This window comes from Rhinolophus hipposideros, assembly GCF_964194185.1.
Source record: "Rhinolophus hipposideros genome assembly, chromosome: 12".
NCBI classification, from domain to species: domain Eukaryota; kingdom Metazoa; phylum Chordata; class Mammalia; order Chiroptera; family Rhinolophidae; genus Rhinolophus; species Rhinolophus hipposideros.
In genome coordinates, this window is record NC_138058.1 from 6430829 (window position 1) to 6502917 (window position 72089).

Here is a 72089-nt window from a genome sequence, read left to right on the forward strand (position 1 = left end):
TTTTCAAATTTTCCCGCCACACAGGATCAGACTACAGCTCAGCTGTCCACACTATGGGCTATAATATTAATTGATCTGGCATTTATTGGCAATCTTGATAAAGGAACAGGATGGGGCAACATAAACTTTAGATAAATCAGGCTGGCGATTTATTTCACTAGTTAGATGAAAAGCACAGCCTACGATATAAATTATCCAATGTTTAAAATGTTTTTATTTTTCTAAGAAATAAATAGATTTGCTGAGCCACAGGCCAATTATTGTTACTCTTATTGAGCTCAGCACTTCAGCAGATCGTTTAAGCATATTCTAAGACTTTGGTACTAGGAGTACTACTTGCAAAATGAAATGAGTAGCAACAGACATACACCAGGGGTGTCAGAAATAAAAAGTTATCATCAATTTACTCCTGAGTCACTCTTGTCTTGTTACCCCTCCACTGTGTCACACTCCCTGCACAGTATGACATCTCAGCTCCCACTCTTGGGTGACCTGTGTGTGGGTTCCATTCTGTGGGGAGAGTTAAGTTTGTGACTTAACAAAACGCTGCTTTGGAGTTTTGCAGGGCTTCTTATTGGTCTATGAATTCTCCCTTCCAGCCCTGTGAGATCCAGGAAGATTTCTACCAATAAGCCTGGCAGTCCTGGAGAAGCAGTGTGTGGAGACAAAGGTAAGACATCGCTGGTGAGCTGCCTCTTTGCCCCACGAACCACCCATTCTTCCATTCGGATCCCAAATGCAGGCAATGAGCTGGCGGGCAGGAGAGTGGAGGGAGGGAATCGGGTAGCTTTACACGGGGAGAGACCTCAGACGGTGACGCCTTACAGGCAGGTACAAATGCCACATGACGATATCTGTGGCTTATCCAAGAGGACGTCAAATAATGTTTCATTATAACACTGATAAGATGCATAGGAACTTAACTCTTATTTATATCAATTATCTTACGGTAAAATTGGTTTGTAATATGTCATTTGATTAGTCACAGAACTTACCAATGGCGTTAAGTGAGGACTTACTGTATACAGGAGCTTATATGTAAAGACCAAAATTAGTCCACTGTGCATTTTAAGCAACTATTTTAAAAGTAGGAGCAAGAAAATCAGAAATTAAATACATCGACTAAAATTTTGAATTTGCCCCATCATAGTAATGAACTGAACGGACTTCAGGGGCTCACAGTATGGTACTGCTTGTATTTAACATCTTTGCAAGGCAAGAATCCTTTGTTTACACTGAATTCCATTACTCCAATGTGGGTCAGTAGAACTTTTCTACAGTTTAAATTTGTACCATTTTGAAAGAAAACACACGGCTTATGGTGTGCGTAATGGCCTCCAGCTTAGACAACCTGTTTGCAAAGGTGTCTACAAAGCCTCCAACACCTGTGTGTCAGGCCACTGCTAACTAACCCCTCGTCAGTCTGTGAGATAAGCCAACGTGAAGAGAAATAAGATCAAAGAGTATGCCTAGAAAAGAAGGGATCAAAAAATTCCAGACAAGCCACGCCATGTTACAGATGAAGAAATCATCACAGCGAGTACTCAGAAATCTAGTGAGATGTCAAGTTACAGCGTGGTTTTCCTAGTGATGCTTTTCTCAGAAAGAAAAGGGCCACGGAAAACTGAAGGTGGGGCAGTTGAAAAGAAGGCGACAATGAATATCGATGTCACATGCCTCTAAACACTACCTGTGAGTCAGGGCTCATTTTCTCCTGGAAGCAGTTTTGACTTTTTGGGTCAACATTGGTAACACCTATTTACCAAGAACCTGTCTGTTTCAGAAAGTTGGTTAGGTATCTCACCTAAGTTCTCTAAGGGAGCCACAGAATCCTGCCAAGGAGGGTTACTGTCTCCATTTTTTAGGCCAGAAAGCCAAGGCTCAGTGAACGCAGTGTCATGGTTTCCTGAGGACCTATTTTGTGCCAGGCCTCTCCCACCTGAGCGCAGGGAGGCTCACCTTGGAAAGACTGCGCGTTCCACGCCCCACCTGACAGGTGAGGTCCCAGCATCTGCCCAGGAGTCCCTCAGCTCAGTCATTATCCACTCAGTCAACATTTCCCAGCAGGACTTAATTGTCTTCTGATTGTTTTCTGTGTTTGTTGTGTTTTTGCAATTAGACTCTAAGCTTTGAGGTAAACAACTCTGAGTTGATGTTTTTTGTACCCCAAAGGAGTCATCAGTCAGTAGGTAGGACTGATAAAATCCAGACTGCACAAGGCAGATGGGCAGGCAGACGGCCACCTTCTCACTTACCTGAACATTTGTATGAGGAATCAGCAACGGAGCCCCTGAACTAGGTGGCAAGTGTTTATTCCTGTGCTTTCTGTGTCCCAAGTACTGGGGCATAAAGATGAGCAGGACAGTCTCCCTTTGTTGAGCTCTGAGGGAAAAAGACACCAATGACTACTGTGTAATGAGCACTGTGACAGGCATGGACGGAGCTAGTGTTAGGACACACAGGGGAGGTGCAGGGTGCTGGGGAATGTGGGGCCAGGCCTCCCGCATGTCTGACTGGAAAGTAAGAAGTTCATGGGCAGAGCGGCATGTAGGTGGCAGCCCGGCTGGGGCAAAGGTGCCAAGGTGGTACAGTGGGTGGTGTCTGAGGTCAGCCATCTGCTTTCAGTGGGAGCCGCCATTGTTCCAACATGATCCCAACCAATTCCAGATAGGCTGAGGAGTGATTTCCTGGAATCTTTTGGAAGAATCCTGAGACATGGAGTGAGATGTTCAGTGTGGGAGCTGGTGGAGAGTGTTTCTGGCCAGGCAGAAGCAGCAGTTCTGCATGAAAGGGAAGGAAGCTAAAGGTGGTGAGTTCTGGAAGCATTTTGCCCTTGAAACCCGAGCCATTGCTATGTTCCTGCAGGATGGCCAGTCACCTCTTCCCTCAACTGGTCAGCTACCATCCCCCCAAATTCCTCTTTTCAGTTTAAAGATAGTCCAAGTTTTAGGCTTTTGTAACCTGCAACTTAGGCAGTCCTAATATAATTTAATACAACCACCAACTGACATACAACGCTCAACTTTATCTATTGAATACCACTATGAAAAAATACCTTCTCTCCACCATTTGCTCCCCTCACTTTGAAGCAGCAATATTCTGAAATCATAAAAGAGAAATTCAACCTAATAGTGGGGTCACTCCACAAAAGTAATGACGGTGTCCTTTGTGGAGAGTTTGCTGTGTCGTTGGATACAGTTAAGGAGAGTTCCCTATTAACCTTTCATTCTGGATGGGGAGAGAAAGGCCTCACACTGTGACGCTGGCCCCCTGAGGAGGTTCCAATCTTTCTTAGAAGGAGTACAATCAAGTCCTGGGAAAATGAAAAAGGAATAAATTTGGAGTTCTCCCGAACAGTTTTCATAGAATACTCCAAAGTGCTCCTAACTTTTTTTGAAGCTTAAGTACCGTGTTTCCTCAAAAATAAGACCTAACCGGTCAATCAACTCTAATGGCGTCTTTTGGAGCAAAAATTAATACAAGACCCAGTATTATATATTATATAAGACCAGTTTTATACTATAGTGAAATAATACCAGGTCTTATATTAATTTTTGCTCCAAAAGACGCATTAGAGCTGATTATCCGGATAGGTCTTATATTTGGGGAAACATGGTAGCAGTGATTTAATGAAAATATGAATTTGTCACTCTAATAAAGGGGTCGCCTCCCATCCTTAAAACAAATTTCCTAGAAGGAACCTGTCTGGTTCATGTTTATAACCTTGGTAAATAGGTGTTTGATGAGTAAAAATCGAATAACAAAGGGGACTAACACAGCAAGTCACACCATGACCTTTGTATTCCTCCTATTGTAGTAGCAGTGCCTCAAAGGCTCAGCACTTGTTTGAAATGCAGGTTTACTGGTGAAGCCAACAGATCAGGAGACAGCTGCCATTCAGAAGATAATTTGTTACTCATAGCTCCCAAGAAGAGGGGGCAGGCCATGCCATGGGAAGTAGGGGTGGGTACACAGGAGAGCACAGGGTGGGCAGGAGGCAGAGGGAGCAAGTGGAAAACTCAGGCAAGCCCCTTTATTGTGGTTTCTGAGGGATGGGGCACTTAAGGCAGGGTCAGCAGGCTTAGGATTAGCTAGTTTGAATAATTTCAGTGGGTTCTGGGACTTAATGGCTGTCCAGATGGGTCTGGTGCCAGGCCTTGGGGTGATCAGAGCAAACGGATGGTGGCCTGGAGTGTGAGAGCAGATACAGGAGGTAGTTGGGTGTTGCCATGCAGCAGCCTACCCGTCTGTCTTCTTGTGCCTGCCCCTAAAGAAAGGAGAGTCTGTGAGACGGATCCTTTCAGGGACTTTGCTTCACCTTTGTGCTTGCACCTCATGTCTCCCTGTTTGGCCACAGAAAGATGGGTGGTCAGCCAATGACCAGTAAGATTCCCCATGGGGGGGGGGGACAACAACTCAAGCCAGGTGCAGTTGAGTGGGGACCAACAGGAGAATCCATGGGGTTCATAGAGGTGGGTACAGCCCCCCACCTTCCCCCGGCTAAGGAGAGCCTCTGCCTCTGTGGCTGCATTCTTTCCCACAACCTGCAAGGGAAGAGATTCCATCTATTCATATGCATAAAGGTTTTGTCCCTTAGGGAAGTACATACATCCTAAGACTTATGGTTCAGCAGGAAAGGGTGATTGGCTTGAATCAGTTTCCTATTATGATGTACAGGATTCACAGATCTTGAGATTGACAAGCTTTATCTCCTTTACTTCCCCACCTAAGTAATAACTATGCATAGGCCCACTTCGGGGCTCAGTCCTTGAGGCTGGAGACCCTTGGCTCCTCTTGCAGTCTACTCATGGCTACTGTCTTTTCTTAACCCTGCGCTGCCCTCCTTGCTCCCCACAACCCTCGTTGCACAGGACATGACAGTTGGGAGTGTGGGTGCTGCATTGGTTGGTTTGCACAAGAAAGGCATGCACGCTGGACAGCATCTCTAGGATTGGCTCAACTTGGATGGGGCAGTCCCTGCGTCAGCCAGGTCCCAGAGGTCAAAGCATCAGAGACACATGGTCAATACAGAAACCACTCCAGAAATCGTGACCTTTGTCTTCTAATTCTAATGAAATTCTTCATTCCACCTATGGTTCCTTTTCTTGATAGAACATTCATTTTATTGATTATTTAGTTTAATTTATATTTTCTGTGAAATGGTAGAAAAAATTGTCTGGTAAGATTTTGCTCACAGTATTGAAGTTCGGTAGTTTTTATACCTTAGTGTTCAAAGATTACTTCCAATTTTCAAAAACGGGTTTGGTATGTGTTTTAACCAAAGGCTTAGAATAAAAAGATCTGTTGTTCGCCAGGACGTGGCAATAATTCTTGTGAGATGGTGATGATTTTCATTGTTACGGTCTGTGCCTGTTAATCTTGGGGAATGTGTCACAGCCCCTCTACTGGGTGGGCTGCAAACACCTGAGACTCAACCAAACCCGAGTCAAGCCCTCTGGTGTCACTGTGCCCTCTCCCAGCAACGTCTCTTCCAGTGTTCTGAGCTCTTGGCACGACCCTCACCTGACTGACAGAGGGGAGCCGCAGCCAGGGACTCAGCGCCTGTTACACCCTCCCCATTCGTTCAGCAGCCTCTGTGGCTCCTTCCTCAGGTGCCTGTGTTGAGAGCTCCAGGGCAAGGGAGCACTTTGTCTGGTGTGGTCTCTTATACAATGGAAATAAGTGATTACAGGCTTGGCTATTTTCATTGAGCTTCTCATTTTTTTTCTAGCTTTACTGAGATTTAATGGACAACATTATAATATATTTAAAGTGTACAATGTGATGATTTGCTATACATTGTGAAAGGAGTGCCACCAACAGGTCCATTAACACATCTATCACTTCAGACAGTTATCATTTTGTGGTTTTTTTTGGTGGGAACTTAAAAGTCTACCCTCTTAGCAAATTTCAATGATACAACACAGTGTCATCAACCATAGTCACCATGCTGGGTGTTAGAGCCTCAGAACTAATTCACCTCGTAACTGAACATTTGTACCCAACTTGGAGGGCATTATGTTATGTGAAAGAAGCCAGACAGAGAAGGACAAATACTGTGTGGTATCACTTATGTGTAGAATGTAAAAACAAGGCAAACTCAGAAACTGAGAAGAGAATGTTGGTTGTCAGGGGCTGAGGGTGGGGGACATGGGCTTGTTGTCTTAATTGGCTACTTGGACACCTGGCAGCTCAGCCCAAAGATGCTCAACTTATTTAATTCTTCTGGACAAGGACTCCCATCTCTCAGTGTTGAAAGCTGGGTTGTAACAGTCGCCATATGGGAAGACAACAGAATTGGGAGAAATGGACTCAAGTCTAACTCAATCATTAAATTAGCAATTTGGCTCTAGTGGGTCACCTGATCCTTAAGGTTGGGCCTCCCCGTCTGCAAAAGGAGGTTACTTGACTGGGTTTTGCCCAATGTTCCCTTCAGGTCTAAGAGGTCAAGATTCTATGGATTATGATGCTTTGAAAACTATCTTCTGAAAAAGTTTAAAAAGTAAAGCAGCAGACTGAAGCTACACATTTTTAAAAATTATTTTTAAAAGATAGCCTTTACAAAGTAGCATTTAAAAATAAATCCTTTCACAACTCAAATGGCTGACAGTGCTGCCCTCGCCGTGGCTAGCAGACTTTTACTGCGTGTCCACCACGTGTAGCCACACGCACAGCGTTTGCTCTCCTTTCCTGTGAAAACATGCTCAGCGCTTCTTCCAGGTGAACTTCCTGCGAGCTCCCTCCTGGCCAGGCTTCTTCCGTTCTCTGACGCGCGGATCAATGGTAAGAAGTCCAGCTGCAGCATAAAAGGAGAAGGCTTTATGAACAATGGAAATGTGCGATGCCCAGCAGAGGCGGCAGGGAACTACATGGGTTTTGTAGGTATTGTTGTGAGAGAAAATACTAGAATAGGTAGGTACTGTTATGAGAGAAAACACTAGAGGAAAGCAACCAGGCCCATGAATGATATATCAGCCTGACAGCAGTTTGCTTTTACTCTTTTAGGATATTTCTCCAATTTCTGAGACAAACGCCAGCTACATTATTTCCTTATCCCAGGAGGACTGACTCCTTTTTGGTTTTTAAACTTGTTCAACTTCAGATGGAACTGCTCTTGGGTGGGCAGTCACTATTTACCATGATGGAGCTTACCTGCCACCCTCGTCATTACAGACGTGAAAGTGTTAATGAAGACAAGCAGCAGAGAAGACACTTGTCCGGCGAAATGGGAGGAAGTACACAGCCACCATGTCTTAACAGTATACATGAATATACATGCACATAAACTAGGACTTACTGGACGTATTTGAGAAAAGAAACGTATTATTCTAATTTGTGTGATAATAATATCCCAGGTATTTTGTTTCAGCATCTAAAAGATAAGTTTTACGGTTGTATTCTCAGCATATGACAAGAATAAAGTCAGTTGAAGCTGGAAGCTTCCACACCCCTAACCACCAGGAGCAATCGATGATGACTTCTCGGCAGCTAACGAGCTACTCCCCACACATGGCCCAGAGGAAGCACCCCAGTAGTGGCTGGTACAGGAGTATGTTAGTAAGGACCACAGATTTCAAAAATACCGGCGAGGAGAAAGCTCTTAAATTACTTTTGTAAATATGTAAACTGATCATAGTTTTTCATTGGTTTTTGTTTTTTTCTTTCATTCTTCCGACACTAGCACTTCTTTTCACTGTACACAAGGCTTAAGCATTTCACTGGAGTCTTCTAATGGCCATACAGCAAAGGGAAACTTCAAATGCTTATTACATACCCAGAGCTTTTGCAATTTACTTGTACTTAAAGGGCATAGGATAGAACAGTGTTTTGAACAAAAGGCAGCCAAGACCTGTCTAAATTCTGGTCTAAATGATAAGTAATAATGCTTTATGACTTTTCAATATGTACCGTAACTCAAACTAGCAGAAATGTTAAGTACGAACCTATCAAATTACTTTACTGACCAGATATGAATCCCACAAACTGGTGAAGTTGTTTACAAGCAAATGGATTTTTAAGAGGCTTAAAAAAACTAGCCTAAGCCACAGGCAGCGGTTCTCTGCAGCCCAGAATCAGAACCCAGCGGCTGGGGGTAGGGGTGGGGGAAGGGCGGGGGCAGTGGGGTGAGGGAAGAGGAGCAGAGGGGCTACAGGCCAGGCAGTGAGTGACTGGCCCAGGCCCCTGGCTCCTTAGCAGCACCCTCAGCACCATCTTCCCTTCATAAACAGTGTGAAGAAAATCCTCAGCGAGAAGTGCCCTGATTTACTGTAAGTGCTGAAGCACAGCCCGAAGGAAGAAACTGATGACACGTTCATAGTCACACTGCAGAAACGCCTGTACTCATGAGCAGATGACAGGGTCACAAAGAAGTGAGACAACAGAAAATTCCAACATCACAATGGAAAAATGGAAATCTCCAATAATTTTGGAAAGAAATACCTGAAGGGCTTCACCATTTAATCAAATAATTATTACAACTTCTTATGACAAAACAAAAACAGCCAATTCATCTGTTAAACACGATTGAGCAGCACTTGTTAAGCTGGACAAAAGGTTATGCCTTAAGGTCAAAATAAATTTCCCCCGAGGATGGGAGGGTCTCCCTTCTCTTTTTTCTAATTCAAGTTCACTTTGTAGAAATCAAAACTGAAAAATCATGTTATAGGTCTGGAGCATGAGAAGAGAAGCCAGCAAACTGCAATACTGCATCTTTAACTGTTTTCTCACTGATTTCAGGTAAGTAGCACAAGAATCAAATAAACACGGACGTTATGGGGACAAGCTTGCTCCTCCCACGTCAACTCATACCTTGTCGCATCCATTCGACCTCTTCCTCAGTGACAAAGCTGCACAGAGCTCTGGACATCGCCAAGCGTATGGCTCCAGCCTGCGCCGACCGACCACCCCCCGAGACCGTGCAGGTCACATCGTGTTTCCCAAGTCGGTCAAGGAAGTGAAACGGGAACATCAACTGTTCTCTAAAGCACACACATCACAAGAAATGTAGTTAAGTTCACTATAAAACACATGATTTTATAAACTGGTCACGTTCTGACTGTTTATGAAAACCGTACGATGTATGCCAGCGTTCATACTTCTCAGTCAATTCATTATTATTACACTTTTCATACTTTCTCATCAATCCAGTACATGAAGAAACACTGATATTTCTGACATTCAGAATGCCTTGCTGAGAGCAAGGTTTATTTCTCTTTTTCTTGGCTACAGCAATGTATTTCACTGTTGATTCCTTTTATCATCACGACAACTTTGCGAGCCTTAGAAATAACCTCATAAAGAAGCCGTAAAGTTGGGAAACTCCATTAATCAATGGAACCTTCTGCAGTCAATGATCAGATATAGTATTAATAGGTTTTGCCAAGCAGTTATTAAATGCCATGTGGAATCACTAAATAAAGTATGCTTTGTGTAATGTATATATAATGCTCATCCTGGCGGTTAGTTCTTCAAGTCACCAAAACCACATTCAACTCCCCCCTCCCCCCACCCCCCACACACTGAAACACATATTCCTATCACTAGCTCTCCGAGCTGCAGGACCCTGCCCCTGCCCCTGCCCCGTGACACACTGCACACCCCAGTCGGGAGTGCCCACAAGGTCCCGGACAGGCACCGCAGGGTTGGAGAAGGGACCTCAGACAGAATGTGGCCCTGGACCTTCTCTTGCTCAACTGAACAAGGATTTGTTGAACACCGCTTACGTGCCAGGTGCTACGTTCACCACCTCCCTTGTCGAGTACTTTGATTTTGCCTCAATATTTCCGTTGAGTTTTTATTTAGAAAAGTTGACTGAGACTGCATTTTGCTTTGTCTGACACTGTAGCTTTCTAAATCCAAAATAGAGCTTATTATATGTAACATGGTGAAGCTGAAAGATGGATACAGTCAGGACCCTCAAGTGTTACTCCTTGGACTACCCCAGCAAAAGGATCACTGGCAGAGAGGTGCACGATACAGCACCAGGACTTGTAACAGCACCCTTTCAATAGGGGTGTTGCTTCCGTAGGGCAACATCAATCTGCATTGCTTTGTTGAACAAATGTCTCAAAACCACCAAATCAAAGACAGGAATGTTATAAAAATTGTACTGTTAGAAGGAATGACCATATGATCGTAATAACTAAAGAAAATTTAGAGACTGGTAATCTAATTCCATCACTTCCTTTTTCCTCCAAGGAGACGGAGGCTGAGATGGACTCTGTGGGATTATCCCGTGTCCACGTCACAGGAGGTCGCTACACTGCCTGACACAGTTACGTGAGTCAGGGACATAGTGACGCCACTATGAGAAGCTTTGCTCACCCACTTGCTTGGGAGTGTAAACATTTATCTGTCTTAATTCCTACAATTTTAAGATTCCCTAAGTTTCTAAAGAAACTTAGACTAAAATTCAGAACAAAAATTCTTTATAATTTACTGAAGCTGTATCATTGGAGTGGTCAAGGAAGGAAAGAACCATTAAGAAGAGTCTGGACAGTTCGGAAGTTGGTGTACACTGAGGTACAACACTAAATTTATAAATAGATGAAAAAATACCCAAAGGGTAATAATCAAAAGTGATTATATAGCCACAGACTTTAATCTGGACTGCAACCTGGCACATGCAAAAATAGTAATGTGACATGAAAATATTTCATAGCTCATCTTCTTTCCTCTCAGCGATCCCAGATGAAACCAAGTTAAAAAAAAATTCAAAATTATTTTGTACCTTGTTATAATAAAAGTTATTTTGAAAAAAGAAAAGTCATTTCTATCTTGTCTGAACGCTGCTCCTATGGCACAAATTCTATTAGCATGTAACTTGGGATAGATATAACTGCATACTCTTTTATTTTTCTATTAATTGCTTAAAATGCTAACTTTATCTTCTCTGCTGGTTAGTGCTGTGTGAGGAATGTATTTCTTTTGTGAAGATGATCAATTAGGAATAGCTTTATTGCCGGACTGACAGAACAAAGGCCCTTCCAAATCAGAATGGTTATTAATCTTTGTGCTCCCCAGGACTAGGCACACAGTGACAAGTGGTTGTTGTGTAAGTGAATGAATGAATGAAAAACTTCTGATGACGCTGGGAAGGCAACATAGTCACCATTCCCAATCTGTGGCTGTTTGTGTAAAAACAGCCGAAAGAAAGGTCCCTAGAAAGATAAGTAAGCAGTTCAGCTGACTTTCGGGTAAGAGTCTTAGAGATCAAGTTCAACTCCCACTTGCCAATTAGGGAAGTGACCTTTAAGCATCGTGGCTAAGGTCACACAGCCAGGAAATAGCTAGAATCAAGATCATCTGACTGTGGGTTCGGTAGTCTTCCTACAATGTCTCCTCACTGCTGAATTTGTAAGCTCGTGAGCCGCTCCCGCGAGAGGAAAGGCCAGGCCACAGCTGGCACTGCTGCCCTAAGTCCCCACAACTACTTCAAGATGACGAGACGGATGGGGCCCGTTCCCACAAAGGCCAGCCCTAGGCTTCCCAACCAGACAGGACGTTTCTTGATGATAGAAATCGATCTTAAGTAGCTATGATACCTTCGCAATGCCCAGGAGAAGACTGGACTCATACACGATCCATAGTAAATGCCGGCTGATTTCAAGATGAAGAATAAGTTCTAAGAATATAATTTAACTGTGAGATCAAGCCAAAACTGAGCAGTCCCCGATGCTGAAGTTATGGGTCTCTCTGGCTTTTCATAAGGGAATAAGGGCTTATGAAAAAGATGTGAGGGTGATGGCAGAAGTTTACTTCATATTAAATGGAGTTAGAGTGGGCTACTTCTTGACACAAACAAACAATAAAATAAACATCCATTTCCTGAAGTAATTATTCTGTCCAGAAGCTTACACTACATCAGCAGGGTCCTCTTTTCCTTACACAAGCGTTGGGAGCATAAGAGCTTTGCCCCACCGACCTTAAAATCATTGCACATTTGGGGAACAGGAGGAGGAACTAACCATGCAGATCTGTTACTTGTGGATATTGACAGTAACTACTGGAAAAATAGCCGTCTCAAGAAGAGGCCTTTGTCTGGGACGCACAGAGAGACCTAAGATGAGTATATTTAGAGGATCTGAATTGTAAACACCCATTTATGATCCATGTTTATTTCTCCATGGGATAGAAAGTTCAAAAAATAAAACTGCCATATTTAGCACTGGAAACTAAGCTAAGCGTGATGAGCTCTTCTTTTCATGCATACATAGCAGGTGTCTTTGCCTGCTCAAAATACAGTATAATCGATTTCCGCTGAATAGGAAAAAACCCAAAGTGACAGAGCAGACTTTTTCTAATACTTATGATGGCAAGTGCCAAGGCTGGTTTTTGTTGTTTTCTTTTGGGCACACCCACCCCTAAACTGGAGAAACAGAATGTGGAAATCTACTTTTCTGACACTGGCATAGTCTGAATTTCAGAATGTAAGATCTATCCGAAACAGTCAAATTCCAGTAGGATCTGATGAAAAGAGGGACATTCAATTAATGAGGAATCCTAGAGACGCTTTTTAAAAATCTGGAAAATTACATAAAAAATAATGATAGCTTCCCTCTAGCGAGTTTGATAAATTATATTGGTCCAGAGAAATAATCATTCAGACAAACATAATCAGAAAATCACAAGCCTTAATGAACTGACCATGATGTATTGTGAAACATATTTTCTTTAAAAACAAAAAGCAAAAGGAAACCCAGACACTAACCTGTCCTGTGTCACGGGGAAGTAAAGCAGGTAATCGGTCCCATTAACTGTTATTCTTCCACTTCCATGTTCATAAACAACTGCTTCTGCTTTCGCACTCTTTCTTTTACCTTTAAAAATATAAAATTTCTATTAGTAAACATCTGAAAGACCAATGCTTTGAGACAGTAAAGCTACATTATTTTTTTCCCCCTGAAAAACAATATATAGCATTGCATATAGGAAATTTCTGGAACTACTACAAGTCAAACAAAAATAAAACAGGGAAACTACAGCATAATCAATGTAATAAAGCTAATTACGAGGTAACTATTCTTCAATTCCATGTGAGGACCATTACAATGATTTTTAAGTTAGTTTTCACAAGCAACAAAGAAATTTATATTTATTTACATTACTAAAAAAAAAAATCAACCAATTTGCATAGTGTTCTTTTATAAGTATGATAAAATATAATTGATAGACATGAAAGTAATCCTCGGGAAAGGTCACATTTCTCTGAAAACATTAGTTGAAAATGACAAAGAACTGACGTTAAATGTTTAAGAATTGCAGATATATCATTTAATTAAGTTGATTTTTAAAAGTTACACCATGTCAAATGTCTTTGTACATCCTTAGGAAAACGTGAGTGCAGACCTGAAGTTTTCACGTGTTCTATAGTTTTCACATCTGACATGCTGATTCACTGAGCACTTTCATTTTACATAAGACACCTTTATTACAAATATTTTATTGTTGCCACCAGTTGAAAATGTGAAAATAAAAGGACTTCGCACAAATATGTGAAAATAAAAAGCGTTTATATGATTGTGTCCACATTTGTTCTTGAGCCATTAGGAAGATCTGTTTTTAAAAACATCAACAGAATCTTTAAAATGAAGAAATCCAGTGTGGCTGGAGCAAAATTATAATAAACAAACAAATCAAATGAATACCAGAGAGCAAGAGGAAAGAAAAATAATTGTAGTTTCTCACTCGTCATGGAATTTATTCTCTCTCCACGGAATGTCATTACCTTCGCTCCTGCTGAAGGCCATTCCTTGCTCGTCATACTGCAAAGGTTCAATCAGCTGTTTTTTTGATTGAATGGTTACACTCCTACGAAAGCGCTGTACAAATTCTTCAGCAGCATCACACTGCAATTTCAATAATCTTTCTAGCAGCCGAATGAAATGCCCATACTGCAGACAATAAAAATTCATTAGAAGATGCAAGTGTAATTGCATTTGCTGAATTTTTTCTATTTTTATAGACTTGGTCTTTCCAATGTTGCTTTTCTTGATGAATTTTGACAGGATGACATGTCTGCACCTTCACGCAGCTTTTCAAACAGCATGCACTTGTCCTGTGGATCTTTAGTGCTCAGTCTTCTCTTTCGAGAAACAAAGAGATTTATCATTCAGAGAAAAGGCTGTTTCTCTGTATTTTGATTACACGACATTGAGATTTAAAGTCATTTCCAAAAAAATATTTAGATGATCTTCAAGTGTAATTTCTACTCTTTTATTAGAACTGTATCAAGAGGAGCTGCATAAATAATTTTCAGTAAGTTATGTATAGTAAAATGGGAAGAGTTTGATTTTGAGAAAATGCACCTCTTAAAATTGTATTTCATAATACATTTGGCAAATATATCTTTAGCTGTTCAAGCTGTGTTACTTTAATGTTTATGATTTCCTTTAAAACTGAACAATCAAGCTATTTAAAAATTCAAGAGATACTTGACTTAAAGGGCAACCTCTTGAAATAAATTATCCTTGCGACTCTGAGCATTTTTTTAAATAGTTCTTGAACATGTGATTAGAAAGTAAACAACTTGGTATTAACCCCTTAAAATTGGAAGCCAGAATAATCATTCTAAAGTGTTTATGCAGAAGGAAACAACTAATACTTGAGATCCTTAGTTAATATGGAGTGTGAAACCCAGTTTTTGATAACCTTATTTGATGTTTTTGCCAACCCTAAAAATCACACCCACCTTTGTTACCATTGCCTTTAGCATGAAATCCTGCCATTAATAATTTGAAATATATAAAAATCTTACCAGTAAGACTAAGAGGATTGCTTCATTTACTGCTTCCTGTGATGTTACAATGAAAGAGAAGACTATTTTCTAAGTAAGCGTGAGACACTTAGCTACCTACGGTACCTGGCCTGACAAAGCTCATTTGTCCCCTCCATTTATAGGCCTATGTCCTTTGTTCTCAACTACTCTCTCATACTCTGTGACTACCGGTGAACCTACCAAGGGCTAACTGCAGGTATGACATAGCCTTGCTCATGAACTAGGACTGCGGTCGAAGAAGTCACTGACCGCCCCTGCCTCCCTCATCTGGATACCAGCCCTCAGCTGCAGCATTTCTTCTGACAGGCAGTACTCCAAAAGTACAGAAGACACACACACATGCATATGTTTGTTTTGTCTTCATAGTTGCACACCTGTAATAGAGTCCTTGGGATGAAAAAACAAATAAACAAACCTGCATTATAAAGATCAAAGCAGCCAGAAAACAGAGGCAACAATAAAATTATGTGTTCAGTGCAGAAGCAGAGGGAGATTTTTCTGTTAGATCCACGTGCAGTAATACCGAGTTGGTGGGTAGGATATTAGAAATTAACTCCAGGCCTACCGCTCACTAAATGCCTGACACCTTGGTTGAGCAAACTGCAGCTTTTCCAGATCATTAATTTATCCAATATGCTAAATGAGAAAAAGAGCAATTTTGGTACATGACTTAAAATCTACATGGCGGCAAGGTACTAACAATGTTAGCCACTGCCATGGAAGAAGAAAAACTCTTCTTGGAACTATTTTGAAATCTACGTAAACTCAGATCTTCCACGGAATAATTTAAATTTAGAACATCAGAATATTTTAAACATCAAATTCCCTCTGATGATACTGGCATTTATTAGAACATTTAGCAAAATAAGAATCCAATTGCAACATAAAGCAGAGGTCACCAACTTTACAGGATATGACATTCATTCACCTGTGAAGCCTGTGAAAAATATGGATTCCTGGGTGGCACCCCGTAGAACTTCTAAGCTACATCATATCTTAGGATTGTATTTTGAAACCAGCATTCCACGTGATTTTGATACAGGTAGTCTTGCAGATTCCAAGGTGAAAAATGGTGGCCTTAGCAATACTGTACATAAGTAAGCCAGAAAGCAGTGAAGTGTATGAAAGTAACCATGAGCTTAATTCCTTTACTATTGAACCTGTAATAGCTCCTTACACTTATTATGAGCTTGTAAAATTAGCTATCTGCCTTACTGAAGAAGATGAAAAATGACGCCTGTCACGCTTCCCTAGAACGACTAGCGGAGGACACGATGGCACTTACATAAGGAGGGTCTGGAGACCAAGCATGTCACCTTCCCGACTACAGGTAAGGCCCTCTCATGGCAGAAATCAACTATAAATATGTTTTAAAAAGGAAAATTGTCTTAGAAGCACCTGCCTCTGAGGAACATTACTATTAAGATCCTATTACTATTAAATACAGCAATTGTCTGCATTCTTATGTCACAGGTCCCTTTAAACTAAAAAGATTAATTACTCACATCTTGTTCTGACAGTTTTTCCACTAACATTTCTTCTAGTTCCTCCTTAATCAGCCATCTGCTGGCAATCAGGTCTCTGTTAAAAATATCATATATATTCTCTTTTAAATTAACCATGCAATTAGAGTTATATCACAAAAGATCCCACAGGTAGTAGTGATTCTTGATGGGTAAATAAATTTTTGTATTATATAGCTGTAAAATTTCATCCAAGTAAACTATTTTTCAGACATATTATTTCATTTCCTCAATTTACTTCAGAAAAGATACCCAGTAAGCAAATGTTTTGTTTGAAGTTACCATGCCACTGGAACTCATTTGCTATTAAAAGCCACAAGACTTCTTAAATATTAAAATGTCACTTGTTTTTTGTAATTTACTTCAAAGGAGATGTTGTGGTCACAAAGTTAACCTGTCAATGGGCTAAAGTACTAATAAAGTCCAAATAAAGGGCTAGGGGTAATATTCAGACTCGCATCTTTTGCGTTAGAATATAGGAATAATCAGGTGGAAATTGAAAACTGGTTGCTCGCGTTGATGGAGCTGATCTATTATTGTTTGCTAAATGGAAGCACAAACCTTGAAATACTCCCCCAAATTAAAGCATGTAAAAGTTAAGTAAATGTGCAGTTATATATACAAAACTTCTAAGGATATCATACTCAAATATAGTAGTTAAATACCATTTAATATATAAATATGGAGGGAAGTAACATAAAATAACCTTAATATTTACTTCCTCCCAAACCAAAAAATCACCTCTTATTTTGACCCTCATTTTAATGATTGATGCTGAAATACTAAACCAATATTTTAGGCTTAAGGTATGCTTAAAAAACACTAATGATAAGTGGCATGTTTTTAGTTCAAATCTTTTATATACTTTAACGCAAGAAAAGAACTTACTTGGTTTTAGCTCTTTCTGGAAACAGACCTTTGGCTCGCAACTGATTGAGATGTTTTTCTACTTCAAGTAGCTTTCCGTATGTGTCCTACGTCAAAAAAAACACACAAAAAACAAAACATGCTAAAACAAGTAAAAGAAGTAAAAAAAAGAAGTAAAACATTATTACTTCTACTTTATATTTTCCCTTGAGTACCCCTCATTTTAAAAATGACCTCCTTAAATAATCCCGTCGCATAGCCGATAATACTGAAAATGATTTTTAATACTATTTCTCATTCAAGTTAAATGATGAGAGTAATTTCAATGAGAATTTAGTATCATACACACATTAACTGACTTTTAAATAACTGATTTTTAAACAACTCTCTAAGAATCAACTCTAGTGAAGTTGGTAAAAATAGACCAAAGCTACAAACTACTTATTTTCCTTAGTGTCCCACCAACAGGAATAAAAATTTTCCTTAGAGGGGCAGCCAGATGGCTCAGTCGGTTAGAATGCAAGCTCTGAGCAACAGGGTGAGTGTGAGCTCTGAGCAACAGGGTTGCCGGTTCGATTCCCATATGGGCCAGTGAGCTGCACCTTCCACAACTAGGTTAAAGACAACGAGCTGCCGCTGAGCCTCCGGAGGGGCAGCTGGATGGCTCAGTCGGTTAGAATGCAAGCTCTCAACAACGAGGTTGACGGTTCAATTCCCTCCTGGGATTGTGGGCTGCGCCCCCTGCAACCAAAGATTGAAAATGGCGACTGGACTTGGAGCCGAGCTGCTCCCTCCACAGCTAGATTGAAGGACGACTTGGAGCTGATGGGCCCTGGAGAAACACACTGTGCCCCAACATTCCCCAATAAAATTTATTTTTTAAAAAAAGTTTCTCTCATTTCATTAAAAAAAAAAAAAAAAGCTTTTCCTTAGGAAGAAAATCTTAATTTATATAGCAATACACACTTTAAATTTAGACAATTAATCAGTAAAAGTTATGGTATTTACAGCTGAACTACTTATCTAATTTTTAGTATTTACATAATATTTAAGTCCTCACTATGTAGTTTGCATCTTAAAAACAATTTTCTATTATATTTATTTTTCATTATTCGATTCCTTTTGTTAGTTTACTTTCTAATAAAGTCTGTGGATGCATGTCACTTGTTACACTGTAATGCAAGTAGGGGAAATTTGCCATTTTGCTAAAACTTGGCAATAAAGGTTATCAATGAAATCCATTCTCCAGGAAATGAGTTTACAATAAGCAGAATAATGTAACTGTCACCCAGTTTTTTGTTTGAGCAAACTTAAGTGTTTGAAGACTCATACCCAATACGCATATTCCTTTCGGTTTACAATTTACACATAACCAATCATACTAATACTGAATGAACAAACAGGCATTTTCAAAGGATTAGAGATGATAGACATGGCATTTTTTCAAAAGAAAATCTCATAGATATAGACAATGGTTTACTGGTTACCAGAGGGTAAGGGGTGAAGGGGATGGTAGATGAGGGGAAATGGGGTCAAATATATGGCGATGGAAGGAGAACTGACTCTGGGTGGTGAACACACACAGTGATGTACAGATGATGTATTACAGAATTGTACACCTGAAGTCTATGTAATTTTACTAACCATTGGCAACGCAATAAATTTTAATTAAAAAAAAAAAGAAATGACATTTTTTCATGTTCATCATGACACCCTCCAGTATCATTAGCTGATGTTGGAAGATACAAGTTGTTACTGATAGACCATGTTCATCTGTATCTCAAAATCGTCTTAATCATTTCAAGTTGGGGGGTGGGAAATTTCTTACAGGCTCTGATTAGACTGCTGCATTACACCACAGTGATGCTGGAAAAGAGTCTGTTCTAACAGACGTGTCCTTTTGCCAGTGTCTTTGTATTTAGCAGTGCCCGCATTTTATTATTATTGTCATTCTGCCACCTCTTTTAAGGAATCCATTTCTCTCATGGGAAAAAGGCTAAAAGAGAAAAACAAAAGGAAAGAAACAAGGATGTATAAAGATTGAGCCTCTGAGTTTCATAACTACAGGTGAGAAAAGGCTGTACTCAGTAGGCTGAGACTTCTCAGTGATAATAGAAGTTCATTTCTCGTGGCTGGGGGACTAAGAGTGTTTGTTTTGCTGTTCAGTAAGGGAAGTAGAATTCATAGCTGAGTAGAGACCAAGAAAAGAAGCAGAAAGAAAAAGAAGAGAAGCAGCAGTTAGAAGCTATAAAATTGGGGCTGAGCTAAAGATTCTAACAGTGGACACGAGTATTTCAAATAAAGGGAAACCATCCAGCTCAGGAGTTTTAAAGGTAAGTTCCTAGAGCAGCAGCACAGCATCCATACCTAAAACTGGGTAGAAATCTAAATTCTCAGGCCCCACACCAGACTTTCTGAAAAGGAACCTCTGGGCTGGGCCCAGTGACTGTGTTAACGATGTGCACTAAAGTTTGGATCTATGTGGTGGAACTATGGAGAGCCTTGTTCATCACGATAGCAAAGAGACAGATTCAGTTAATTCCATTCTAGTGTCCATATAAAGGATAACTATCCCTACAGCCACATCTGGAGCACAAACCCAGCAGCTGTAGCAGCAGAAGAATGGACCTGACAATTTAAAACAAACAACTCTCCACCCTAAAGAAAGCAAGAACTGATGTGAACCACCCACATATAGAACATATACCTGCTATGCCACTCAAAATAAAACTACAATTTGTCTTCCAAGAATTGGTAAACCTCATTTTATTGTTTCTGGTTAGGGTATTTTTCATTCATTGCGAAAGGCTCAGATAGTGGGTTGTGACCGCAACTGAACAATATATGAAAAAAATTTCTATGCACCTGTTTCTAGAAAGCAATTCTCAAGTGCTTTGAACAGGTAAAATAAAGGAAAACACCCCACACACTGATTCCTACCCTACTTGTGTAAGTGAATGCAGACACAGTGCAAACAGCATCTCTGTGCACCCACCATGGGCCCATCGGCAGGCAGGACCCCAGCCAGACTGCTACATCTAGGGACCATGGGGACAGGACAGTGCCAAGTTCTCAGCTGGTCTGCTCCAGAGTCTTCAGCTTCTGAGAGCGTAAGTCAGAGACGATGAATCCTTCAAATCTAGCCAAGAAAATATGACCGCAAGAGAATACCAACCACCGTAATAAGATTATCCTCCCCTGCTGGTAAGCATCTACTTAATTATCTGGAATAACCAAGGCAACTAAAATAAAAGTAACTGACCTGCTTCATAGGTAAGTTTCAAGTCAAACTCTGGGCTGCTAAATTCACCATCATTTTCCAGTGACTGTTGGGCAATATTTACTTTATGTCTGTATTTTTCTTAAAATTTTCTTTTACTATGCTATTATCATCCAGTGTTATATTTAGCTCCATACTACTTTATCCAGTGCAAGTAACATAATCAGAAAAAATGTGGAATACGAGGAAACAACCCATGAATAGTACATGTCAAATTTCAAACATGGCAAATTCTATTTATTTGTGACAAATGTTTACACTTTGATGACTGTAATCCACCAAATAACATAATGCTCATTAAGCCACCACATACACTTCTTTAAATAAAATATATGTAAACTACTTAGCACGGTGCCTGACCTATATTTATGGTCAAGAAATGACAGCAGGGATGAGGGATGGCATTCAAGAGTCAAATAATTGAGAAAGGATTTTATTGGTGTATCATTTCTATTTTTCTTTCTCTTCTACACAATTAAACCACTCTTGAGATTCTATCGTGGTTTCTCAGAAACAACAGTTCCCTGCAAAGTAGATTCTATAGCTTCAACTCCCTGAAGAGATGTGTACTAATTTACATCCAAGAATCCTTGAGGGTATAAAATATGCCAGGAACTGTCAACATCACAGATTATCAGTGGTAGCTTCTGTTATCTTGTTAAGTTTCCACTTAATTTTTAAGGGACACTAGACAATTAGTATGACCCACCTACACTAAGTTTATATACTGTATTTAATGGTATAATTTTAAAATCTGACAGGAATAACCCAGATGTGAAATGCTGAATCATTAATCACAGCTATGATTAATATTTCATAAAATCAAAGCAAGCCTATCCACCCCTCGTGTCCTCAGATTTCCATAATGTATGAGTCAAATTTAGAAGGTGCCTAATTTGAAAATACCAGATGCTCAGGCTGCAGAAAAGAAGTGCTTCCACTAAACCCTTCCAAGAGTACGGGCAATATGATGTTTGGTCTAAAAATCTGACTGTAGTTTTCTAAAATCTGTTTTGGTTATATTAATCACGTGGAAATTCCAGTTTTAGGAAGGGTAAACAAATAACATCTCTTGGGAGAGTGGTATAGGAAAAGTCAACTGTATTTTGATATACGAATATACAATAACATACTAATAGCAATTAACATCTTAGATATTAGTTCAATAACAGAAAAATAACTGACTTAAAATATGTTTTTTTTTTAAAAAGAATCACAGAAAATCAATTTCCTAAATAACAATCTTCTCAATCTTCTGGCTATTGGCATATACACAATCAAATGAAATAAATGTAAATATAATCCATCTACCAGGGTTTCTGCTATTTATCTAAAGTTCCAAGTGATACTTCTATTGTAGATCCTTGCTATCTCTTTGTAAATACAATATACTATATAGTTAATACATCATGTAACGTTAGTCAACATAAAAATGGAAATAGTCTCATATATAGGTCATATAGAAAAGTACTCTGGGAAAGTGCACACCCAGGAGTAATTACATAAAAGTGCTTGTAACTCAGACACCATTTATTTTTACTACTCAAATTAAAGCTCCACCATATACTACAATAACAATTATACCATTATAAAAGAAGTAATCTGATTAAAACAACAGAGGCAATAAGTTGAATCAGCTTTTAAAAAATAATTTTCCTAATTGCTACATTTAGAACATGCAAGATATACAATGGTAATTATTCCTATGTGAGGAAAATGTATATTAAAGGTACTTCTGGAACAGCTATTTCTACTGCTGAATTAATTACTGAATTAACTCCTGCTGTCAAGAAAAGTCTTAAAACAGCATGCAGATATGTCAGCATTAGTCTGTAGCTTTCTAAAAATAAGCATTTTACATAGTTGTAAAGTAGTTATTTCACAACACCTCACTGTGAGAAGAGTCACTATTTTGATTCCATTTTTGAAGATAAGAGCGATATATCAAGAGTTTTAAATATTCACCACAAGGTTACGAGCAAGATGTAAACGAAGTAAGAATTCTGTGACTCAGTCCCCAGGACGTGTGTTTTATGGAGTCTGGAATGTTCCCCTAATGAAGCTGCACGTTTCTCCTGGGGCTGCTCTTCTCATGCTCCATGAACACGAACAAGGAAGGTCACTTAAGTCATTTAAAACAAACTGGAGAATTTCTAAATAAGCCAGGAGCTTCTTTCAAAAGGCAAATGAATCCTGTTTATACCTGAGTTATCAGAATTAGAATTCACTTGGTTTACTTTCATGTTTAAAATTTTTTTTTTTTTCAATTCAGCACAGCAGTTTAAGTATATCATGATCTACTTATTCCCTAATTTTATACATTATTATTATTATTTTGGGTAAAAATTTCATCAATGGGCATGTAATTCCTTCCATTTATAGAAACCCTTTGATAATACTCCATTGTTTACTCTCAAACTCATCCTAAACTATAAATGAAAATTCTACATGATGCTAAATTTCCAGTGCAGTTTTTAGAGATGCATAACCTTATCTTAAAGATCGGGGAGGGCAGCTTGTGTCAAACTTCAATAAATACTTAATATATTTGACAACTTAGTGTTTTCAATATTCTCTACAGCTTTTTCCAAGCACTGGTTTCATCATACTAAGAAGGGTCTCCTTATCAGAGTTTCCCCCCATGCAATACGCAGCATCCCCAAACTAACTTCATTTCAGAGACCCTTTCTTAGAGATTATTTTATAACCTGTGTTTCTCAGAAAGAACTCTGGGAAAGGCTGCATTAGAGACGTGCCCTGATTTAATGAATCATATTTTACGAAAGGGGTCCCACTTCAGAGTGAAATGATCACTTCCAATGATTGAGTTTTAAGTCATTTCCAACTCATTTCTAGTGAGTAAATTTAAAATTTTTCAGAAACATATTTATTAACAAAGTGACTAAAACTAAATTAATACTTTTCTTAAAATTAAAGGATCTACACCAACTCAGCCACAACTACTACCCAGGTCGCCAACGTCTTGTTCACGAATATAGCCCACTTTCCCCTTCACCACCAGCTTGGCTGGCCTGGTCAGGCTTCAGCTGCCGTGGGCAAAGGGCACCCCTGGCAGGCTGCCCCCACCCCCAAGGGCACATCCCTCTGGCCTATCCCTTACTTGTCCTTCATCTAGACCTGGGCTATTTACAACTCAGTTGTTCGATGGTATAGCATTTTCTTTATTGCAGACATTTCTCTTTAAAAACTCTTCTCCCTCTCCTTTATGTGTTTGTTCAGCTATTTCAGGAAACTTCTTTTATCCTTTCTCTATTTCTCATTCTACTCCCGAACCCCTAAACTGAAACTCCAAATGTTGTCTGAAAAGTATACAAGTTCTATGGGTTAAGTGGCTGTTAAGGAAATGGAAAAGCATCGATTTTGGGTGAAAAAAGACACGAGCCCGTACTGTCGAGCATGGAGCTCCCTTTTCAGTACTCAACGATCCTCTGAGAAACTCCTTAAATCTCTCATTTCTTCTTAAACTACTTTTTACTGCTGAAGAAATTACTTGTTAGTACTGTTTTATACTTTTTTCATTACATATGTACATCATACTCGCTAAAATATAAAATAAATGGGCTGTTATTGACTTTCCCAGGAAGCTGAAAACGGGTATCATTGTACTCACAGGAAAATGGGAGTTCCAACCGACCTGCTAACGAACCCTTAGAATGTAACACATTTACGAAGTCTGAGATGCTCCATGGATCAGCATATTTTTCTTCATTTTATACTTTCCTACCATGCTTCATTTCTGGACAGGAACAATACATCGCTTCTTCCTTCTTATCCTCATCTTCCCTCACAAACCTCCCCATTTCTCCCGCAAAAGTTGGATAGACTAATTATAGGCCAACTGGAAAGTGTTCACTAGTTAAGGATAATGTATAATGCTTTACTAAGTTGCTACTTAGTAATATCTTTTATCAGTTGCTACAATGTAATACATAAGCTTAATTGGCAGTGAGCAAATACTAATAAAAAAAGAAAAGATCTGGCATAGAAGACAAAAACTTAATCAACATCAGTAAGGTCTCCCGGCAGAACTGCATACATGCTCTAAATCTGTTTTTTGTTGTTGTTGTTTTTTTTTTTTTTTTGGTGAAAAAGCTTGGCTGATGACTGCCATGCCTCACACAATTATAGTTGGTCAACAACATGGTAAAAACAGAGTTTGGCTCAGTGTCTTTTACCCTGTCACATGGGAAGAAATTATATCAACAAAAACAAATGGTAACAATGATTCATTTCCAAGTACTTAATGCCCACGCCTGTCTTCGGGGGCCAATTCCCTTGACACAGTGGGACGGCAGTAGTGGACTCATTGTCACACAGAAAATGGAACAGCAGCCCAGGCACCACCAAGGGAGGGCAGAACAAAGGAAGGAGCAAACACATGAGGCAGTTTCAAGTTGTATCATTTTACTTTACATACAATGCTTGGCTTCGCTACAAAACCACTTTCGTGAGCCGAGCAGTGAATATTCAGTCACATACTATTTTAAAGGAACAAGCTGAATCTACAATGCTGCTGGTTTGCATCATCTAGGAAATGAGACTGGTATGATTATAGTTGTAATTAACAACATTCGCCATACACGAAGCTAAGGTGACTGGCATATCTTTTTGCCATACATATAATTATTTTGAAATGCCATAAAAGGCGTCTTTGGAAATACAAGGTTTTATTAATTATCTGAATTAAAATACTCATGTTAAACCAAAATATCTGCAATTCCTGTGTGTAAACTGTTCTGAAGAGCAATAAAATAAACGCTAAACACTGCACGGTTTAGGGAGTCAAAACACCCAAGAAAAATTTAACTAAAACATGAAAGCCCAAAGAACTCTCCTATGTGTAACAGAAACTGTATTACTGAAAAAGAAAGAATATTTATTCATTGGATGTAATTGGCCTTTTCAGTCAGAGTATAGTAGTGTTTTATTCACTGAGAAACCAACCAGTTTCTTGCAATACCTTTTAAAACACATACACAAACTAAAAATAAAGTTAGGCCTCTTCTACAATATGTAATTTCTTCATTATGGTGGAATGCAACAAAATATATTGCCCTTGGGTTGCTCACTTTCAGCCCAAACAAATGCAAATGGCTTGTCAGTTGACAGCTGTCTGATAAGGCTCCTGTACAAGACCTGCATGCTTTACTTTTTTCCGTGAAGCTTGGGATGAAAGGCAGAAGGCAGGAAGAGAATTAATGTAGCATACAGTCTAAAGGCGATGCTACAACCGTGATTAAGTAGAAAAGTTAAAAGGCACAGATTTTCCACAGCTCCGCTGCGTGCAACCCATCCGTGTAACAAGTTGACAGGCCTAGCGCGTCAGCTCCATCATCCCCTCCGACAGCTAAAACGCCGCGCTGCATCCCTTTTCAGAGAAAATTTGCGTCTGCACCATGAAGCGTTGTACATTATTTCTTAGCACTGCAGGGGGCTCAAGTCCATATGGAACCTTCACAAATATTACCACAGATCAAACCAGCGGCGTTTGCAGGCAGATTTGACATACCTATTTAAATGAACAGCAGGGGTCCTCGGGCAGCCTCAGGCTGTGCAGAGACAACCACAGTGGAAAGCCAGCGCCACAGCTCCATTACTCAGCAAAGACACACTCTACATTTATCATTCATTTCATTTCTGCCAGGGCAAGAAGCTCATTTGCCCAAGGTTAACAAAAAACGAAAAGAAGGTTTTCTTTTTTTTTCCCCCCAAGAAATAAATGTACCTGACAAATGGGGATTTTGTCCTTTGGGGTTGTGGGCTGCAAACAAACACGAGACAGTTCTAAATAGCAGAGGAAATGTGTGCATGAGATTCAAGCAACCTGAAATCTGACTGGATGGGGGAAGCCCAGTGACTATTTCTGTAACTTCAAAAAATCATACAATGAATAAAGTAAAACTTGACTTCTGAGAATAAAATGGGTTCTGTTGCTTAAAACTAGGTATACGCATCCAGACCTTTTCCCCACAGTAACTAAACGGAACTCCCAAATTTGCACGCTTTCAAACACTAGAGCTCTAAAACAAAAATTTCCAGTACACGTCAATACAGTGGGAAGCCAAAGTGTAATAAAATAATTTCTTAGGTCTTTTGGGGGGCCCCAACTCTAGTCTCAGACAGTGCATTAGCCTATGAAAAGCAAAATTTGTATCTGAATAACAAAAGCAAGGATGACTCTCAAGGTGAATGCCTTCCAGCCCAAAGGGTTATGTTATGTACGTGGCCCTTTTCCTGCTTCATGACTTACCTGGGCTGCACACACGTGCCTGTCACTGAGTTGGGCCTCTCTCTCCTCACAGGATCTCAATTTGTAAGGGAAAGCATTTTGAGGACAAATCATTCTATTATAAATTCTATAATGTTTACCTTTGGCAAAATTGAATTAATGAAATATGAAGCCTTTCAAACATACTGTCTTACCTCTGGAAGTCTTCTTTTTGTCCATTAGGAAACATACTAGGTAAGTTCTGAAGCTGAGTAAAATCTCTGCTATAAATAGTTACTTAGCTTACAGTTCCTATTATTTATCATAAATGTAATATACTTACATGCATTAGTGAATAATACGAGGGTTTGCCGGTATAAAAGAGAAAATGAAACGGACGGCCATCTTCTCCCCACTGGATTGCTAATAAAAAGCCAGATGAAAACAAATAAACAACAAAAAAATATACACAGGGATCAAATAGCTGTATTTAATTGCAGTTATGAAACACTTATCATTCTGCTTAATTTTGAAAATTAACACATTAATATTTAGAATTTTAATATTTAGTATGTATAATGTAAATTTTTAAGATATTTACTACCTATTAACATAAGACAATGTTTCTATTTGATAAAACATTCCTACGTGTCTCATCATGGGAACTTCTATAACTTGTTTTAAGTGCACACATAAAATAGCCAAAATCATTCTGTTAGAATAAGAACAAAAAAAATTAGGTTTGGCTGTAAATATAATGCCCTCCCATATTCTTAAAAAGGAAAACTGAGAAAAGTCAATAATGTAGTTCATTCAGGAAATCAGAAATGGGCATAATATAACAAAGAAAAACACTAAGTGGATTTCTCCATGCCACATTATTTGTTTCAACTCCGTGGTGACATACCTCTGAGAGTTTAAAACGTCTAAACCAGAAGGGGCCCCCCCGAAAGGTGTCAAGTAAAATTCCTTTTGAAATACAGATGGTCATTCACATCTAATAAACACCAAACAGAGAAATGGAGTCTCTGTGGTAAATAACCAAACATAATTCCCGTCCTTTGCCCATATTTTTATTGAGTTGTTTCTGTTAACGATTTGTAGGTACTCTAACAGATAAACGATTACACTCCTCTGTCCACTACATAAGTTGTAAACTCTTTTATCCCAGTCTGTTACATGCCTTTTAATTTTGTGTCTTTCATAATCAAAAAGTTTAAAACACATGTATTTGTAGAATATGCCACTTTTCCTCTATGGCAGTGTTTCTCAACTGTTTCTTTTCCATTATCCCTACTAAGGAGCCTTTTTAGTCAGTTTTTCTCTAATTGCCTCCCTCTCCATAAAATTTTAATACCACAGATACACTGCACATCTGTTGATATGGACTGTGGCCCTTTGGAGGGCCCAACATTGCAACAGCTGAAATGTTTTTCATCTCCTGTGAACCAAGTTATGCCCCATTGTGGGCAACATCACCCCCACTGGAAAAGCACGCTTTAAGACTTCGGGCTTTCTAAAAATTACTTTCCTGTATTTTCTTTTGCAATTTTTATTTGTTTTTATGTTCAGAAATTTAATCTAACTGGAATTTATATTTGTGAGGCAGAAATCCAAGTATTTTGTCCAGGAAAGAGTTGTTACCCATTAGTGTTTTTAAATACTATACTCTTTTCTGTTGAAACACTGCCTGCACAATTAATGTAGGTTATCTTTCCCTTCTGAGAATAACTGGCATCACACACGGGCCACTTTAGTGGAAACACTTAAAACAGAAACCCAAATTTCATAATATATGGTGGAAAAAAGTGCCGCTAGGGAGTTTAGCTTGAAAAATAAAACAAGATTCTTATTTGCCAATGATCTGTGGATGAATTAAATACTTCTCCAACATCATTTTCATAAGCTTCATGAAATCCTGCATATTTTCCAATATTTGTAACTTTACTGTGCAATTAATTTTCACTGTATTGTTAAAGCAGTTAGAAAGTGACGAAGAAAGACAAATGTCACGATTGCAGATATAAAGCTTGGAGCGATTTTTGAGTTGGGTCTCATTTCATGTGAGTATATGTGAGTGTGTGTGAGTGTATGTGTATGTGTGTATATATTTGATTTTATAATGTGTGCGTATATGTTATATATTACATATACAATATATATATACATTTGATTTCACTTAATCTAAGATGTCACAGATTTATAAGATGCCTCATCATGTATCTTACACAAAGAAAGAAAAACAGCTGATGGCATGCTTCATAGTTTACATTGACTGTAAAATGAATCCTGTTGTCAAAGATGTTAAAATTTGAAAACTGAGTCTTAGAACTCACAAAATATGGCATAAACAAACAAATGTTGACACTGAATGCTCTATTCAGGTCAGTCTATTCTGCACCACTACCGTCACTTAATTAAAACCAACTTTTTGCTGTATTGTAATACCTGGTAGGCTAAGCTTTTTTCACTATCCTGATTTCTTTTTAAAAATTTCTTGCTGCTTTTTGGCACATTTGCTCTTTCACATAAACTTTACAGGTTTCTCCCAAAAGTCCTACTGGGACACTGACTGAAATTATATTAAATTTATTAAAAATTTTAAAAGTACGTTCTGTGCAATATCATCTTCCTTACAGGAACATGAAATCATTTTTCAGCTATTTAGATTTTCACTTATGATCTTTAAGTTTTATAATTTTCTATATAAATCGCCTTCATATTTTTATAAGTTTTATTTGTATTTTAGTTTCTGTTACTCTTTTTTTTTTTTTTTAATTAATTTTATTGGGGTGACAATTGTTAGTAAATTTACATAGATTTCAGGTGTACAATTCTGTATTACATCGTCTATAAATCCCATTGTGTGTTCACCACCCAGAGTCAGTTCTCCTTCCATCACCATATATTTGATCCCCTTTACCCTCATCACCCACCCCCCACCCCCAGTTTCTGTTACTCTTGATGCTGCCCCCAGTTATCTGTATTTTCTATAACATTAATTCCACAAGTAATACATTCTTTTATTGTTTTTCAAATAGACTTTATATTTTAGAGCAGTTTTGGGTTCACAGCAAAACTAAGAGGAAGGTACAAAGATTTCCCTTATTCTCCTGCCCCACACATGTAAGTCTTCCCCTTAACCAGTCTCCCCACCCACCAGAGGGGTGCAATTGTTACAACTGAGGAACATACACGTCATCATCACCAGAGTCCATTGTTTACATTGTTTACATCTTGGTGTTGTACGTTCTATGGGTTTGGACAAATGTATAATGACATGTATCCACCATTAGAGTATCACAGAGACTATTTTCACTGTCTCAAAAGTCCTCTGTTCTCTGCCTGTTCATTACTCCCTCCCCCAAAACCCCTGGTGACCTCTGTCCTTTCTACTGTATCCATAGTTTAGCCTTTTCCAGAAAGTCACACAGTTGGAATCATACAAGTAACCTTTTCATATTAGCTTCTTTCACTTAGTGATATGCATTTAAGTTTCTTCCATGTCTTTTCATGGCTTGATAGCTCCTTTCTTTTTATTGCCGAATATTCCATTGTACCAGTTTAATTATCCACTCACCAACTAAAAGACATCTTCCAAGTTTTGACAATCATGAATAAAGCTGCCATAAACATCTGTGTGTAGGTTTCTGGGTCGTATGGTAAGAATATATTTACTTTTGTAAAAACTGTCAAACTGTCTTCCAAAACGGCTGTACCATTTTGCATTCCCAACAGCAGTGAAGAATTCCTGTTGTTCCACAACCTTGTCAGAATTTGGTACTATCAATGTTCTGGATTTTGGCTATTCTAATTGGTGTGTAGTGGTAGCTAATTGTTGCTTAATTTGGATATCCTGGACGTGGAACATCTTTTCATCTGCTTATTTGCCACCTGTATATCTTCTCTGGTGAGACATCTGTTAAGATCTTTGGCCCATATTTGAATTGCTTTCCAATTGTTGAGTTTTAAGAGTTCCCTTATCTTTTGGACAACAGTCCTTTATTGAATATGTCTTTTCCAAATATTTTCTACCATTCTGTGGCTTGTCTTTTCATTCTCTTGAAGTGTCTTTTGCAGAGCAGACATTTTGAATTTTAATAAAATCAGCTTATCAATTCTTTCTTTAATGGAGCATGCCTTTGGTGTTGTATCTAAAAACCCAGGCCAATCCCAAGGGCTTCTAGGTTATTCATTACGCTCCAATTATTTTAAAAGATAGAGGCTTATTCAAATTGTCTACTTATTGTTGTGTGAGTTTTGGCAGATTGTGTCTTTCAAGGAATTGGTCCATTTCATCTATGTTATTAAATTTGTGGGCATAGAGTTGTTCATAGTATTCTTTCATTATCCTTTTAATGTCCATGGGATCTGTAGCAGTGTCCTTTATTTCATTTTTGATGTTACTAATTTGTGTCATCTCTCTTTTTTTCAGTTAGCCTGGCTACGGGCTTATTGATTATACTGATCTTTTCAAAGAACCAGCTTTTGGTTTTGCTGATTTTCTCCATTGATTTCCTGTTTTCAATGTCATTGATGTCTGCCCTAATTTTTATTATTTATTTTCTCCTGCTTACTTTGGATTTAATTTTCTCTTATTTTTCTGTTTTCCTAAGATAGAAACTTAGAGATGATTGATTTTTAGATCTTTCTTCTCTTCTGATATATGCATTCGATGCTGTAAATTTCCTTCTCAGCACTGCTTTTGTTCACTCCTCTTATAAAGATTAAATATTAGAATTCCCTCACCAGAGGTCAGGTTAGAGTTTATTGTTCTAGACTCCCTCGGTGTATTTGTGTGTGTGTGTGTGTGTGTGTGTGTGTGTGTGTGTGTGTCTATCTATCTATCTATCTATCTATCTATCTATCTATCTATCTACTAAAATATAAAAGATTGCATGCTTTTTAAAAACATAAATGGCTTTTTTTTAAAGATAAACTTTTATTTTAAGTGTGTTTTTCCAGGACCCTTCAGCTCCAAGCCAAGTAACTGTTTCAATCTAGTTGTGGAGGGCGCAGCTCACAGTGGCCCGTGCAGGGACAGAACCAGCAACACTGGTATTATGAGCATCGCGCTCTATATGACAAGCCCACAGCTAACATCATGCTCAATGGTGAAAAGCTGAAAGCTTTTCCTCCAAGATCAGGAAGAAGATAAAGATGCCTACTCTCATCACTATTATTCAATATAGTATTGGAAGTCTTAGCCACAGCAATCAGACAAGAAAAAAGAAATAAACGGCATCCAAACTGGAAAAAAGTAAAACTGTCACTATTTGCAGATGATATGATACTATATAGAGAGACCCCTAAAGATTCCACCAAAAAAACAAACAAAAAAACAAAACTATTAGAACAAATAAATGAATTCAGTAAAGTAGCAGGATACAAAATTAATATACATATAGGAATCCATCATGTTTCTATACACTAACAAAAAATGATCAGTAGGAGAAATTAAGAAAACAATCCCATTTATAATTGCATCAGAAAGAATGGAGGTGAAAGACCTGTACTCTGCAAACTATAAGATATTGAACAAGAAATTAAGACACAATATAAGGACATACTGTGCTCCTGGATCAAAAGGATTATTATCATTAAAATGTCTATACTACCCAAAGCAAACTACAGGATCAATGCAATCCCTATCAGAATATCTATGGCGTTCTTCTTAGAGGTAGAACAATAATCCTAAAATTGATATGGGATCACAAAAGACCATGATTAGCCAACGCAATCTTGAAAAGGAAGAACAATGTCGGAGGTATCACAATCCCTGATTTCAAACTATTCTACAAAGCTATAAATAATCAAAACAGTATGGTACTAGCACAAAAATGGACACATAGACCAATGGAACAGAATAGAGAGCCCAGAAATAAACCCTGGTTTATATGATCAACTAATGTACAACAAGGAGGTAAGAATATAAAATGGATAAATGACAGTGTACCCAACAAGTCATGTTGGGAAAACTGGACAAATCATGTAAAAAAAATGACCTGGACCACTCTCTTACACCACATACAAAAATAAACTCAAAATGTATTAAAGACATAAATGTAAGACCTGAAATCATAAAACTTATAGGTAGTAAATTATTTGACATCAGTCTTAGTAATATCTTTTTGAATATATCTCCTTGGGCAAGGGAATAAAAGCAAAAATAAACAAATGAGACTTCTTCAAACTAAAAAGCTTCTGCACAGTAAAGGAAACCATCAATGAAATGAAAAGACAACCTACTAAGTGGGAGAAGATATTTGCCAATGATACATCCGATAAGGGGTTGATATACAAAATATATAAAGAACTCATACAACTCAATAACAAAAAAGTAAACAATCTGATCAAAAAAATGGGGAGAGACTATGAAGAGACATTTCTTCAAAGAAGATATACAGATGGCCAAGACACGAAAACATGCTCACCATCACAAATCAAAGCCACAATGATACCATCTCACACTTGTCAGAATGGCTATTATCAAAAAGTTGACAAATAACAAGTGCTGGCGAGGATGTGGAGAAAGGGAAGTCCTACACACTGTTGGTGGGACTGGAAATGGGTGCAGCCACTATGGAAAACTGTATGGAGATTCATGAAAAAACTAAAAATAGATCTACCATTAAACCAAGCAAAACTCTGGGTATTTAGCCGTAGAAAATGAAAACACTAATTTGAAATGATGCAGCATTATTTACAATAGCCAAGATATGAAAACAACCTAGGTGTCCATTGATAGATAAATGGATAAAGAAGATGTGATACATATATACCATGGAATACTACTCAGCAATAAAAAGATCGCAAACCTGCCATTGCAATATGAATGGACCTAGAAGGTATTATGCTAGATGAAATGTCAGACAGAGAAAGACAAGTACTGCATGATTTCACTTATACGTGGAGTTTTTTTTTTTTTTTTAATCAGAACTAACGAACAAACAAAACAAAAACTGACTCATAGGAACAAAGAACAAACTGATGGCTGCCAGAGAGGAGGGGAGTGAAGGGACAGGTGAAAAAGGTGAAGGGGAAAACAGTCAATAATATTGTGATAACTTTGAATGGTGACAGATGGTTACCAGAATTAGGGTGTTGTGATCACATTGTAAGGTATATAAATGTTGACTCATTATATTGTACACCTGAAATTAATATAGTATTATTTAGCAACTATTCTTTAATAAAAATTTTTTAAATAAAATTATTAATATTGTCTTCTTATGTTTTCCCTCTTTTTTTCCTTGACCAGACTTGCCAGAAGTTAATCAATTTCATTGGCTTTTTCAAAGAACTAGTTGGTTTTATTTATCCCACCACTTCTTTTAAATTTCTTTACTTTGTCAATTTAGTTCTTTCTTTTGCCTTCTTGAACTAAATACTTAGTTCAGTTATTTCTAATTTCTCTGAATGCCTGATAATTATATTTGCCTCTGATAACACACTATCCATATTCCATATGTCGTGATAGGAAATGTTTTCATTGTCATATATTTCTAGACAGTTTGTAATCTCAATTTTTATTTCCTCTTTAACACAGAAGTTTTAGGGTTCCATTGATTTTAAGTCAGAAAAATCTAATCTATACTATACCTACTTTTTGGAAATTGTTAGGTTTTCTCTATTACCTATTACATCATAATTCTATTAATATTCCTTTGGCATCCTCATAGCAAATGCATTCTTTGCACTTGTATCTGTAGCTATAAAATCATGCTGTGTTATTCAAATTCTTTAGAGCCTTAGTTAACAGCTTTTGCTTTAAACATTTCAACGCTAAATGCTTGGTACAAAAAAAGGTTCATGGTGCTCAGATCCACTTACTGAACACTAGCTTTTATCAATATAAACTAGCATTGTTGTCTCATTGAATGATTCCCTGATCTTGAATTCCATTTTGTCTAGTATTAGGTACTACTCATTGCTTCTGCCGTCCACCTATATAATCTTAGTTTTTCCCAATATTTTTTATCACTTGCTTTAAATAGTAAAGCAGGATTTTTATGCTAACTCAATCTGGAAGCACTCATCTTTTAACAAGGGAAGCGATAGTTACAAGTGCCATAATCTATTCAAATCTAAAATTCACTAACATTTTTTAACATAAAAATCAGTTTTTCCTATATTTACAAAGTACAGCAAAATTGGTAGGTGGGTAGGTAGGTGGCAAAAAATATGTTGCTGATTCTGAAGAACTACTGTTTACATATGATTAAATATAGTTAACTGCAATGTAAGGAAACCTTACCAACACTGACATATTTCTCACATAACACATGGGCATTTTGCAGGGATATACAGAAGTTCCAGTTGTTACAGTACAGCTGATAGTAATAATTAACTTCTAATGCTGAGAGGCTGGCATGACGCAGAGAAACAGTCTCAGAGTAAGAGATATACAAAAAGAGAAGCAACTATTAGAGACATATAGGACAAAGTGAGGAAGAGACATACATGAGGAGCCTGAGACATTGAGAAATAAAGGAGCCACTTAAAAACACACAGTTATTACATTTACAGAAAAGCCAGTAAAGTGTAAGTTACTGTGCCTTGTGCATAGTTTTATTTCTGTAAAACTGAGCTGCACCCTTAAAATTGATGTGCAGTTTTAATGTAATCTTCACTTATTTCCCCAAAAGCTATTAATTAAATTATGTTATAGTTTATAATCAACCATGTCTAAGAATCGAGGAAGTATGAGATAGAACATACGTACAAAAAGACTAAAAATATTCATAACAAGATTCAACGTAAGTTATTTCAAAGAGTGACGACGTAGAGCAGTGGAACGGCAGAATGCCTAGCTTTGAACACAAGCAACATTTAGCAAAAACGTCAATGCAAAACAAATACATTTTTACAGAAATATGTGCTCTCTTACCAATCTATGTTTAATTGACTCTTATACAGACTAATGCTGCCTGCACGCTGAGCATCTGTGGCTACCAGGCTATTCTCTAATCTACCCACACATTTTTGCTGCTGAGTTACATGCTTACCAACAGTCAGTTGTGTTTATTCCTAAACCTGGTTATCACTACCGTATTTATTTCTGTGATTACATCAACCAAATATTACAAAAACAGATGAAATATGAGTGAAAACAGAAAAGGCAGTTGTTGCTTCTATGACAACTAAGTTGAATAGTTTAGACTCATAGGCAAGTTATTAAAAAACCAAGTTTGTTAAACTTCAGTGTGGTCAGGGGAAAAATCTGTAGGAATACAGAAATATTCTGCACTCGGACTTCTTAGGAAGTTTAAGTTTTTGTTCCATCGTAAGGAAATCAAAATTACAAAACTTTGATGATGCATCAGTGGTAGGGTGATAGCAAAAGACTGATGAATAAATAAAGATTTATGTTTTCAGTGTTTTTAAGAAACCATTTCTTGCTGAATACTTTTTAAGTTAACTGACAACTACCACCAGTCTATAACGAATAAGAGGCTTCAATTTACATTAAAAAACAGTAAATATATTATTTCCTTAAAGCTTGTTGGATGTTTTCTCCAAGATTTCATTTTACAGATTTAAAAGAAAGAGAAAATCTTAAAGGAACCCAGAGAAAACAGGGGGGCAGACAAGAATGATGGTTAACTGCTCATCAGAAATGATGCAAAACAAGAGACAATGGAATCACATCAGTAATGAAAGACCAAAAAGGGGGAGAAAAATCTATATTCAGTGATGCTATGCTTCCAAAATGAAGAAAAATTTTAAATTTTCATATGAAAAAAGTTGAATTAGTCTCCAGCAGATCTGTACCAAACTCTTCCTAAAAAAGGTATACTGGAATACAAATAAATTAGTTGGTATTCGTATAGGATTTAAACTCTAACCGGATCTAATTTTAATATTATTTAATAAAAAACAAATCCGTTAACTCCGGTGATTCATTATTAGTTATATTTTTGGCCAACTTCGGGACTACCATGACCTGACACAGATATGATCTCCGTAATATGTGAGTGACTGCCAATAAAAAAAACAGAACACTGTAGAATAAAAGAACTTTCTTGATCACATTTACTTACCTGTTTGTTTTGGAAAAATCTCTTCAGGATGCTGTAAAATAAATGAAAAGTGCATCAAATGATTATTGTATCATATAAACCTAAGTGAAATTTTTAAAAATATTAATTAAGATACTTACCTTCATTATTGGCCTGGCTCTCTTCTCAAACAAACCACTGGGGAAAAGGTAAGCAATAGCTCTCTGAAAATACACAGAAAGGTTAATTAACAATTGTTATAAGAAATAATGTTATGACTTAGTTATTGAGTGCTTACTATGTGCCAGACATCAAACTAAGAGTTTCATATACGTTATCTTATTTCAAAATATTTTAAATGAATGAATAAATTACCGCATACACATCCCCCAAAAGAAAAAAATATGTAACTACAGAAGCCCCCACTTCCCCCAGCCCAGGGGGATAGTTCCAAGGCCTCCAGAGGATGCCTAAAACCACGGATACTACCAAACTATATATATACACGTGTTTTTTCTCCCTATACTTTTATCTCCCAAAGCTTCTCTTTGGGGTATCCGAATTGCCAGTATCCCTACTCTTGTACTTTGGGGCTGTTTTTAAGTAAAATAAGGGTGCCTTGAACACAAGCACTGCAATACCATGACCAATAGGGCCACTAGGTAACTAACAGGTGGGGAAACAAGTTCTCTTTAATGTCTGTTTCTCAGTGGGGATGCTCTTGGCACTCTGTGACAGCTCCATTGCAGGCAACTTTCCCTGATACTGCAGGTCATATAATATCCCTGGCCCTTTTCTAAGAAACTGTGCCAGCGATATCCCCAGTGCTTGTGACGAATCTCACCCTTACACATTTCCAAATGTCCTTTACTTGCTAGGGTGCAGTGCTGCTTTAGCCACTACTGTGTCTTCTCCAACACCCCTTCTCTCTCTCTCTCTCTCTCTCTCTCTCACACACACACACACACACACACACACACACAGAATGCACTTTCATTTTTGTTGACCGTGGTCAGGTGAAAAGCCTGTGGCCTTGGATTCAGCAGCCTATCTGAACGCTAAGTGAACTTGGCAACTCTTGTAAGCAAGGTAATCCCCTTCTGGAAAGTCTGCTCTCAGGATGGGCCTGACCTGCCCATCCAAACAGCAGATGTGCTGGATCCCATTCTGCTCCTGAAAATAGGGGGCCTATCATTTGGGGATATAAATTCAATTATATGAGGGAGTCCAGTTGTGTCTCTGGGTCAAGCTTCATTTTCATTCAGCCTTTCGCCAATGAAATTGAACTAAAAACAAAACAAAACAAAAAAACCCTTAAAAATCAGAGTGTACGTTTTCTGAACTTTTTCTTTCTAAAACTAGGGCTACCTCTCCCTTCCTTCTCTGAAGGACAAAAGGGGGACTTTTTAATAAGTGATGTGAGATTACTGATTGCCATTTGGAAGAAGATAAAACTGGATCCAAACCTCACACCACACACCAGAATAAACTAATAAGTCAGCGAGCTAAACATAGAAAATGAAAACAAAAACAAAAAACCCTCATACAGAAGATGGGGGTGAATTCCTTTATAATGTAGTTGTGGGAAAGTCTTAATTATGACTCAAAATTCAGAAGCAAAAAAAAAAAAAATTTGACCAATTAAGCTACAGTAAAAAAATGAAAAGTATGGCTCAAATATATTCACAATAAGGAAAGTATAATTAAAACCACCAAGATAACACTTTTCATCTAATAGGACCAACAAAAATTAAAAAACTTGACAGCACACTGCTAGCCAGATTAGAGACACTCTGACGCCTTGCTGTTGGGAGTGTCAAACGTTACCACCTCTAAGGTTGGAAGTTTGGCATTATCTAACAAAACTACATATACATTTCTCCAAGCAATCCCACTTCTATAAATTTACCCTGAAGATATACCCCCCATACAAATACAAAACAACAGAAGCACAGCTTATTCATTGATTTATGAGAGCAAAATATTAGAAACAACCAAATTCCCATATACAAGAGTTCATTTGGATAAATGGTGGTATATCTATGTGCTCAAGTATTCTATAGCCATAAAAAAAATGTATATATTGAGAAAAGCAAGATGCAAAAGAAATGTACTTAGAATGAGATCACTGGTGTAAGAAGGAGAAACAGAAGTAAGAAAATATTTGTTGGAATAGAGAAACATACATAGGTTTTTTGTTTTTTTTTTTCCAAATATAAACACGGTAAGAATAAAGTGAAAACTAATAGAAATATTTATCTATTAAAGAATGGGGTGGGAGCAGGATGAGGGTAAGACTTCTCTGATTATACTTTTCATACCCTTGAACTTTGAAGAATGTAAATGTTTTATATGTTAAAAACTAAAATTTTCAAAAGAAACTCTAATACTTATTATAAACAGAAACAAATAAATCTAATTTCTAACGAGAAAAACAATTCCAAATAAGTCTTCAACTTTACTTGGTAGGCTTGTTGTCAGTAGCAATACTAATATCATAATTCTGAAATACGTGCATGTTGTAGCATAAAGAAATACAAATATGTTAATTTTATAAGGACCAAAATTTTATTATAGGATATAAATATAAAAGAAATGTAATGTTAAGTAATGCTAAGTTTGAATCAGACAAATCAATATAAACTCATGATCCTCAAAAAACATTATTTCCTATATTATTCCTATAATATTTTTAAAATATTTTTTTTCAGATCTGTCTCCTGAAAGAGCACAGAAGCAATAGAATTCCAGGAGCACTGGGTAGTCCCTTGGATCCAAAGGGGTTTCTAAATACAATTTCCTAGTTTAAGGAACAGAGTTTCTTAATACAATTTCTAAATACAATTATGTATTTGTATTTAGAAATTGTATTAAAATTTCTTGGTTTCTAAATACAATTTCCTAGTTTAAGAAACAGAATATTCGGAGAAAAGGCTGATTCTAGGTGTAAGGCAAGGAGAGTGCAAAATGAGGCTGAGGAAACTTCCTGTGCTAGAAAACAAAGAAGTGCTCAAAAGCACGCAGAGACCAGCTTCACGGGGCTCCCACACTTGGCCAAACTTGGGACAATTTGAACATCAGAAAGAACAATGACAATGCCTGATAAGACACTCAGTATGTATGGGTATGTACATGTTTACCAGTGTGCATGTGTATGCGCGCGCACACACACACACACACACACACACACACACACACACACACACACTGAAGAAAAGGAAGCCACTTTATAAAATCATACCTTAATAACACTTAATAAAAGTAGAAGGAACGATAGGAGTAGAAAATCACTGTTTTACAACTTCCCAGGTAATCATTTCAGGTAAGGATCATCAGTGGATGCCAAAGTCAGTAGCTAAAAGGTTATTGGGGAATAGAATATTCACATGGACTCAAAATCACCCTGCGGATTACTAGATACAGAGGGAGCAAAGCAACTTTTACAACAAGGAGGCCTAGTGGCCCCTGCCTTAACCACGGGGTCAGACAGACAACAGTGCACACACTGACCATGTGTCTCTTGGTGTGAGGCAATGAGAAGGCTCCAATATCATGTAAGTAGGGTCATTTATACATTCTAAATCTGATCCTGAGGAAGCAAATAGGAAGCCAGAACTCTGGGGACAACTGTACACGACAAGTGGCCTGGAATCTACAAAACAACTAGCCAGCTATAAGTACGTTTTGGGGGAAACTGGGGAAATTTACATATGGACTACGACATTACAGAATTATAACTGCATTAGACGTAACAGTGGTATTGTGGGAGACAGTGGGATAAAGGATGTATGTATTCAGGGGTTAAATAAATGGATGATACACTTAAGGGTTAAGTGTTACATCTGCATTTTGAATGGTTCGCTCAAAATTTTTTTATATATACAGAGAGATAAAGGAAATGCGGCAAAATGTTAACAACTGGCAAACTTATGTGAAGGGTGTACAGACATTCATGTGTGTATTCACCGAATATTCAAATGTTCTGGATTTTTGAACTTTTCAAAATAAAAAGTTGGTGGAAAAATGTTACAAATTTTAAAAGTACATAAGGACTTCCCAAAGTCAACCTGTCTCAGCACGGCGGGCAGGAGCCACAGCATGTGTGGGCCATCTGGACAGCAGGCCTGTTCTCACAGTCAAACACAGCAGCCCCAAAGCTGCTCAGATGTCTTAGAAAAATGGCTGCTGACTCCCAGGCCTGGGTGAGAATATTAGGCAGCGTGGAAGACTAGGTTCAACTCTTCAGCTTAGAGTGAGGTCACCATAATTACAATGAGGACCTGACTTCCATTTATCTCCGATGGGCATTCTAAACAGACTTCTTACAGATTCTGAAGCAAACAAAGAACTACCTCGATTTTATGAAATAAATAATTTTGTTGCTTTCTGTGTCTGCTTAACTCCCAGTTAAAGCTGACGTCAGTGAATATCCTTTTGAAATAAATAGCACATATTTCTAAGAACAAGAGAAGTTTGAATGTGAAGTTGAACAGCTCATAGCTATGTTTTGAACAGAGCATTACATGTTATTAACCCTTACTTTCACTGCATTTCTGAATTCTGAAGGGGGTGGTAAACATGAAAATAGGATGAACGTGTAAATAACATAATGCTTACTGTATCTCACAATCATAAAAATATTTCTCAAGTACCACCATTTCCAGTGATTCTGATTGTAAAGACGTCAACTTCATCCATTTGTGATGAGGATTAAATGAGGTATTCATAAAAGCATGGAGCACAGCAGGCACTTGGTGAAAGTTAGCTACACAAAAATGTCTGGCCTATGTGAAGCACTTTCCCACATCCTTTGAGGACAGACAAAACAGTCACGCATTCATTGGCTCTATTTCACAGATGGAAGCAGGAGAACCTCTGAGATTTAGTTTGGCAATGTGCTCTCCGTTGCCTCTTACAGGGAACCAATCTAGTCCTTTCAGAAAACAAATGTATTCTTCACTGACATCAAGGACCTTCAGCTATTTAGTGGTAAAAATTACACGAAAAACCCAAATGCGCCCAAAGGAAGAGAAACTGACCATTTATTTACCCTGATAAATTTTATTCAACAAATATTCATCCCACCTCAGTTCCAGGCACTCTGCTAGTTTGGAAAGATGGGTAAGCTACGACTCCTGACTCCTAGCAGTGGATACAGATGCACACATAATCTCCAATAGGGGGGCTGTTGTAAGATTATACATGCAATTGTGAGACATAATAAAATAATACTCACAGGACGTGTGACAGAACTATTTATGTCACAAGGAGGGTGGTCAGTTACCTTTTTTAGTGATATTTTTCCTCTGGCTTTTCTTAACAGTCACTTCTTCTTTTCTCAACAAATACTGTTACATACTGTTTTCTCTCTTTCTCCATTTAACACATTTCTGTTTGTCTTTTGAGACCCAGATCAAAGGCAACCTTGCCTGTGACATCAGGACTCCGTTATCCCCCTTCTCTATTTCCACCGCTATTAGAGCACTTTCCACGCTTTTCTACTGCTCTGCCACCTTGGTCAAACAGCAGAGAGGTCAGCTTCAGGACCCATACCATCCGGCTAGTCCACTCTCTCCCATCCTTTAACTGCCTTCAATTTCCACGTTACTTGAAACAATCACAAAGGGCTAATGTGCTTGTGTTTTTCTTCTACATACCAATTGCTGCCATATTTGTGAGCCACCCCAGTGCTCAAGTGAACGAGCCATCTAAACAAGACTCCTGTGGTCCAGGCCACTAAACAACACTCGATTCCCATTCACATCCCTTACAAGCACTGACTCCCTTCCTGAAATACCTCATTCTCTCCCGCAGATTTCAATCTGGCCTCATTGTAACTCCAATCCTACAATTGCTTGGACAGGAATCACCAAGGCTTCTTTTCAGATGTCGTGACTGTTTTCAGGTCTCTTCCATCTGAGGTGGCTGTAGTCCCCTCTCTTGTGGTCAGGTCCCCCTCCAGCCTCTGCAAGTCCCTGCTTGGTCTATTCTAAACACGTCTCTGCCCCTACCTTAAATGTTGGTTCCCTCAAGAGTGCCATCTTTGATCCTCTTCCTTTCAAGTAAATGTATATACAGAGAGACTAAATCTATTTCTCTGGTGCCAATTTCCAACTATGAATTGACTTTAGGATCTCCCCACTTAAGTATACTAGTACCACATCCAAACGTTTGTTGCTTTCTACCAGTTCTTTCTCCCATGCCCTGTCATCATATCTTCTGATTTTCCCTTGGTCATGTCTAGAGAAATTAGCGCAGTGGCAGGTACACCCTACGCCCCTAAGTTGGTCTATCAGGGTGGTGTGACTTGACATTTATTTTAGTAGAAAGGCATTTGTTCAAGCCCTTTGAAATACAAATTTAACTCTCCATCTATACCCTTACCCCCACTACCCCTTTGGCTTCCTCAAGCAGTTTCTCAAAAGCCACAGGCTCGAGAGACTTCCCCAACTTCTCCTTGCAGACGGAAGACAACTTCACCCTCACTCCTTCCACTCGACAGCCTCTGGAAAACAGTTCATGGAAGACCCAGTTTTCCATGAGCTGACTTCTTGAGTCCTTGGGGTTTCCCAAACTACACTGCAACTAAAAATACAATTTCCCAATTCAACATACAGCTAAGGAGGGCATCTCAAATAAGATGATGATAATAAAGAATACATAAGACAAATGGTTGGGACAGATGGACGATTTCACATAAAATTTTAAATCAAGGTCAAGATTTGGTTAGGAAAGGTTCAGAAGTACAACCAGACAAGAAAATGAGAAGCAGAAAGGCAAAGAAAGTGTTAAAATACTTTTTTTAAGCCATTTTCTGATATGTTATTCACAAATATCTATATCAGCATGACAAAAAAACCCACAAAATTGAAATATTATGATGGGGAAATTAAGTCAACCAGAAAACCGCGGGAGTATGGTGGTGAGGGAGCTACTTGACCCTGCTAATGCCAACCTACCTGTCATCTGTTGTGTCCTGTGACATCCTGTGCGTGTGGCACCGACCGGGCACTAGACAAAAAGCACCAGCAGGAAATGGCATAGGCCCTCGAGTGCCTTAAAATTAGAGGGAAACTGGCATCTCACATGTGAACTGGGGTTTGGCCCATTTGGACCAAGTTTATCGACCATGACAGAATTAACAGAAATTTCATAATCATCTACAATAGTACTTTTTCACTTCTAAGCAATAATCAACATGAAAATATATCATTGAGACTAAGAAAACGAATCCTTCCATAAAAACAAAAATATGTGTACCCATTGGGACTCAATGATTTTTTGAGAAGCTTGAAAACAGTATTACTAGTCTAATATTTTTATTTGTTTTAGGTTTTGTTGTATTTCAAGAGACCTTTTCTCAGCCCAGGAACCAGCCTTTGGATGTGATTATAGCCAACACACCGTTACTCATACATCACCAACATCTAAGAACTTATACCTGAACCAAATACAAAATCATGGCCTTATTCTGATTTAAGGCTGTTGGTGTTGATGCCTTAATCTTTCAGATTTAAATTCACTCAGAAGAAAAGCTGAGCCACAGGAAAACAAAGGGAGTTTTCCCCTAATAAGTTCTACCTTAATAATTCCTATATTCAATTTTTGATTTGTATGGAATTCAATTTGGCCAAGTTCTTAGGTATTTTAAACTAATCTCACATGTGAAAAATTCTTATCAATATGGCTTCGGTTCAATGGTTGGTTGTCACAAAAATAAACAAAAACCCGTACTTCTTCTGGGGAAAAAAAGATGGAATACAAACGGTCCCCAATTTATAATGGTTCGACTTAATGATTTTTCGATGTTACGATGGTGCAAAAGCAATATGAATCCAGTAGGAAATCATACTTCAAAGTTTGAATTTTGCTCTCTTCCCTGGGTTAGCGATGTACAGTACAATACTCTCCTCATGCTGGGCTGTGGCAGTGCCCGAAGCTCTCAGTGGGCCATGCGATCACGACGTTGAACAACTGACACATGCTGGTGTGTTCACTGTGTTGGATGATTCTGCCCAGCTGTGGGCTAACGGAGGTGCTCTGAGCACGTTTACTGTGGGGCGGCTAAGTTTCGGTAGGTTAGGTGTATTAAATGTCTTGTGTGTGTGTGTGTGTGTGTGTGTGTGTATTTGTGACTTACGGCATTTCCAACTTAACAATGAGTTTATCAAGATGCAGCCTTACCATTAAGTCCAAAAGCATCTGTATACATTTAATGGTAAGTATTGAGAGAATCCTTTAGAAATTCATTAGGCAACAGCATGTTTATCGGAATTCAAAACAAAAAAAAGTACTGACAAAAACAAAGAATGTAAATTTTAAAAAATTAATCTAAATAAGTCATGGAGTAAGGTAATTCTCATTTGTACACGTTTCTTACTTTTTTAGATTTTACCCAGAATATTGGTAATTGAAGGGTTCCCTGAAATGAAGGCAATGTATTTAACAATATCCTTTGGTTTATGTCAAAGTGTGAAAGCATTGCAGACAACCCTGGAGAAGCAGTGGGTCAGGAATGCAATCTCAATTAATTAGCTATCCCAGCTGGGCAGTGGGTTTGCAGCTGTTAACTTGATCAATGACTTACCTAAATGTCATCTCTACTGATTCGCTTATAAATTACCAGCAAGTGAGACTAATGTACAGGTGCTAATTTATTTAAACTGTTCTCTACATTTCTACATAGCTTTATAAACTGCATCTGGCACCTAATGTTAGCTGTCAGTTGTACTTAGACATGCCTGTCCTAACGACTCTGTTCATTAGAAGTGAGCACAAATTATGAAATATTGTGAAAAATGATACATCAAATGGAATGGGCACAGCAAATCAATTAGAGAAACTTCATACGGCATAGCCACACTTAGGAGAATAAAACATTCTCGTTTCAGAATGAGGTCTACAATACCAATTAAAAAGTAATTGGTAGACTTCAGCAGTGTTATATATCAATTTGCTGGCTTTTTTCCTGAAATTCTATAGTAATGTCGAAGTTAACTTTTAATTCCCAGTGACATTAGTAAATGCAAGTGTAATTCTGTATTCATAGTGTTTAATATAACTGAAATGTCTCCAACTTAAAAAATGTATAACTGATACTGCTTACTTCAAAAAGGAAAATGCAAGTATCAGTGGTTCTCAACTTTGTGTGTTTACAGCATAATTTCGAGAAAAAGAATTTTTGATGGTACATGTGAAAGGATTAAAAGACTATGATAGTCAACAGATTAGCAATAATTGTAACCCAATGTCCACTCGAATATAACAATGTTTTACAATGTCTGTAAAATTCCATGGGCACAGACTGCACTGTTCTCAAGGCCAGTCTTATTTAGCCTTGGGTCACTATTTGAAGACAACTGTTTCTGCTCTGCCTCTGTTACATGCTATGGGGGATATTTCTTTATAGTTCCCACACAGAGAATCTTCTTTTGACCAAAGCGTAACTGTTTTATGCTAAATTACTACAAAACACACTCAGCTCAGTGTTCATTTGACATACACTGTCAAATGTATACACTTGTCAAATGACACACACTGTTCATGTAACATACACTGTCACAGCCCAAAATACTTATTCACTTATCAACATTTGGCAGTCACCTGTGAAACATTTATGAAACAGGAGTTGAGAACCACTGCATTAAGACCTATTTTCAAAATATTTAGTGTGCATTTTAAGTTCTTTCAGCAAGACACTACATACAAGGTGTGATCAAACAATACGGTGAATGTTTAAATAAAAAAAAATTTATTACAGGAAAAGACACATTGCCATTAATCCCCCTCAGAATACTTCCCCTTGCTTCGAACACGCTTATCCCATCATTCTTGCCACTTTCTGAAGCAGTTCTGGAAGTCCTTTTGCGTGAGTGTCTTTACTTCATCCTCCATCATGACAACGCTCCATGTCACACATCGCTTCTGGTACAGCAATTTCAGTCAAATAAGAACATGACGGTGTGTCCTCATCCACCTTATTTACCGGATCTGGCACCATAGGACATCTGGCTCTTCCCCAAAGTCAAAATGACCATGAAAGGTAAACATTTTGAATCGATTCAGGACATCGAGGCAGCCACGACAGCACAACTAAAGACACTCATGAAAGAGGTCTTCCAGAACTGCTTCAGGAAGTGGCAAGAATGATGGGATAAGTGTGTTTGAAGTGAGGGGAGTATTTTGAGGGGGATTAATAGCAATATGTCTTTCACTGTAATCATTTTTTAAATTTAAACATTCACCATATTTTTTGATCATACCCTATACACTTCTGATAGTTAGAAGGGACCTATTTTTCCTTGTATTAGATCTTCTGAAGGTTATTGGTAGCACCATAGTGATTCAGTGGGAAAGAGCAATAGGTGGTTTCTTTCTTTTTGATATACTTTAAAAAATCAGGCAAAATTAAACTTTTTGAAACAAAGAAAAATCTGTATCTGTCCATGACTAATTTCATTTTATTAATTTGGTATTTTACCAACTAAAAACAGTATTTTAAATTAATTTAATACCAAGATTGACTATTAAATACAGCAAAGTAATTTTGCAAAATTTTTTTAAGCAGATATACAACTTCAATAATAATTAAAAATCTTCTGAATAATGTAACTTTAAAGTAAATATCAACAGTGACAAGCAGAATTAGTTTTATTCATAAAATTATGTGATGTTTCTTTTTATTTTACCAACCCACCTCTAAACTCCTTTTAAAAGCCATATTAAATTAAGGAAACGCTAGCATATAAAATTAGCTAAGTATATTTTTCACATATGTTATACATGCTGCACTCAGGGAGGCCAGAGGTCATATTTCTATTCAAATGCAACTTTCTGGAATGAAGTGGTAAGCCTAGAAATCAACAAGAAAAGGCCTATGAAGAGCAGACACAGCTGACATAATAAATTCGTGATTTTGCTTAGAAGGAAGGGCACAAAGGTCCTCATGCTGAGCCCAATTGCTCTTAGTTTTAATTCACATGCCTACCACACTTAGGTATGGCAGAAGGTTGGAAGGCAGGCGAGAGCAGCTAGAGGTGGACGCACAGACAGACCCAGCCATCTTGAGAGGAGAGGACGTGGCGGGGTACAGGACAAAGCACGGCCAGGACATTCTGGGCAGGGACAAACATGCACCTGTGCCCCAGTCAGCGTACCACAGTTTAACGACCACACGGAAAGGAAAATCCTGAGGCAGTATAAAGGCGAATTATACTCGCTCTACTCTACTCTACAAGGTGGGGGGAGCCACCACTTATTGTAGAAAATGTGACCAAAACAAAGCAATCTTTAAAAGCATAGAAAAAACAGACTTTGGATACAGAATGACTGTGTATATACAGCCTTGGTTTCTTCAGCAATTAGTATGTACTACTCCACAGGTTTTCATAAACATTACATGCGCTAATGCATACCAGGCTCCAGACAGCACCTTGCACACGTTTAAGAGGTTTTTAGTAAGTGGTGGTATTTTCATTACAAATACCAATTAAAAATAGGTTTCCCTTACCTGGAAAATTCCCTTTTAGTGGTGCACCTAATTTCCTGATCACATTAATAGAAAAATTACTGTACCTAGCTTAATTTATATATGAAAAGCCAAACACATTATAAAAAGCATTATAACTTTTAAATATATAACAGTAATCACAATGCTCTTCCAAAGATTACCTGGAACGTTAAAATAGTTCCCTGATTTTGGATATCAAAGTATTTACTTTTGTCTCTAGAAATGGAAATGCTAAACAAGGTTCCTCAGCTATACTGTCTCTCTTTCAGGTTACACACACAGCTGACTCTTACTAAAATAAGTTTCAAAAACACAAATGCAAACAGAAACCATAATGGGTATATAAGGTTAACGCCTTGGTAACTGTTGGTTGCCACTGTCCTCTTCGCTTTTATATCTACTCAGATGCCAAAGAGAGTCCACTAAATTTAATAAAATGCCCAAAGCGTTCATTGATACAGTATGTGAGACTACTGAAGCAGATCAATCACTTGCAGGGAAGGATAGCACTGCAGAGTTATGTCACTGGTGTCAAGGAAAATGGCTAACACTTTTTCCCAAGCAGGCTTTTAGATAGTGAGGGAGGTGAGACAAAACACGAACCCAGTATATGACGCAACGTCCAGTTTAAGTCACTCAGTGATAAATCAATGTGTTCAACAGTGTTTCAGATTATTCTCCCAACGTTCAGTCTCAGGTGGTACGGAACATTTGTGAGACAAAGGCAATTGGAAGTAATTCAAGTTACATAATTCAAGTAAGTAATTCAAGTTATGGTAGATTTTATTTATTACAATTAACAGTAATGTGAACAACAACACATTGCATTAATCTCATACTCCTTAGTTACATTCTTAGGTAGACAAGCAGCTTAGAGATGAGAAAATCAAGTGACAGAGTGCTGTGACTTGCTAAACATTACAATACTAGTTAGTGACCCTGCAACAAATCTCCTTTTCCTGGGTTCTGCATTTCCTACATCACTTCAACTGTAATGAATTTATTATTTTTTTAAACATCCATTTAACAAAGTTCTACTTGTTCTGCATCTATATTCCTCACAACACAAGAAATTCAGCTTCATTTTAAAAGATTCCACATATTTTAAAGAAGCAATTGGATGTTTTTTTCATATAAATTCATGATTTCATTACTTTATTGGCTAAATCCAAGGGAGATTTTTATTATATTCTATTAGCACAATGACACAAAATAACATCAACTTACTTTCACTGGATATATACACACAAGCAGTTTTAAAAGTACAGAAAAGCTTTATTTTTTATATTTACATAGTGATGTTAAACGTATCTTCTCTGGAAAACAATTTTATATTTTAAAAACCAGAACTAAACATACTGTTTCTACCTGCTTTGAATGATAGGATCCTTTAAGATTTCTCTAAATAATATAAAAAGGATACTCTAGATGGAGACACCAATGTGTGTCTGTTGTAAACACCTTAACAAAAAAAGTACACAGATTTTAATATATGAAAATAGATCATTTAAATCTTAAAAAGGCTTGCTTAAATGCATTTCATAGATGGTTTTGGTTATCATTATTTTAGCAATTGGTTAATAAACAGTACAGAAAAACCAGTTTCTAATACATAAATAAATGGTTTAGTCTAAACACAAGGGCACCTAATTTACCTATGTGAAAATTGTACAGTGAGCCTAGACTTTTAACTAGGTAATTATATTAAAGTATATATAATGTCTACTCTGTAGAAATTAAATTCTCGTGAAAATAATTTTAACATCCCAAACTAATATTCTAATTAAACATCCAAATAATGAATCACTCCAAGCAACACAATTCATTTTTAATCTTATGTTGTGAAAATGTTTATCCCTTCAGACAGAATTACAAAACTGTTAAATGATTCTTTTTCTCTCAGTCAGCTAAATATGCCCAATGTACATCCAAAACGGTAGTCAAAAAATGCTCAAAAATGCCTTAGTGGTAAACTCAGTTGAATTGTGGGATGGACACACAGGTTACAAGGAGGGGAGGACTAATTTTAAAGCAAACAGTGATTAAAAAAAAAAAAAGTATCTCCTCCCCCCAAAAATCCCAGGTCCAGATGGCTTCAATAATGAATTCAACCAAACATCTAAAGAATTAATACCAATTCTTCACAAACTCTTTCAAAATAGAAGAGAACACTTCCAGACTCATCCTCTGAAGCTAGTACTACCCTGATGTCAAAATCAGACAATGACAAGAAAACTACAAATCAATTAGAAGCAAAAATCCTCAGCAAAATGCTAGCAAACCAAATCTGGAAACACATAAAAAAAAAGATTATCCACACTGACAAAGTGGAATTTATTCCAGGAATATAAATTGGTGTAATACCCAAATCAATTAATGTGAAAAATAAACAATCAAATAACCTGCATCCTTTAAAGTATAAGTTAAAAAAGGATAAAATCTATGATTCTTATTAATCTTAATTGACATCTAAAACTTTGTTAGCTCGAGGTCATATTAAAAATTTTACTAGTAATAAGTAATGTCTCATTGAACAATGTTAAAAAACAAAAATGTACATTTCATCTATCATTCCCAGAACAAATCTATAGGTAAAATAAAACTGTTTCATGGTTGACTTTGTAATTTGTTACGTCATCAGCTTTTTTTTGGCTTGTTTGTCTTTTTAGTCCTAACAATAATATGAAAATATTTGTTACTATTTTAATTTAATAAAGAAAAGGAAAAAAATCAATTAACATAACACACCATACCAATAAAAGAGATGATCATCTCAATAAAAGCAAAAAGAGCATCTGACAATATCTTTATGATAAAATCATTCAGCAAACTATGTATATGAAAAGGAACGTCCTGTATCTAATAAAAAGCATTTACAAAAAAAACCCATTGCTAACATGTTTAACAGTTAAAGACTGAAAGCTTTCCCCTAAGATTAGGAACAAGGTGAGGATATCCACCCTCACCATGTCTATTCAGCTTTCTCGGAGGTGCTAGCCAGGGCAATTGGGCGAGAAAAAGAAAGCAAAGGCATCCAAACTGGAAATAAAAAAAGAAAAACTATTTCTGTTTGTAGGTGACATTTTGTATATTGAAAATCCTAAGGAATCCACCAAAACACTGAAAACTTTAAAACTATAAGAATTGGTAAATGAATTCAGTACGGTTGTAAAGGCAAGATCAATATTCAAAAATCAATTGCACTTCTATTACTTGCAATAAAAAAAAATCCAAAAATAAAATTAAGAAAACAATTCTACTTAATAGAAATTAAAAAAAAAGAAATTAATGCTTTTAATTTAAGCATTAGAAAAATTATTCCTAAGGTATAATTTAAAAGGAATGCCAAACTTAAACTCTGAAAACTGTAAAACATCATTAAAGAAATTAAAGAAGATCTAAATAAATAGAAAGATATCTTATGTCCACGGATCAGAAGACTTAATATTAAGATGGCAATACTCCCAAAATTGATGTAGAGATTCAACACAATTCCTATCAAAATCCTAGTTGGTTCTTTGCAGAAACTGATAAGCTCATCCTAAAATGCATATGGAAATTCAAAGGGGACAGAATAGCCAAAATGATCTTGAAAAGGAAGAAGAAAGTAGAAGTACCGGCACTTCCCAATTTAAAAATTTGCTCCAAAGCTCTAGTAATCAAGACAGTGTAATACTGGCGTAAGGATAAATATATAGACCATGAAATATAATCGAGAGTCCAGAAATAAACCCTCATATTTACAGCCAACTGATTTTTGGTAAGGGTGACAAAACACTTCAATGGAGAAATAATAGTCTTTTCAACAAATGCCACTGGGACACAGCTGGATATCAAAGAAGCTAAGCCCCTTTCTTACCCCACATATAAAAATGAACTCAAAATGAATCAAAGACTTAGGTAAGACCTAAAACTATAAAACTCTCAGAAGAAAGCATTAAGTGTAAATCTTCATGACCTTGGATTAGCAGTGGTTTCTTAGGTACATACCCAAGAGAAGTGAAAACATATGACCTCATAGAAACTTTTACAAGCATGCATATAGCATCATTATTCATAATAGCCCCAAATGGAAACAATCCAAATGCCCGTCAACTGATGAATAGATTAAAAAAAAATGTGGTCTATTCATATAATGGAAAATTATTTGGCAATAAAAAGGAATGAACTACTGATGCATGCTAAAACATGGATGAATCTTGAAAACTGTATGCTAAGTGAAAGAAGCCAGTTGCAAAAGACCACAAACTGTATGATTCGGTTTATATGAAACGTCTAGAAGAGGCAAATCTACAGAGACAGAAAGTAGGAAGTAGATGTCTAGAGCTGGGGGGAGGGGGATCCATTTTTAGTTAAAATCCAAAACTCACCATATTTCATTATGCTTCAAATACATAGTAGCATTACTCTTTGAAACCACAATTTCAACTTACAAAGTATAGTGGCATTTTTCCTTTTTTTTGACAGTTTGATTAAAATTTGCAGAGCTAAAGGGCTCAGGCTGAAGAAAAGTGTTTTCAATACCTAAAACTCTATAGCAATTACTTTTCCAACAGAGTAACTGTACTTACATCAATATCTTCTTGGGTGAAAGTTTCGGGATCTTCTCCCATCATGTTGGCTAAATGTCTCTTTCCTATGTTGAATTCCTCAATCTGCTTTTTAATAAAATCCACTGTGTAAGTTTCACGTCTTAAGGCTGCCACATTTTTCTTGGTTGTTACAACTGTGGTATGTCTGAGCCTTAAAACCTAGCAGAAAATATAAATGGAAAGAAAAAAAAATTAATTAATTAATGATCTTGTCTCTAAATAAAACAGGATATTCAAACAGTTGTCTTTTTATTATGGTACACAGTTGGTGAGAGTCTGCAAACCAGGTTAAACGCCTGTTAAAGTTGTTAGGAATTACCCTTTGCTCAAAAGCTTGCTTTTAAAAGCCTGTGCTTACAGAGTAGTTGAAACTATTAGCATTTCAATACATTAAAAAAAAATACTTGTAGGTGATATGCCACTTCCTTGTCTACTACAAGCATCTATATTTGATACTGATTGGTCAATGTCAGCTGGTTGTGATATTCGACACATAGAATGAAGAGTGATATACCACTCCCTTAAAAAGAGGTAAATGCACCTACAGACAGAAACCAGCAAGCAGGAGACACAGGAGTAAAGGGGCATGTACTTGGGAACAGCACCCTTAGACTACAGGCACTCGCCTTGTTTGAGGGTACAAATGCAGTCTTTAAATGCCTTAAAATGATAAAGTTAGCTTAGCTTGAGACTTTATTCCATGGTCCTTATTTTAAGTTGACAACAATGCAGAAACTGCCTCACTGAATATGGAGGTTTCTTATGATTAATTGGGTTCAATACACTAAGGGTAAAAATAAGGGTTTTCCCATCCTTTTAAACTATCAGTTATGACAACTTGTTGTTGTTGATCCTTTTAAGCAGTGGCACTAGGAATTTCCCCCCAAGGCATTCATATTTCACCTGCGATACAGGGAATGAACCAAAAGAATGATTTCAAGTGACCATTCCATATTCAGTAGCTGGATATGACCAGAACAGATCTTTGTCGTCCTGGCTTTTCTCAAAATCTTAAATCTGTGGTTTTTCAACCTCATCCCTGCCTCAACAATTTTAAACACTCTTAAGCAATATTCAGACTTTAAGAGCTGCAATTCTTAGTAACTCATGCATTTCCCTTTTCATAAATACAAAAGCCTGTCTCACATACAACAGCACCTTCAACAGCATCGATTCAAACAACTCGATGATAATTTGTCACCACAGTTACAATAGAAAGAAAAAATACAGGACAAACATTAAAATATCAATTAATAGTAAACATTAAGTTCTCAAACTCTCACAAATTAAACCAGTGATAAAATAGTGTCTTGCTGCTTTTTAATGAATAAGGGCAATTTAAAATTCCATGAAACTTTATGGTTCATTTTTCCTCAGGAGAACACAGAGGAGTCTCTCTTTATATTACAAGTCAGTAATTGTATTTTCTTCCAATGCTTTATAAAGATGCAGTTACTATCAATGAATAAAAACATGATCAAAACTTGCTTATGTATAGTTAGCCTGCTCTTTTATAGACACAGCGTGTTTTCACAACCTGCTACCTCTCCCCACAGCCCAGCACCAGCTTCCCACCTCAGAAGTTTTACCATCTTGTTTTCACTTTTTCCAGGCCTCCCTCCCTTTAATGATTCCATGTCGTCTGTGAACAATGGAGAAAGTTTCTTCCCATACTCAAGCGAAAATGCTTTTCGGCCCCAAGAATCATGGCACAGGTATGAATTTGAAGGAGAAAAGTAGCAGTCATACAGTAGAGGTAATTCTCCTAAATGTTTCATTGCCAAAACGATTACACTGTTGGTTTTGTAAATAATATGACAAAGTTTTTGTCCATACTAAAACAACCCATTCCTAATACAGGGAAACCCACTACACCTCCCACCAATCACCAACCACAACCCTCAGAAGGAGAAAATGAGTCTCCCAGGGAATATGTCTCCATTCACTCAAGTAATGAATTCTAGAGGAAGAGCAGCATTAGGGAGTAAAGTGATGAGCCCAGCTTTAGCATGAGCTTGAGACGGCTGATGAGCATCTCAGGCTGTGTGTGTGATTGTGTGTGTGTGTGTGTGTCACGCGCAGGAGAGATCTGAGCTAGAGATATACAGTCTGTTAACAGTCAGCATGGGACATGATACTGACACCATCAGAACAGGGGAAATGCCAGGCATTGGTGTTAGAATAAGAAACATCTCTTCTATGCAAAGAAACAAAATAGTTTGTGAGGGAGAGTAGGCAGAGAGATAAGGTTACTTATATCTTATGGCCACTGTTTTCTAGGACAGGAGACGGTCTGCAGAGTAAGGGGAGATAGGTTTGATGGACTCAATCCTTCACATCCAAAGAGCAGTTGTAAAGGGTAGATAGAAAAATTAAAGCAAAGAAAATTAGGAAAAAATTTTAAGTAGCCATTTATACTGGATGTAAGCCAAGAGAATATCAAAGAAACAGGAATCTACATCTACACACTATCTGTAATATTTTCTTTGTCAATTTTCTTTTTGTTTCCTATATCAGGGGTGACCCAAAAAATGTACACACATTTTAAGAAAGGAAAAAAATGTATTAAAATTGTAGTACTCAATGCATACTGATAAAAGATGAATACAAGTCATGTGTGTACACTTTTTTGGCACCCCCGGTGTATTTCCTTTGTATGTTTCAGTGGTATATTCAATGCACTACTTAGTTCAGGAGTTCTGTCTGCAGGCAGACTGTACCCTTCAGCATTCTAAAGTGCTCCATTCCCATGCAATACTTTTATCCTGAACTAAATTCTATTGGATCATAATATTGCAAACCCTTTTAAACTCCCATTTGTACTCCCCCAGAATATCACTGCCCATATTTTTTATTTAAAGTGAGTCATTTTAGGTTTTGGTCTTTTGACTCAATCTGAGTTTTTAAATACATGAGAATGTCCCCTTTAAATGGGTTTTATTAGATATTCTTATTATTCATCTTATTTTACCTTTATACTTTTTTATGCTTCCTTCCTGTTTTCTTTCTTTCACTATATGGTCCGTAGGTTTTTAAAATTTATCTTTTGACTTGGCAATTTAGACAGTATACAGCCTGCTTTTGTTTTACTAGTGATTATCTATGTCTCTGAATACAATGCTTGCATGTATTTCTCCTACCAACTGCAGAAATAAAACAATACCCACTGAATTCTCACCTACTTATTCTGTTCTCTTTTTCAGTTACAGTAATGATCTGTTATTCTGTCCTCCACATATATCAGCTTCTCTTAGTCTTATTTCTTGACCCTTTTTCCTAAATTCTATGATTTTTAAACCTTTATGTTTTTTTTCCAGCTTTCTACAGCCACTCTGAATTTAGCTTCTTATATCATCAGTTGATCTTCAAAATTCTTTCCTTAACAGTTTCTTTTACTCCTTACCATTTCATAGAACTCTCTCCTTCACCCAACATTTTTTTTTAAAGATTTTTTAAAAAACACTTTTATTTATTTTAAGTGTGGTTTTCCAGGACCCATCAGCTCCAAGTCAAGTAGTTGTTTCAATCCAGTTGTGGAGGGCGCAGCTCACACAGGCCCACGGGGGATCAAACCGGCAACCCTGGTGTTATGAGCATTGCACCCTAACCAACTGAGCTAACTGGTCACCCCCTCATCCAACTTTTTATTTAATGTTCTTGCCAGTGTGAAGTAGCTATAATAAAATAATTCTTCCATTTTGTTGAGTAAACATTCCTTTATATTTTCTTCATCTCTCTCTTCCATATTGCTCCTTTTCTTCTTTACTTATCAAAACACTTTAGCATTGCTTCAAGTAAAAGAATTAATTACTGGCTTAAAAGCTCATTTTTTCACTTGATTTAAAATTACTCTGTGCCTGCCTATGTTCTCCAGAGTTTGTGACATGAGGTGACAGCTCTTGTACTTTCAACATGAGGCTTAAAAAAATAGGTAAAATTATTTATTGTTGTTCTTTTAGAAAGAGCTTTCCTTTATTAAACATATCCCTAATTTGCTATTTTTCATAAAATCTTTAGGATCTTTAAAATCTTTTCAAAGATATTTATACATACTCCTATTAAAGTTACAAAGTCATCACGGCATCAGTACCAGACTATTGAATATATTTATTAAATGTTCTGAATTATGCCAGCAATGAAACATAAAAATATTTACATTCAAAGAAGTCCATTGCTTATTAGTACAATCGATTGAGATGAGAAATGAGTGTCAAATGACCAGATCTTTAGCTAAGGACAGTACGAATTCTTGGAGAGAGTTCACTTTGCCACAATTCCCAACAAAATTTTTTACAGGTTCTTTTCCAAGTGAAAAGCTATGACAGCAAATTTTCGTCAGACTTTGTTTTTATGGAATTGTATGGATACAACTTGACAGATAAGTTTCCTTTTAAAGATAATTAGTGGGTCAAACAAGTGTAATTTCAATTAAGCAGGATGCCAAAGAAGCAGCCACATCCTGACAAGGCAGTGATGTCCCAAACCTGGCCACATGCCAGCACTATACACTACTTTAATGGTATGGTGGACTTACCTTTGTTCAGTTGGATAAAAAAGGAATGAAGAAGAATCTGCTCCTAACTTGAATAGAAAAGGCAAAAATAATACTTTGAGATATAAGAGACAAGGTAAGGACTGAAGTCAGATCTGAGAAAATGTGGATAGAAATAATACAAGGACTCCAAGAGAGAGATTACAGTAACCTTTTTGAACAGGCTTTATCAAATAGAGGTCTCTGAATACAAGCTAAAGAAACTGACTTTGCTTTACTTAAGCAAAAGGGACATTTCTTAGAAAGCTAATAGGGGTCCATAGGCTAATACCTGAAGCAGGAAGGGTCCAAAGCATGTGTGGCAGCTAAAAAGCAGGAACTCCAATGGTCCACAGCACGATCAATGAAGTCAGAAAGTGGCCATTAAGGTAAAATGGTATTACAACCATCCGTGTCTCTCTGCTCAAGATCTCAAGGGAGGAGATACACAATGGGGCCACCTTGGGTCAGGTGCCGCACATTGTGGTTCCTCTGTATTGTACCCAATAGGGAAGAACTCATTCCTCTTGAGAATACTGGGGTGCCGCTATGAAGGGGAAATGGGTGCCAGGTTAAACAAACAAGGAAACCTACTATACTACTTAAGCAAAATTCACCATTTGTATTTACTCCACAAACTGTTATAAATTAAGAGATTTAACATACCAAATAAAATATATGAACCTTGTTTAAATCCTGATTTAAGCAAGCGAACTATAAAGCTATTGTTGGGACAACCAGGGGAATTTGGACATGGAATGGGTAATAGATATGTTCATTTTGCTGGATATGTTCATAGTAGCATGGAAGCTATGTTGTTGTTTTTGAATCTTTACCTGTTAGATATGTAGATTTAAGTACCTATATGTAAAATAACAGAAAGTCTGAGATTTACATTAAAAGCCTCCGGAAACAAAAATGTAGGGAGACAAATGAAACAAGACTGGCAAAATATTAATAATGTTGAAGCTGGTTGACATATCCATGGGGTTCATTATATTATTCTATTTTTGTATATGCTTGAATATGCTTCATTTTTCACAACAAAATTCTAAAAAGTAAACTATCTTACAAGTGCATATAACAAATTTGAGCAACTACTACCATGTTTCCCCGAAAATAATACCTACCTGGACAATCAGCTCTAATGCATCTTTTGGAGCAAAAATTAATATAAGACCCGGTATTATATTATATTATACCCGGTATTCTATATTATATTACATTATTTTCCTATAAGACCAGGTCTTATCCCTCCTTGAAACATTCTTCTGTTTTCTATGATACCACATCGGTCTGGTTTTCCCCCTCCTTCTGCTCATTCTCAAGCTCTTGGGGCCTCGTTTTCCTTGGAGGTTTGTCCTTCAGGGCCCTGTTTCTCAGTTTGTTCCCCATTCAGTACACCCTCCTTAGGTGATCTAATGCATTTCCAAGGCTTCAATTACCATCTACAAAGTAAGAGGGGACCTGTAAATCATTTAATTCTTTTCTTGACTATAGAATTGCCTACCTATGGGCCTACCAGAAATCTCCACTTGGACATCTCACAGCTGCCTAAAATACAAAACTAAACTCGTTTTCATCTTCTAAACTCTGTACTACCTCTTAAGATACCATGTCAGTGAATGGCATCATCATCCAACCATCTGGGAAGGCAGCTTCCCACTGTCCTTAGGGTCAAATGAAATGTACAAATTCTGATCTCCATCTCTCCATAGACGAAGTTTCGGTAAAATTAAGTAAACAGAAACTGCACAGGTGCAAAGCATTTGAAAAATGTCACTATCTAACCTCTCCACTGTAAGACTTTCTCCATTAAGTCTTCCAGGCCATTGCAGGAGTCCAGTTCTCATTCACCTCCTCTGGCCGCGGCCCTCCTGCCCTCTGGACCGCGGGGCACGCGGGAAGGACCGGACTCAACACCACACCTAGGCCGGGACTCTCCTTAGCTTGGCAACCAAGTCAGGGCAGGGGTTACTCTAGTTCCTTCTGCAGGTAACTTCTCCCCTTCACTGCATCATGCGAAATCCAGAAACAACCTACAGGGTGGACGCTGCAAAGCAATTCTCACTTCTCCTCTCTCAACCTCAGACCTCTACTAAGTACTTAAGACCCTAGGGAACTCGTCTGTGGGCACCCAAAACACCAGGGAAAGGTGGAGGCGCAGGCTCCACATCCTCGCGCTACAGCGACCAGCGCTTCCACTCCTCCCAGGCCTTACCTGGAATCGGGAGCCTGTTTGCAACTCAGCAGCCGGGCCTTTCCAAAGGCCTTGTCTCCAGGCCAAGTTAACTCTTCCCCCGAGAAAGAGCCTGTAGGAAACTAAGGCGCCACAGGACACACAGGGAGCCGCCATATTGGCTGTGGGGCCAGGACGCGGAGGGGCGGGGCCTAGAGACTGCGCAGGCGCACGTGGGGCGTGTTTCCTGCGGTTTTCGGGAAGAAGCTCTTGAGGGACGTTCGAAACAGGGGGCGTGTCCTGAGATCTGAGGCCCCTGATAGGGTGCGTGAGTCCGCGGGGCGTGGCCCTCATTGAAAGCGAGCTGGAAAGGTAGTGACTTGGCTTCTTTCCTCTTATGCCTTTCTTGAATTAATTCGCTCTCCAAGTCTCCTTGGTACTCACTTACATGTGACTCTTTAATCAGCCCTTCCTTCTCGTGTCCACTGTTGCACCTTCAGCCGGCTATCCCTGCACCGTAGAACTTGCGCAGCCCGCCAGCACCTCCCTCTCTACTCTGTCTTCACCACGTTTTAACACAGACGCTCCTCTGGTCCTCACGCAAGAATGGACTCCAAGCTTTGGTTCCCGCTGCCTGCCTACTTAGCATGGGTTTTTCCCTCTTCTCGACTATGCCGCATTTCTCAGCGTCCAGGGTCTCCATCGTCCTCCAGCAACTCCGAGACCACTCACTCCCAGGTTCCATGGCACTCACTCCGAACGTTTTTAACTGTATAATGCTAACAGGCTAAACTGAAAACGGGAAAGGACGAAACGCCTCTTAACTCATCTTTGCACATCACACCCGGTAGTGTGAGTACCAAGCCTAACTTGAAACCCAATCAGAACAAAATAAATAAGTGTTAAATAGAAATGGGTATGCTTTGCCTTCTGAGACTTTTGTCCTGACAGTAACTCCCAGGGTGCTTTACACGGACTACACATTAAATGATGTAGTAAACTGCTCTGAAAGGGTTTCCAAACATTTAGATTTGAAGGATCAGTAAAATTAAAACACAGACACACACACACACAAAATCTAAGGTCATACAAATTTGTCAAGCAAATGTTATCTACTCTCACCATCATTTCTTAAAACACATTTTAACATTAAAAACGTAGAAATGACATAATCTCAGAATAAAGAGCAGTCCTTTAAATGGAATGCATTTAGTTGTACGAAAATCTGTTGTTCTTTTTGTTATTACCTTTTTGGCTTGTGAAACTCATTAGAAATTGGCAGAGGTCCATGAACTAACAGTTGGGAAAGAACTTTAGCTTATTAAAATAGATGTCTTTAAACAGTAGTTCCTACACATTGTAAAAAAAAAAAATTTAAACTTAATTGTGGAAATTTAACCAAGTAGAAAACAATCAAATAGGTATGTAGAAGCAGAATGTATAGCATTTTTTAAAAAAGTGACATGTTGAAGCATATAAGAACTAAGTAAATACTGAAATTAGGTTAGGGATTGTGGTTTTATTTTTTTTTCTGTAAAATTCATGTTACAATCATTTACTATATTACACTGAAGCAAATGTAATACATTTCCCACTTCTAGGGGCAAGACTTGGACAACTGCATTAAATTTCCTGTATAGCCTTTGAGTTTGGGAACAAATACACCATTATAGACTGACACTGGGTACATAATTTGAAGAGAGGAGGAAAGACAAGAATCAGGAATGTCCAATAAACATTTAAAATATGAAAAAAAATCTAATTTTACCAAATACCTAAAGCTTATGTTCGTTTTTTCCCTCTCATATACTGACCACCTGTTATGGCATAGGCATCAAGCACCCTCGCTATCAGGATCATTAAGACCCAAAAGTCCAATAAGATGGAGTCATGTCTAATGTGAGGGTTTGGTTCTAAAGTCAGCTGGTTAAGATAAACATAAGGAGAGTTAAAATGTTGGCCTAACGAAAAGTGTTGGTTGCTAAGATGTGAGACAGCAAGAACTGTTAAATGCTGCTAGTGGGACTGTACATTGGCACAACTCTCCTGAAATCAACCAACTAATCAATGTAAGTAAAGGTGAGCACACCCTACAACCCATCAATTACATTCCTAGATATATACCTTGCAGAAATTCTTGTACAATATACCAGGAGACATATTTTTTGTGACAATAAAAATAACTTATCTGTTGATAGGAGGATGGTGGATGGATAAAAGCATCATAAAATAATGACAATAAATGAACCCAACTACACATATGAATATGGATGAGTTTCAACAGGTGGGGGGAGAAACAGAAAGTCGCGTATACATACATAGTATGATTCAATTTACATAAAGCTCAAAAATCAGTGAAACTAAACAGATATTGTTTAAGGGTTTATTTCTATTTAGTAAGACAAATAGAAAGAAAAGCGAGAGAATGATAAACACAAACTTCAGGATGGTAAATATCCAGGGATGTTTTTACTATTGAATTTCTAAATGCATACGCGTATAACAGGAAGAGTTGATTTTCATCTCTCATCCACTCTAACTCATTGAAGGATGTGGCAGGCTATGACGGGAGTGTAAATTGGTACAATTGTGTGTTTTTTTCCTATGGTTTTCATACCTCATTTCCTTACTTCTCTATTATCACTTCTTCATTCCCTACTATCTCTCTTTTCCTACCCAGTGTGATAGCTTAAATACTGAATGATGTAGTCCCCAGAAAACACACACACACACACACACACAACTTTAAAGGATTCCTAGAAAACATTTCTAATTGCAGAGCTTTGTAGATTAATATGAAAAATCTTAGCCTAGGAAAAACCACAAAGGCTTAATGGATTTCATGGATAAGTGAGATCTTTAGAGAACTTTTGATCAAAGATGACTAAACACTGCATGGTTCATAGAAAGTGCATTAAATGTGGATCAAAACATCAGGATGCTTATCTGAGCCCTGGCATAGACTCACTCTTTGACACTTGGTAATTCATTTAGTTTATGGAAAACATTACTCATCAGTGTAATAGGGTGGTGGGGTGGGGATGGATTAGACCAGTGATTCTCAAAAGCATGATGCCATCAGCAGGAGTATGAGCATTACCTGTTTAAATTGTGGGTTGAATTGTGTCCCCAAAAGATGTTGAAATCTGTTCCCCAGGACCTCATGATGTGATTTGATTTGGAAATAGGGTCTTTACAGAGGTAATCAAATTGAAATGAGGTCATTAAGGTGGGTCCCAATTCAATATGACAGCAATACTTGTAAAAAAAAAAAAAAAGAAGGAATTTAGATATGGACACAGACATGTACAAAGGGAAAACAATGTAGAGATGTAGCGCCATCTACAAGCCATGGATCACCTGAGGCTACCAGAAGCAACAAAAGAGATCTGGAACAAATTCTCCCTCACAAGCCTCAGGAGAAACCAACCCTACTGATACCTCAATCTTGAACTATTGGGCTCTAGAATTGTGAGACAATAAATTTCTGTTTTTAAGTCCCCCAGTTTATTGGATTTTCATGCAGCAGTTTCAGGAATACACCCAGTGCATTGGTTTTTAAATGTTCATCATTTTTGGATATTCCTTTTTTGATACTCGCCCCCTGAGTGTGAGCTGGATTTGATGACCCACTTCTAAAGAACTGAATAAGGTGGAAGTCATGGTGTACAACTCTCAGCACCCATTCTGGGGCAACTCAGATGTCATGTGGGACAGCCCTATGGAGAGGTCTGCCTAGTGTGGAACTAAAGCCTCTTGCTAACAGCCATGAGAGGGAACTGAAAGGATCCTCCAGGCAATTCTTCATATGATTGCAGCCTCCGTGAACATATTGACTGCCACCTCATGAGAACCTGGGCCAGGACTGCTGAGTCTCCTCAACACACAAATTCTGAGAGTGTATGTATGTTGTTTTAAGCCACTAAAACGTGGGGTAATTTGTTATGCTGTAATAATAACTCGTACACCAGGGAATTGGTTAGAAGTGCAAATTCTCGGGCCCCATTCCAGACCTATTACATCTATAGGTGAGACCCAGCCTAAAGCTCCACAAATAATTCAGAATTCTTGTTTTATTTTTTGAGTTTACCATTTGTTATTTTGTAGTCCGATTCTATTACATTTAATCCAGTGGCAATTTACTTTTCCATCATGCATTAAGAACATTGTTGTGCAACCATCACCACCCTCAATCTCCAGAACTTGTTCATCTTCTCAAAACAAAACTTTGAACACATTAAATGAATTTCATTTGCCCTCTCCCCAGCCCCTGGTAACCACCATTCCACTTTCTGTCTGTATGAATTAGACTATTATAGGGATCTCATATAAGTGGAATCACATAGTATTTGTCGTTTTGTGCCTGCTTTATTTCACTTAACATAATATTTTCAAGGTTCATCCATGTTGTGGCACATATGAGAATTTCAGTCCTTTTTAAAGTTAAATAATATTTTATTGTATGTATATACTGCATTTCGTTTATCCGTCAAGTGACAGTTGAGTTGTTTCCACCTTTGGGCTATTGTGAATAATGCTGCTACGAACGTGGGTGTACACGTCTCTGTTTAAGTCCTTGCTTTGAATTCTTTTGAGTCTATAGCTGGAAGTGGCATTGCAGGATTCCTGTTTTTAATGTGACAAGATTTTTAACTTAATCTACACTGGCAAGTGCCCACAAAAGATAACTTGAATGGAATTTAAATCTACAACTTGAAAAGTCTTTCATTATCTTGACCATTCCCAGCTAAATAAACAGTATACATGGAGTAGGAAAATGAGTAATGTAAATTTCACCGGCGTTTAAAATTATTTATGAGAGGTAATTTTAGTACATAATTACTATATATAAAACTTCTATAACAATAAAAAGACTGAATGTATCTTAACCTATAAACTAAATCTATTCTCCCAAATACATATCTTTCACCATATTAACTGAATATTAATAAATAACAAATAGAACAAATACCTTCTTTGTTTTTTCCCTGCTGTGTTCAATATGGGCCCAATCCATCTACATATGCTCTTTACCTATGAGCTGTCAGTTATGTTTGTTGTAAAAGACACAGCACTTGGAGAGCTGTCAGTCAATGCTGTTATGATGCTTCAGGAGTCTTTTCTCCAGGTTTCATTATCAAAAATAAAACAAATTTACATGGAACATAAAGATGGATTAGTCACACCATTTGCTGTGCATTGAAAATTATTTCAAACAGGCACAACTTTAGGGGCAGTATGCTAAGGGCTAGTGTCCCCTTGACCATGTTTATAATTATTTAGTGTAGATCATGTCATTTTTTACAAAGGTCCTGTAGATGGTGAAAACAGTTATTCCTATAGGGCAGTTGGATTATGAGTAGTTCCCCTGTTTGAAATCATAGTGTGTAGAAAATGTTTTGTGACATTATGGCTATTTCTTTTACCTGTGCCCAAAGCATAGATGTGAGCGCCATATAGGTCTCTTCTGTGATGGATGCTGAGTGGAGGTAAGGAGGGGCAACTAAACTCGAAAAAGAGAACTAAATAGCCGAGATTATAGACTGGATATAGCCAAGACACTAAGTCTTTCATAATGAAAAAATGTTAAGATAGAATATAATTGAAATCAATAAAATCACTAAGGACATAACTAGAATAAACACAGACTTAATAATCAAATGCTAGAAAATTAGATCCAACGTGAATTTCTTGAGGCATAAAACAGACTATTTTAAGACAACTAGAGGAAGTACCACTTTACACCATAGGGAAGCAACTTAAAAAGTGCATTGCCCCTAAGAAATTGATGCAGCCCGACATTGTAAGTAAATAGAAGTTTATTATCCACACCTGAAAAATGAGAGATGTTCTGAAGTGTAATTTTCATTGTTACTCTTGTGGAAGTAAAGCTAAGAACAACATGTCTCTAGTGTCCCTATCAGAGAAAGCATATGGATTTAGATGGACCATGGGATACAATTCTAAGAGAGTTATATAAACTCTACACATAAACTTATACACATAAACACATATCAAACATTAAAAATTTTAAAGAGAATTATATAACATTATAAGGCATCAATTGAGCACTGTTCTAAGTTATATATCATTTAATCACAATAAGACCTCTATGAGCAGGACACTATTATTATCCTCTTATTAGACGTATGAAGCTGAAATACAGAGATGTTAAATAACTTACACAAGGTCCCACAACTAGGAAGGGATGGAGCCAGGCAACGGGGCTCAGGAGTACCCACACCTAACACCATTTCTCCATAGTATGCCCAGCCCTATGCAGAATTGGGAGTTAGGCAAGGGTGTCTTAAGGGCCCTCACTCTTGCCTGTATCCATGATATTTTCTCACTGTTACTACCATTCACTCCAGTTCACTCGTCCTCTTACTTCAGCTTCCATCCCCACTTAGCTCTGCTTCTCACTGTTTTCACCTATCCTATCTTCTGTATAAGGACATAAGTGAGATTCCATTTGCCTCAGTTGCTCTTCAGAGGTCAAAAACTGTCCTTCAAATATGTTTTCTTTGGCCTGTACAGTGGTGTGTGTGTATGTAGGGGGAAGGGTGTTCATATGTGTATGAAATTTAAATATGGATGCTTTAGGTTGATTACACACCCTCCATTTACCACGTCCCCACCACTCTTGGTGTCATACTTCAGGCTGTTCCCACATTCCTGTTACGCCCCAACTTTCTACAGGGTCCACCATGAGTGCTGCACACATGCCCTTGATGCATACTTTCTGAGATAAACATGAAAGCCACACTATTCAGATTTTGCCTATTCGAAGAGGCTAGGAATGCTGGGGCTTGGAGACCCAAATGATTCTTTCAGAAAGGCCACCCAGGGAACTGGATAGCTCATAATTTAGAGACATGGATAAGCCTGCCCTACATCTCTTCTGACTTTGCTGGCTACATGGAACGTGGAATTTTAGTACTTTAGGAATTAAAGAATTTACTCTCCACACAGTGTATTTTTTCTTTTATCACCCAGTATTTATTGCTACATACTTGGCAAGGCTCTGTGATAGGAACAGCCTGGGTATTAAGATGGTACCTGTATTTCAGCAGCCTATAAACTTAAAGGGGGGGAAAGATACTTCCACAAATATGATTATTCAAGAAAAACTGTGATATAGTCATGAGAGAATTGTAAAGTAATTTACAATTCGAGAAGGAAAATGTTACTTCCTGTCAAATGGATCAAGATGGTTTTATTTCCGGGCTGGCCCGGTGGCTCAGGCGGTTAGAGCTCCATGCTCCTAACTCTGAAGGCTGCCGGTTCGATTCCCACATAGGCCAGTGGGCTCTCAAGCACAAGGTTGCCAGTTCAATTCCTCAAGTCCCGCAAGGGATGGTGGGCTCAGCCCCCTGCAACTAAGATAACATGGCACCTTGAGCTGAGCTGCCGCTGACCTCCCAGATAGCTCAGTTGGTTGGAGCCCATCCTCTCAACCACAAAGTTGCCGGTTTGACTACCACAAGGGATGGTGGGCTGCGCCCTCTGCAACTAGCAACGGGCAACCGGACCTGGAGCTGAGCTGCGCCCTCCACAACTAGGACTGAAAGGACAACTTGAAGCTGAACGGCACCCTCCACAACTAAGATTGAAAGGACAACAACTTGACTTGGAAAAAAGGCCTGGAAGTGCACACTGTTCCCCAATAAAGTTCTGTTCCTCTTCCCCAATAAAATCTGAAAAAAAAAAAAAGAGTTGGGTTTAAAAAAAAAAAAAGATGGTTTTATTTCCTAAATGTTTTATAGAGCTGCAAATCAAAATAAGGAAACCATCTAACTCATTTCTTTACCATTATGCAGAACCATTTCTAAACTCTCTCTGAAAGCAATTAACATATCCCATTTTATAATACCTACAAAGTAGAATTTTCTATCTCAATTTATCAAATCAAGTGATTAAAAATTATTGTTTAACATCCTTAAAATGAGTCGTAAGCATCTAAATGCCACATTCCCTATTTCCACTGAAGAAACCTTCCTGACCTTTTTCCATGTTTTTCCCCAAATCAAATATATCTGAAATTTGCAATTGTGTCTGTCTAATTTCAGCAAGCATATCATAGCCTAGTGTAGGATTGAACTATATCATTTCTTTATGAATATAGTTTGCTGTAATTAGATGGTAAAACCTGCATGGTGTTATTTTAACTTTAGACTGACTCAAAGGATCATTTTATCCTGGGAAATACAGATTCCTGAAATAAGCATATCAGTTTTCAAACAGAGCTAAGAGTTACCTTCTTAAAGACCACTAAAGCTCAGAAATATTTATGTTTATATGGTAAAGCCATGATTTCCTGTCATTATATCTGTATCTCTGACACTCTTTAGATATAGATTGCTGACCTCCAGGCATGCATTTGTCAAGTATTCATATTTTTGAAAACTTCTTTTCTAACCAGAGCAATGTGTTTCTTTATGTCAAAATCAAGAGTTCAGTTTAAGAATTTAACAACTCATGCAATTGATCTATACATATAACAGGGAAGATGAAACTGATAGTAGGGTTAGCATGACTTCCAGATTTTTAAAAATACATTTGGCCTATTGTTAAAAAGAGAGAACATAAGAAAAGAAATGGGATTTTAGTTTTCATGTATTGTCTTTTGCATGTACATAATGAGAATTTTAGATTCACACCTTCCTAGCAGCAGGGAGAGAATCCTGCTAAACAATGGGCACAAGCACTGCGTTAGTAACACTTTACCAGTTGGTGTTCAATGCAGGCGGGATCTGGTTTTTTGTTTTGTTTGTTTGTTTTGTTTTATTTTACCAGGTATTAACTAATTTACAAAAATCGCTGAAAGTTAAAGTAGACCAAGCTGTAGCTAAGCTTGAAGGATCAAGTGGATGCCTCATGCTCTGCCCATCTATTCCCACTTAATCCAGTTTACAAATTTAAGTCTTACGTGGGTGCCTCTGATTCGCAGACGCTAAATTTTGTATGATACTCTAGCTGCAAGGGAGTCTTTCACTTTCCAGCTTTAGCAGTATAGAAGGCAAATCATTTTTTAAAACTGTTTTGCTTGCTGCTCCATTCCTAATGGTTTTCCAAACAGTACCAAGTACCTAGAACCGGGAACATAAGTGTTTATGGAAAGGAAGAAATTGGAAGGGATGTTGAGCAAGTTAAGCCATGGTTTTTACAACAACCAGTTAATGAAGATATTGCTTTAAAGGGGGCTTAAGCATCTAGTAGATGCTCAGAATTAATGAATTTAAAGTTCTTTTCAATTCTCTTGAGGGCAGGGTTATGTCTGTTTTGTTCATATTGTGTCCTCAGCTCAACTGTGCCTGGCACAATGCTAGGCAATTAATAAATACTTGTTGATTGAATGAATGACTGCATAAAACATAAGTTATCTTTTTCTCCTACCTCCACCTTTCTTCAGTGGTCAAGGTTCATACATTGATTATTCTCCAATTTTTGTTTGATGTCATTTAGATATTATATTTGATAATTTTGTTGTTTGATTTTCTTTTCCTACATTGAGGATGTGTACAAATGAGGATTTTTGAGTATGTTTCTGTGCACATTCTCTTTATACTGGCAGCTAAATTTATTTTGATGCTTAGTTAACTCAGTGTAAAGCTGGTCATTACAATAACAGTGTACTTTTATAATGGATCCATTTCTATTTTTATTGTACAGAAAAGTATCATTGAAGATTTTTATACTTGCAGAAGATACCTTCCTTCTAAACTTAGAAAATAGCACCTTAGCTGTTAAAGCAGGGAAAATACAACATGAGTAATCAGAAAATAATGATTATCATATCAGTTTTCCAAACAGCGTGTCCTTATTGTGGCTTTATTTCTGTGATTTAGGGTGAAGGATAATAAGAACTGCCACTTGTTGAGCAAATGCCTCCCTCTCTTGTTCCCATATTTATAATAGGGTTTTTTTCCTTCTTATTTTTTTATTCCTTATTACTTTTTTTTATTATTGTGGAAGGGGAACAGGACTTTATTGGGGAACAGTTTGTACTTCCAGGTTTTTTTTCCAAGTCAAGTTGTTGTTCTTTCAGTGTTAGTTGTGGCGGGCGCAGCTCAGCTCCAAGTCCAGTTGCCGTTGCTAGTTGCAGGGGCACAGCCCACCATCCCTTGCGGGAGTCGAACCAGCAACCTTGTGGTTGAGAGGACGTGCTCCAACCAACTGAGCCATCCAGGAGCTCAGCGGTAGCTCAGTTCAAAGTGCCGTGTTCAATCTTAGTTGCAGGGTGCGGAGCCCACCATTCCTTGTGGGACTCCAGGAGTTGAACTGACAACCTTGTGGTTGAGAGCCCACTGGCCCAAGTGGGAATCGAACCGGCAGCCTTCAGAGTTAGGAGCATGGAGCTCTAACCGCCTGAGCCATTGGGTCGGCCCCTTATTCCTTATTTTTAAAACTGATTTTTTTCCTTTCCTATAAAAAATATCATTGGTGTTTTATTTTCTGTTCAGATCTGTAGAAACCTCAATTTTACTTTGTGTGCAGACCCAGGGTGTACATATTTCTATAAATGAATTATTGTAACAATTATTTAATTGAAGTACCCAAAGTTCAACACCTTTAGGAATTAATTAAAGTGAATTTATTGAACATTACACACAACTCCATGTTTTATTTTACAAATTTCCACTTTGTAAGACTTGTTTTCTCCAAAATTAGATTTATAACCATATCTAGAACAAAATGTATAACTTACATTTATTCCATAATTTATGTTTTTCAAAGCATTTTTACATATTTTACCTCATTGGATTCTCACACAACCTAATCAGATTTTAAGCATACTAGAAACTGTGTCAAGTTTGGATACACTGGCTTTTGCATATTTTAAATGCTAAGAGCACATATTAACAATGGAAAAGTGTTATTTTATCAGTAGAATGAAAAAATAGCTGTTAATACCATGAAAGTGAAATACTTCAAAGGAAAAAATAAAACATTATCTAGGTTTTGAAATACTGGTTTTGAAAACAATTACCTTTTTCTTAGATGCTTTTAATTTCTTCACATGCACACAAACAGAGTAAATGCATATTTCCCTAAATAATATGAAAATATCCTTTAATAATTTTTGAAATCATTACAACACCACAAACACTAATTTGCCCTAATTATTTATATCCAGGTTTCATAAAATGCTCATTTGGCTAGAGGCTCAAGCTTATTTCCCAAATTCAGAGTAAGAGTGAGTAAAAAAGGATTTAGAAAAACAACTGGCTAAGATAGACTTTCTATCATATTCTGGTCATTTTTCTTCATTAACTTTACTTTCTCCACATAAACTTTTTCTCTCTTAGCTTGATAATGATGTTTCTTTTTTACCTTATTGTGGCAAAATACACTTCATATAAAATTTCTCACCTTTATTTTTTAAGTCTGCAGCTCAATGGCATTAAGTACATTCATATTGTTAGCAACCATCACCAGCATCCATCTCCAGAATTCTTCCTATCTTGGGAAACTGAAACTTTGGATTCTGTAAACAATAGCTCTCCATTCTTCCCTCCCTGCAACCCCTGACACCATTCTATTTTCTGTCTATTTTCATTGACTACTCAATCAACCTCATATATGTCTTTTTTGTGACTTGCTTATTTTACTTAGCATAATAGCCTCAAGATTCATCCATGTTGTAGCATATGTCAGAATTTCCTTCCTTCTTAAGGCCAAATAATATTCTATTGCATGAATGTACCACATTTTGCTTATCCATTCATTTATCAATGCATCCTTGGGTTGTTTCCACATTTTAGCTATTGTGACTTATGCTGCTATGTAGTTACTATTTGCATGGAACATCTTTTTCCATCTTTTCACTTTTAACCTATTTGTGTCTTTGATCTAAAGTGAGTCTCTTGTACACAGCATATCGTTGGATCTATTCTGCCAATCTCTGTCTTTTCAATGGGGAGTTTAATCCATTTATATTTAATTCCTGATAAGGAGGGAATTACTTCTGTCATCTTGCTATTTGTTTTCTATACGTTTTATAGCCTTTTTGTCTCTCATTTTCCATATTACTTTCTTGTGTTAGTTGACTTTTTTTTGTAGTAAAATATTTTAATTCCCTTCACATTTCCTTTAATGTATATTCTATAGATATTTTCTTTGTGGTTACCATGAGGATTATATTTAACATCCTAAAATTATAACAGTGTAATTTGAAATTGTATAATCTTAACTTCAGTAACATACAAAAACTCTGCTCCTACACAGCTCCATCTCCACCCCCTTTCAGTTTTTGATGTCACAAAATTAGATTTTTATGGATTGTGTCCAAAAACAAAAACTAGTAATTTTTATGCATTAGTCTCTTAAATTACGTAGAAAACAAAAAGTGAAGTTACAAACAGAAATTAATATTTTATAATTGCCCATGTATTTAACTTCACTGAGCTCTTTATTCCTTCATATGGTTTATTCTATTCTATTCTATTCTATTCTATTCTATTCTATTCTATTCTATTCTATTCTATTCTATTTTTAGATTTGTTTTTTTATTGAGGAAGGGGAACAGGACTTATTGGGGAACAGTGTGTACTTCCAGGATTTTTTCCAAGTCAAGTTGTTGTCCTTTCAGTCTTAGTTGT

General features: G+C 37.5%; 1 protein-coding gene across 3 annotated transcripts; it reads right to left on the minus strand.

Annotated features, from left to right (window-relative positions):
* Positions 1–5107: 5107 nt before the first annotated feature.
* MRPS9 (mitochondrial ribosomal protein S9) lies at positions 5108–59681 on the minus strand. 3 transcript variants are annotated; one of them, XM_081069391.1, is made up of 12 exons: positions 59530–59680; positions 52757–52936; positions 36838–36900; positions 36719–36749; positions 27019–27098; positions 26193–26228; positions 17188–17273; positions 16282–16357; positions 13727–13892; positions 12710–12818; positions 8809–8978; positions 5114–6796 (listed from the first exon to the last, which is right to left on the minus strand). In XM_081069391.1, the coding sequence occupies exons 1-12, from the start codon at positions 59662–59664 to the stop codon at positions 6705–6707; spliced, it is 1224 nt and encodes a 407-aa protein (XP_080925517.1). In that variant the 5' UTR covers positions 59665–59680; the 3' UTR covers positions 5114–6704. The 3 variants fall into 3 exon arrangements, with proteins under 3 accessions (XP_080925518.1, XP_080925517.1, XP_080925519.1); XM_081069392.1 differs by lacking the exon at positions 26193–26228 and having other exon boundaries at positions 5108–6796; positions 59530–59681; XM_081069393.1 differs by lacking the exon at positions 26193–26228 and having other exon boundaries at positions 16282–16339.
* Positions 59682–72089: the final 12408 nt, after the last annotated feature.

What these genes read in the sequence shown, in the direction of transcription:
- MRPS9 (XM_081069391.1), bottom strand. Translation starts at nt 59,664, where the DNA reads ATGGCGGCTCCCTGTGTGTCCTGTGGCGCCTTAGTTTCCTACAGGCTC. An exon ending in ACAAAATCCCCATTTGTCAG is followed by an intron (nt 17,274 to 26,192) that starts GTACATTTATTT and finishes TTTTTGACGTAG; the next exon opens with GACACATACGGAAAGCTACT. An exon ending in GGTCGAATGGATGCGACAAG is followed by an intron (nt 6,797 to 8,808) that starts GTATGAGTTGAC and finishes TTTATGCTGCAG; the next exon opens with CTGGACTTCTTACCATTGAT.